Source organism: Triticum urartu, chromosome 4 (assembly GCF_003073215.2).
Source record: "Triticum urartu cultivar G1812 chromosome 4, Tu2.1, whole genome shotgun sequence".
NCBI classification, from domain to species: domain Eukaryota; kingdom Viridiplantae; phylum Streptophyta; class Magnoliopsida; order Poales; family Poaceae; genus Triticum; species Triticum urartu.
The window spans coordinates 75,400,575-75,472,663 of NC_053025.1; the positions used below are offsets into that span (position 1 = coordinate 75,400,575).

Sequence of the window (72,089 nt, forward strand, 5' to 3'; positions counted from 1 at the left end):
CTACATGCTGGAAAAAAACACAGGACTCCTACCCCCGTACCTCATCCCCAGTCAATGGGTCGTCATCCCAATCTTCCTCCTCCCTGGACCACGCTAGAAAAAATCACAGGAATCCTCCCTCCGCACCTCATCTCCATTCAATGGGTCGGCCTCCCTGATCTTCCTCCTCTCCGAACGCAGGGTAAGAAAATTTGCCTTTCTTGGCTGCTAATCAATTCCTTGGGTTCAGCCCTTCATCTTTCTCACGTACTCAGGCTTTAATCTCCCTCATTGTTGTGACCACAATATTGCATAAGTGGTGATTCAAGTGGCACAATTTACACAGCAAGGCAAGATTTAATTCATGTTTTTTCCTAATATGCGCAGAACAATTCCATCAATGGTTGATTTGTGACGTGCGATTAAGCATGGAGGTCTGGGCGCTCCTCCTATTCCCAAGGAGGAGCCGTGTCGGTGCTCTTGCCGCCGGTAGCACCGCTTTCCTATCCTTCTTCCGAAGGGAGATATACTGCCTACCTCCTGCTATTCTATCCAATATCTGCTAGGTATCTCACTAATTTTGAGATTACCTAATTGCCTTAGTCTACAGCCACAAAAAACTCATTTTTCTGATCACTGTAGATTCCATTACTATCACTCCAAACATCTGATCTGTGTTTTCTGAATGTTATATTCAATTAATTGGCATAGCAAGCCTACTTCAGGTCATGACGTTCTACTATTTTTGTGACACGGTTAATTTTTTCATGCATCCCTATAGGAGTTGACTACATGGTGTCATGCTCTGAAGTTTGCTGCATCCCTGTAGGATTTTCCACTGCGACTCCACGAGTAAATCTGAACCACAACTTTGCCTCTCTCGGTTTGCTTTCCCATCAAGATAGAAATCTAACACCCCGCAAAAAAAATCTAATGTATTCTTTCATCTGACTCTGCCTATGAAATCTCTGTCCTGTATGCTATGTTTTTCTAATTTACATCCTATATGGACAACATCCTGAGAGTCAAAGATAGATCACGGAAAGCAGCCACATCATCATTGGCTGTGTAGTGTACGTCCGATTCAGAACCGTGTCGAATTGCATATCGGTAGTCAGCACATAGGGAAGCCCATAAAAGTTGACATTTTTTATTCGGGTACTTCTGTAGGCAGACATACGGTGGATGCATGAGCGAGTCGCTGAGGTACATACAACAATACCATCCATCCATATGCACACAATCATTTTTTAGAGAAGCACGTACAACCTCTTTTGCCTTAATTGGTAGCCATGTTTCTAATCCTATGCTTGCAGAAGTTTGATAGTTCTCTTCCTCCCTACTTCTAATATTTAAATCCCTGTATGTCTCTTTTTTTGTCCATAAAAAGGTAGAACATGTTGTCCATAATGGTTCGCAGTTGGTCAGTATGGTTCTTTTAACAAGAATTTTGTGTATATATAAGTTTACAATGGAACAAAACAATATATGGAGCATAGAAATATTACCTGAAGCTTTTGGTTGTGATATTTGAGCTAGAGTTTAGATTAGTGATCTTGGACATTGATTATGTGTTTGTAATTTCGCCTTGGGACCTTAATAAATTAGAAGTATTTTTGTCTCATGATTTGCATTTCGTGTCTATTTTCTCTACAAAATCTAGAACTCCAGTTCCGATCATGATATTTGCATGTCGTTATTTGTAACTTCACACAAGTTAATCTCACAAAGAATCATAAGTTTTAGAGATTTTGGAGAGAAGTTTACAAAGTAAGATGAGCAGGCATGTGACTTCATGTACCTTATTAAAGCATCCATGATAATGATTAGCCCTTTCTGACAAAAATATAAAATTAACTCCCATGTTTCTGCAGGCCCATTGAAAGGAAAACTTATCAATGTTTTTACTATTTCTCAGTCTCATGAGTCCCTAAATTGAGTTTCTGCTCAACGTGGTCTACATCTTTTGAGGATACGGATCGTAATCCATCAGATGCAGGTACAGTATTTTGATGTACTTATAGGAGATTCTTAATAAGTTATTTGATTTCGTCAATTGTGTTACATATATTAGCAGTTAGGTATCTATGTAATGTCATGCGTCCACTTGATTTAATTTTTGTGTTGAAATGCTTTTTTTCTGAATTGACAAATAATCAATTTCGGCCATTAATTTGCAAATCATAAATACGTGAACGACTATGAAGTTTCTATTTTTAATGAGATTTGATGCAGTGTTTTACATTATGATTACAATGTTGGTTGCATGATGATGGTATAGCCTTTTCTATTTCATTGCACCTGTTCAAGCCTAGATGGGAGACCTTGGTCCTTCTTTTACTATGGAAAGAAAGAGATAATCACTCCTTACAATCAGGGATGAAATTTTATCCCGTGAAGAAGGGACTAGAACACAAGGGCTTTCTGAACTCCAAATTGATGTTGTGGTGATAAGGCAATTCCTCAGTTTGCTTTCATGGAGCACACATAACTAGATTTGTTACTTCTATTTCTACTCAATGCCTCGGCTGGCATAGTGGCATAGTTATAATTCCTTTTGCGGATGTACTACTGTAGATAGTTGCTTCACTTTAGGATTTTAGTGTTGGTTAAAGTAACATTGATGCCACTTTCTGGTGTTGATTATAGTTGCATGGATGGTGTAATGTAGAATGAGGATGAATTGCAGCTACATAAGTAAACTTTTATCCATTCATTTCATTCGGCACCTTATTTCTTTACTATGGCACTTGATAATCACTTGTGCTTTGCAAACAGATATAAATATTCAGTACTATAGCCCATAATTTATCTATAAATGTTTATCTAATCCTGCCCGTGATTTACATACCTAAATAAGTTTTAGGATTTTATATGATAATCACTTATTTTACTTATTTTATTGTAGCACAGTTCCGACGGTTCGCAAGTATGACCGGTGATAAACAATCTGAGATATCAGGGGGAAAATATCCAAACTGAGAGACGAAGGGGGTACAATAGGTAAGGTTGGATGAAGCACGCTCCCTGATAGGAGAATGAATTCGACTTTTTTTCCAAGTACCAGAAATTTGTATATAAGAATAAATATGACCTAAACAACACAATGCTGACTTTTAGTTTATGTCAATCCTTTTAATTTATGATTAACATTTGCCCACAAAAAAATATGATTAACATAAATATTATGAATCAAAAAAAATTAGATTAGTTCTAGCCCGTGCACGTGCACGGGTTGTTGACTAGTTGTATTAACCGGAAACATAATACTTGTGTGAATACATAGACAAACTAAACATCACTAGTATGCCTCTACTTGACTAGCTCGTTGATCGAAGATGGTTATGTTTCTTAACCATAGACATGTGTTGTCATTTGATTAACGGGATCACATCATTAGAAGAATGATGTGATTGACATGACCCATTCCATTAGCTTAGCACCCGATCGTTTAGTATGTTGCTATTGCTTTCTTCATGACTTATACATGTTCCTATGACTATGAGATTATGCAACTCCCATTTGCCGGAGGAACACTTTGTGTGCTACCAAACGTCACAACGTAACTAGGTGATTATAAAGGAGCTCTACAGGTGTCTCCAAAGGTAAATGTTGGGTTGGCGTATTTCAAGATTAGGATTTGTCACTCCGATTGTCGGAGAGGTATCTCTGGGCCCTCTCGGTAATGCACATCACATAAGCCTTGCAAGCATTGCTACTAGTGAGTTAGTTGCGAGATGATGTATTACGAAACGAGTAAAGAGACTTGTCGGTAACAAGATTGAACTAGGTATTGAGATACCGACGATCGAATCTCAGGCAAGTAACATACCCCGATGACAAAGGGAACAACGTATGTTGGTATGCGGTCTGACCGATAAAGATCTTCGTAGAATATGTGGGAGCCAATATGAGCATCCAGGTTCCGCTATTGGTTATTGATCGGAGACGTGTCTCGGTCATGTCTACATTGTTCTCGAACCCGTAGGGTCCGCACGCTTAAGGTTTCGATGACAGTTTCATTATGAGTTTATATATTTTGATGTACCGAAGTTAGTTCGGAGTCCCGGATGTGATCACGCACATGACGAGGAGTCTCGAAATGGTCGAGACATAAAGATTGATATATTGGAAGCCTATGTTTGGACATCGGAAGTGTTCCGGGTGAAATCGGCATTTTACCGGAGTACCGGGAGGTTACCGGTACCCCCCGGTAACCTAATGGGCCTAGTGGAGGAAGAGGAGAGGAGGCCTAGGGGCTGCCGCACGCCCCTCCCCCCCCCCAAGTCCGAATTGGACAAGGAGGGGGGCGGCGCCCCCCCCCCTTTCCTTTCTTCCCTCTCCTCCTTCCCCCAAGTCCTAATCCAACTAGGGAAAGGGAGGGGAGTCCTACTCCTGGTAGGAGTAGGACTCCTCCTGCGCGCCTCCTCCTAGGGCCGGCCGAACCCCCCCCCCCTTGGCTCCTTTATATACGGGGGCAGGGGCACCCCTAGACACACAAGTTGATCTCTAAGATCGTTCTCTTAGCCGTGTGCGGTGCCCCCTTCCACCATAGTCTTCGATAATATTGTAGTGGTGCTTAGGCGAAGCCCTGCGACAGTAGAACATCAAGATCGTCACCACGCCGTCGTGCTGACGGAACTCTTCCCCGACACTTTGCTGGATCGGAGTCCGGGGATCATCATCGAGTTGAACGTGTGCTAGAACTCGGAGGTGCCGTAGTTTCGGTACTTGATCGGTCGGGCCGTGAAGACGTACGACTACATCAACCGCGTTTTTATAACGCTTCCGCTGTCGGTCTACAAGGGTACGTAGATCACACTCTCCCCTATCGTTGCTATGCATCACCATGATCTTGCGTGTGCGTAGGAAAATTTTGAAATTACTACGTTCCCCAACAAGTACATGCCAAGAGCTACAATTTGCAAAAAGAATCAATTAAATCGGAGTTATAAAACTCAAGTTATAGTCAAAACAAGTTTGAATTTCAATCTGTTTGAAACCAAATTTTAAACTTTCAAAAACATGTTTAAGTTGGTTATTTGGATAGATGAGATCATGACGAAGTATTTGGCGTTGGTTTCATTGGATTTGGATAAATGAGCAAAAAGTTGTGATCGTTTGAAGAACAGGGACTAATCTGCGAAGAAAATAATCAGGGTTAGGTCCCTGGCTGAAAAATAAACAAAAAAGGAAAAAATCTATCGGACGAACGTCTGCTACAGAACCTAATCTAATGAATCTGTTCGCTCCAGATCCTAAACGAACGAAAGTTCGCTAAAACCGATCAGTTTTTTAACAGAAAACCGAACCCTAAACAAAATAGAAAAAGGTGGTTTAGTTACCGGTTCGGGGCGGTTTTTTCGTCGAAAACCGGCGACGGATCGGGCTCGGGCGAGTCCGGCGATACGGCGGTTTCCGGCGATGGCGGACTCCGGTGGCGGGGTGAGATGGTGCGGGGCGGCGCGGGCGAGGCTGGCGGCGAGGTGCGGCGGCACCGCGGCGGCGAGCGGCGTCGGCGGCGGCTAGCGACGCTAAGCGGTGGTGGCGGCAAAGGCGAGGCGACGGCGTCTTGAGGGATAGAGAGGGGTCGGGGCGGAGTATATAAAGGGGGAGGGCGGTTTAGAGGAGGGGCAAAGGCGAGGCGATAGAGAGGTCCGGGGCGGACACGGCGGTGGCGGCGGCGTCATGCAGGAGGCAGAGTGCTGCGGGAGGTCGGGGACGAGGCGGTGGGCCGGCTGGGCTGGCTAGCTGGGTCGCGGCCCGGTTCGATCGGCCGAAAATTTAAAAAGAAAACTTAGATAATAAACATAAATAGCACAATAATAAAAAAATCATATATAGCATATTATATTTCAAAATTTTCAGAAAAAGATTTCTACAACATGAACATTTTTTCAGCGGCAAATAAATTCCACAAAAATTTAAATAAAGAAAACAATACTACTGGTTAATTAAAAACGAAATAAAAATATTTTAAAATACAAAAATAATTTCAAATTTATTTCTCTCCATTTTTCTACTTTAGAGAATCATTTTACCCTATTTTCCATATATTTTATTTTTGGAGAAAAATAATTTGAATAAGAACCAAATAACTCCAGATTGAAGATGACTTTCAAAATAACTACAAAAGGACTTTAAATTTGATTCTTTTAAACTTCCAACTCATATTTCATATGATTTGAAGAAGTCATTTTATCTTCTCTCATGAAAATCATTGAGTTGCATAAAGTTTCCAAATTTGAAATATTTCCAAATGAGATTCAAATATTTTCAAAACCCTTTTCATTTATTTAAATGGAGGAAGTCATATCATCTTCACTCTAGGGTTTTGTGATGAAATGAATTTGAATTCATGGAGATCATAAATGCAAGGCGAAAGTTTGGGAAAGTCATTTCATTCCCTCTCATTTAACTTTCAAAAAGTTTGAAAGTGCAACTATCCCTGGGTGGCTTTGGTAATTCCTAACAACATATAGCTCATTGAACTAATGCTATTTCGAGATGATCATTTCAGTAAGTTCAATGATTGGCATGGCATGGAATAGGAATGTGGACCCCTCAAAATGCTAAGGACACAAATTGGCTCAAGCCCAAGACTCTACATTTTCACTTTAGTTATCCAAGATCACATTGAGTCCATAGGAAAAGCCAATACTATTAAAAGGGGATGAGGTGTTGCTTAATGGCTTGCTTGCTCAAAATGCTTAGTGATATGCTCCAAGAACCCTCAACCACTTTCTCATATCCACATATGTCCCAAACCAAAAGTCAAACTCAGCCCTACTGATTTGATCTATCCGGCGCCACTGAGTTCATTTGACATAGCCATAGCCAGAAACCCTAGTCACTTCAGTCTCACCGATAGGGATCTCGGTCTCACCGAGATGGGATTGCAAACTCTATGTTTCCCTTCGTAACGTTTCGGTCCAACCGAGATGAGCGATCGGTCCCACCGAGTTCGCAATGCAAACTCTCTGTTTCCCTTTCGTAACGTTTCGGTCTCACCGATATGAGCGATTCGGTCCCACCGAGTTTGCCTATTACAAAGATCAGTCCTACCGAGTTTATGTGATCGGTCTCACTGAGATTACATTATGCCCTAACCCTAATGAAATCGGTCCCACTGAATTGCCATGTCGGTCCCGCCAAAAAGCCTAAAATTCACATTTTTAAATAAATTGGTCTGACCGAGTTTCATGATTCGGTCCCACCGAGTTTGGTAAGTTGTGTGTAACGGTTAGATTTTGTGTGGAGGCTATATATACCCCTCCACCCACTATTCATTCATGGAGAGAGCCATCAGAACGTGCCTACACTTCCAGCATACATTTTCTGAGAGAGAATCACCTACCCATGTGTTGAGACCAAGATATTCCATTACAACCACATGAATCTTGATCTCTAGCCTTCCCCAAGTTGCTTTCCACTCAAATCTTCTTTCCACCAAATCCAAATCCGTGAGAGAGAGTTGAGTGTTGGGGAGACTATAATTTGAAACACAAGAGCAAGGAGTTCATCATCAACACACCATCTATTACCTTTTGGAGAGTGGTGTCTCCTAAATTGGTTAGGTGCCACTTGGGAGTCTCCGTCAAGATTGTGGAGTTGAACCAAGGAGTTTGTATGGGCAAGGATATCACCTACTTCGTGAAGATCTAACCTAGTGAGGCAAGTCCTTTGTGGGCGATGGCCATGATGGGATAGACAAGGTTGCTTCTTCGTGGACCCTTCGTGGGTGGAGCCCTCCATGGACTCGCGTAGCCGTTACCCTTCGTGGGTTGAAGTCTCCATCAACGTGAATGTACGATAGCACCACCTATCGGAACCACGCCAAAAATCTCCGTGACTACATTGTGTTTGCTCCCTCCAAACTCCTCCCTTTACCTTCATGTGCAATGTTTTACATTCCGCTACTATACTCTTAGACTTGCATGTGTAGGTTGATTGCTTGACTTGTGCTAAGTTGCTAAAATCTGCCAAGACTTAAAATTGGAAAAAGGATAGATTTTTATTTGGTCAAGTGGTCTAATCACCCCCCCCCCTCTAGACATATTTTTGATCCTACAAGTGGTATCAGAGCTTTGGTCTCCATTTGCCTTGATTTCCATAGCTTTTGGTGATCATAGCCTTGGTTTCACAACCTAGGAGAGTATGGCGTCTAGCGAGGGAAATTACCACCGTAGAGGTCCCTACTTTGATGGTACTAATTTTGCTAGTTGGAAGCATAAGATGAAAATGCATATTCTTGGACATAACCTCGCCGTTTGGGCTATTGTGTGTATTGGTTTGCGAGGTAAATTCTTTGATGGGAGAGAACCAAACCGTGAAGCTACCGCAGAAGAGTTGAAGATGCTGCAATACAATGCTCAAGCTTGCGATATCCTCTTCAATGAATTGTGCCCCGAAGAATTCAACAAAATCAGCCGTCTTGGGAATGCAAAGGAAATTTGGGATACTTTGATTGATATGCACGAGGGTACCGACTCCGTTAAGGAATCCAAATTGGATGTGCTTCAAAGTCAACTTGACAAGTTCAAAATGATTGATTGTGAAGGTGTCACTGAAATGTACTCTAGGCTTGCTCTCATCACAAATGAGATTGCCAGCTTAGGAAGTGAAGAGATGACTGATAGATTCATCATCAAGAAGATCCTAAGAGCCTTGGATGGAAAATATGATACCGTGTGCACATTGATCCAAATGATGCCCAATTATAAAGATCTCAAGCCAACGGAAGTCATTGGAAGAATTGTTGCTCATGAGGTGTCACTCAAGGATAATGAAGAGCTTCACAACAAGTCAAGTGGTGCTTACAAAGCCTCATGTGATGCTCCTACATCATCAAGTGATAAACAAACCTTCAATGAGGAATTGAGCCTAATGGTGAAGAACTTCAACAAGTTCTACAAGAGTAGAAGCAAGGAAAGAAGTTCCAAGTCAAGGTCCTACAATGACAAAATATCTTCAAGTCATGAGCGTAATTGCTACAATTGTGGAAGACCCAGACACTACTCCAATGAGTGTATAGCTCCCTACAAACAAAGAGAAGATTCACCCAAAAGGAGAAGTAGAACAGAAGAATCACCACCAAGAGAGAGGAGGAGTAGATATGATCATTATGAACGAAGAACCTCTCGGAGAAGCAAGGATTCGAAAAGGAAAGACAAATCATCAAGGAGCTACACAAAACAAAGACATCAAGCTCATGTTGGTGAATGGGTATCCGGCTCCTACTCCGACCATCACTCCGAAAGAAGTTATCACTCCGACTCCGAATATACTCAAGATGAAGGTGTTGCTGCTCTAGCACTTGTGTTAACCAACTCCTACGACATATTTGACTCACCAAATGAAGGAATTGGAAGTTGCTTCATGGCTAAAGGCCCAAAGGTATCACACCCCGAGTATGTTGATTTTAATAGTGATGAAGATGATTTGGTAGGTGATGATGATTTACTTGTTGACAACTCTAGTGATGAAAACTATGATGAAATTGCTATTAATCATGCTAATCAAGATAAAATGAATGATGATGATAAGAAGGAGATTGAGTGTCTAACGAAAGATCTAACACTCTTAAGTTAGCTCAGGAAACTACCTTGGAAGATCATCGTTAACTTTTAAAGACTCATGAGAAGTTACACTTTGAAAAGCTCAACCTTGAGCAAGAGCATGGGTTCTTAAAAGAAATCAATGATGATCTTCGTAAGAAAAGTTCTTCTTACATTGCTAAGCGTTTACTCCTGTCTACTTACATGCCACAAGTAAAATCTAGCAGCAAGAGTAAGAAAGATTCTTCTTCTAGTAGTAACAACAATCATGTTAAATCCAATGTTGTTGCCTCTAGTAGTTCTCTTGATTCCACTAATGAATCTCTTAGCCAAGTTACATTTGAGCAAGAGAATAGCTTATTGAAGGGAATTATAGAGAAAGGTGTTTACAAGAGCCTTGCGGGAGTAAGCAATTTGAGGAAATTGTACGCAAGCAAGGAAGGCACCAGAAGAATCAAGGTATTGGTTTTGAACGAAAGTTCAATGCCAATGGAGTTGAGTGGGAAGAAGATCAATACCCCAAGACGAAGTTTGTTACTCAACAAGAGAAGTATGATCCTACTTTCTTCCAAGGGACACAAGTTCAAGATGATCTTCCACCATAAGACCACAAGCAAAAAGGCAAGGACAAGCTTCAAGAGGAGATTGATGTATTTGAAGAAGCTCATAAGGCCTTGGTCAAGTGGGTTCCCAAGACTACATCAAGTATGACTACAACTCCAAGGATTCCCATCAAGATGATGTGGATCCCAAAGAAGAAGAACTAGAGAGTTCTTGAGGGTGACTCCGCCAACATACTTCACTCATATCATCTTGGCAAGGACAAGTGCAAACAACTTCCACATGTTGCACTAGTTCAAGGAGTCACAAACCCTCTTGTTTTTAAGACAAGGGACAAGGTAACCTAATGCTTTCATGGACATCATCTTGTGTGAACATCACTCTATGTCTATGGATATCCTTGTTTGTTCCTTGTGGGACTAACCCGTGTAGGTATTGAAAGTGCAACTCACTCCAATGGATTGCTCCAAATGATCTACATCAACATTGAGCATCCACATCTTCAACATCTACATGAAGTCATCATCGACAAAACCCAAGGTTAGTTCATCCCTCTTAGGGGGGATATCACATCTAGGGGGAGCTTTACTCTAATCAATTGAGCTAAAGCAACTCTAATGGTGTGAACACAACAATGCTTTATGTAAAAGTGGTAACCCCACTTGTGCTTAAATGATGAGTGACCTATGATCAAATGTTCTCACTTGACTCCTAAGTCAATATACTCATATATAGATGACCTAGTCATCGCCAATTGCTTGTTAGATGCTAGAGTGTTTGTGCATGCTTTGCCACATATTTCATTTGCCATCTTATTGTGTGAGCATGTTGGTTGCATGTTTTACTCATTCGAGGACATCCATTTGTTGCTTTGATTGTTTGGCTCCTTCTCTTTTGCCAAATGGATGGACAAGAATGCCTAAGAACTTCCCCTAGCTATCTATGATTTTTCTCGTCTCAAACACTATTCATGCTACATCACAAAGTTTGATCAAGTCAGATTCGTACCACTCTGTGTGAGGAGCACTCGGAGTCCCCGATTCGTCATAGACTTAAACTTCCAAAACCTCTCTGTGCATTTCGGTCTGACCGATTCATCCACTTCGGTCACACCGAGTTCACTGAGTTGATCTAGGTTTTCGATCTCGGTGCAACCGATTAGAACTTTTCAGTCACACTGAGTTGCAGTAACCGCTTGCGGTTCTGCATCTTGGTGCCGCCGACTTGTTCCACTCGGTCACACCGACAGGGTCAGGATATATATATACCGACGGGTGAGATTTTGGAAAAAATTTCAAAACCCTTCATCCCGCGCGTGCCCTGCTCTGCCGCCTCGGGTCTCCGGATCGTCTTCTCATCGCCAGCGACCTCCCGCCGCTGGTCTCCATCGCCGTCAACGAATTTCTTCCCCGTCGTTGCCGCCGTAGCGAACTCACCGCCGAACTAGGGTATGAGTTCGACCTTTTGTGCTAATTCCTTACTCTGATTCTTAGCACAATGCAATGACATGTTCATTACCACGTATGATATCAATCTATCCAGAGAAAACATCCCTTCGATTAGGTTTGATTCGAAAATTTAGGGTTAGGTTTCCGCCGAACTCATCTCTGACCGACCGAGTTGTGGAAATCGGTCTCACCGGTTTGGCTTAGGTCATTGCACTTGCACTTTTCGGTCTGATCGGAAGTTGCAAATCGGTGCGACCGAGTTCAACTCTCTATGAAACCCTAGCAATCTCGGAGCCACTGAACTGTGTCTCAGTCTGACCGATTTCACTCATTTAGACTCCAAAAGTTGCTTCGGTGTCATTGAGTTTCACAAATCGGTAGCTCCGAAATGCTTTCTGTAGAAAACTAAAACTAAGTTTTTGACTCATCTGTTTTGCAAAAACTCTACACTTTGTGATGCTCATCCACTCTATCTCATCTATATCTATTCATAGGGTCTGCTGTCAGTTTGCTTTGCCAGTATGTCTGACCAGAGTGATAGCCAGAACAAATCAGAGGAGCGGGTGGACATGAGTGAGGGCACTAGTCCCTCTAGCAGCTATGATGAGGGCAGCAGGAGCACTCCAAGCAATTTTCCCATGACAGCCACTAGAACGAGGAAGAAGAGAACCTCAGACTCAGAGGATGAGGACTATGTGGCTACTGAGGAGGAAGTGAGCTCCAAGAAGAAAGTCTTGAAGAAGGAATATGGAACTGCTGCTGCAACAAAGCCTAGTTTGCACAAGAAGGCACCTGCCAAGAGAGTTCCTACGTTTAAGGCCAGAGCCTCCACTCAGGAACCTTCCAAATCAACTGGAGGAGAGGCCGTTGGTGAGGGGAAGAAGAAGGAAAGAAATAAAGAGAGGAAGATGGTGCAAGAAGGTGGATCCAATGGCAAAATTTGAAAAGCACTCATCTGATGAAGAAGAGGAAGAGGAAGAGGATGTTGCACCAGCACCCAAGTCCCAAAAGCTGATGGGGTGCTATTAGGTCTGGGGCTACCCCTTCAAAGCCCAAGAGTGCCCCCAAAGTTGTTTCTCAAGCTTCAAAGACATCAAAGCCCAAGAGGAGCACAAGGAACATTCCAGCTGTAGAAAAGAACAAGGCCCCAGTGCCTGAGATGGATGAAGAAGAAGATGCTGAAGCCCAAGTGCTAAGGAAGCTTAAACCAAAGATTCCAGATCATGATGACAGCCATCTAGTGGCAGAGGGTATGAGTATCAGGAAGGATGCAGGTCTCAGACTTTGGAGACAAAGTGACCCTTATGCTATGAGGAGAAAGACTGCAGTGGACTACAGGTTCCACACCAAAGAGCGGCAAGATTTCTATGAAACCATTCTGCTTGACAAGAAGCCTATAGTTTGTGATATGAAGTGGGCTGATTGGGAGTACATTGATGAGAATGAAGATCATTTTCCAGGAGTACATGAGAGCTTCAGAGCATGTGGTGTTGACAAGTTTGTGGGACAGAAGCAGACAAAATGGAATGATGAACTCATCATGCAATTCTACTCCACAACTCGTTTTTATCCAGATGGTAGGATTGTATGGATGTCAGAGGGTACAAGGTACCGGTCAACTATTGATGAGTGGGAAAGATTGATAAATGCTCCTCAAGAGCATGAAGATGACTTGGATGTCTATGCCAAGAAGAAGAAAGACCACAACTATGTGGCCAACATGTACAAAGAGATCCCAAACAAAGCATTGGAAACACACAAGTTTGGATATGTACATTATTTGTTGTCAGGCTTAGCTACTATCAACACTATATTGAGGCATACATTGTTGCCCAAATCTGGAGATCACAAGATGATCAGAGGCCATTCAATCAAATTGCTGCAGATATTTGATGTGCCTCGGAAATTCAAAGTTATGAGCCTGATTGTTGAAACAATCAAGAGGACAGCTACAGATCAGAAAAGATCTTGTGGGTATGCTCCACATATTCAGGTGCTCATCAACTCCAAGATGGGCACAAGCACTTATCTTTTAGATAAGGAGCATCTACCCTTGAGACCATATTTTGAGGACAACACCGTTGTGATGAATGAGGAAGATCCCACATCTGTGCAAGCACAAGAAAAGAGAGAGAAGGCAAAGGCTGAGAAGGCTGCAAAGATGCCAAGTGTTGAGGAGGCATCTCAAGTGTTTCTAAAGTCAAAACAAGATCAGCTTGCTTATCTGATTCAAGCAAATTTGAGGATTGAGAAGGGATTGGCCACCCTGACTCAAAATCAGGAGAGCTTGGAGAGGATCATTGAGACCAAATTCTATGATCTTGATCTTAAAGTGACTGAGATGCAGACAGCTGTTGAGCAGCTCCAGGAGGAAGTAGAGGAGAGGAAAGGGCAGGCTACCATAGATGCTTTTCAGAGAGTGTCTAGACGTCAGAGGTCTGCTGCAGTGCCCATGGCTGACACTAGAGCAACTACATCAGCACCAGCAACTACAGCTTCAGTGCCACCTCCAGTTGCCACTTGCTACCTCTTGAGCATTGCGTTGGTTTTCCCTTGAAGAGGAAAGGGTGATGCGGCAAAGTAGCATAAGTATTTCCCTCAGTTTTTGAGAACCAAGGTATCAATCTAGTAGGAGACTACACGCAAGTCCCTCGTACCTACACAAACAAATAAGAACCTCGCAACCAACGCGATAAAGGGGTTGTCAAGCCCTTTACGGTCACTTACGAGAGTGAGATCTGATAGAGATAATAATAATAAGATAAATATTTTTGGTATTTTTATAATATAGATTTAAAGTAAATATTGCAAAGTAAAATAGATTGGAAACTTATATGATGGAAAATAGACTCGGGGGCCATAGGTTTCATTAGTGGCTTCTCTCAAGATAGCATAAGTATTACGGTGGGTGAACAAATTACTGTCGAGCAATTGATAGAAAAGTGCATAATTATAAGAATATCTAGGCATGATCATGTATATAGGCATCACATCCGCGACAAGAAGACCGAAACGATTCTGCATCTACTACTATTACTCCACACATCGACCGCTATCCAGCATGCATCTAGAGTATTAAGTTCATAAGAACAGAGTAATGTATTAGGCAAGATGACATGATGTAAAGGGATAAACTCAAGCAATATGATGTAAACCCCATCTTTTTATCCTCGATGGCAACAATATAATACGTGCCTTGCCGCCCCTGCTGTCACCAGGAAAGGACACCGCAAGATTGAACCCAAAGCTAAGCACTTCTCCCATTGCAAGAAATATCAATCTAGTAGGCCAAACCAAACTGATAATTCGAAGAGACTTGCAAAGATAACCAATCATACATAAAAGATTTCAGAGAATAATCAAATATTGTTCATAGATAAACTTGATCATAAACCCACAATTCATCGGATCTTGACAAACACACTGCAAAAAGAGTTACATCGAATAGATCTCCAAGAAGATCGAGAAGAACTTTGTATTGAGATCCAAAGAGAGAGAAGAAGCCATCTAGCTAATAACTATGGATCCGAAGGTCTGAAGTAAACTACTCACACATCATCGGAGAGGCTATGGTGTTGATGTAGAAGCCCTTCGTGATTGATTCCCCCTCCGGCGGAGCTCCGGAAAAGGCCCCAAGATGGGATCTCTTGGGTAAAGAAGGTTGCGGCGGTGGAAATAGGGTTTCGTGGTGCTCCTGGATGTTTTCGGGGTATATGGATATATATAGGAGGAAGAAGTAGGTCGGTGGAGCCACGAGGGGCCCACGAGGGTGGAGGGCGCGCCTAGGGGGGTAGGCACGCCCCCTGCCTTGTGGCATCCTCATTGGTTTCTTGACGTCCACTCCAAGTCCTCTGGATCACGTTTGTTCAAAATAACTCTCCCGAAGGTTTCATTCCGTTTGATATTCCTTTTCTGCGAAACACTGAAATAGGCAAAAAAAACAACAATTTGCATTGGGCCTTGGGTTAGTAGGCTAGTCCCAAAAATAATATAAAAGTGTATAAATAATCCCATTAACATCCAAAACAAATAATATAATAGCATGGAACAATCAAAAATTATAGATACGTTGGAGACGTATCACCACTCCACTGGCTCCAACAACATCTATAGATACTTTCGTCCTTGGAGTCCTCTCAACACCATCTCCCGAAGACCAAGCCTAGAGAGACGCATAGCACTATGCATTTTCAAATTTTTTTGGCAACTTGTTGCGAAAGGGGGAGAAATGTATAGATCATAGGCTTCAAGAGAGAGTGTTTTGCTTCTTTATCTCTCTTGCTATTTGGTTGATACTTTTGTGTGTGCTTGTTTAATACTCTTTATGTCTGGGTGTGAGTTACTTGTATGATCATGTGTTTGATCATATCCAACTTTAATGCTTGCTTGGATGATATTATCTTTTATATCCCATATATGATCATCCACTTTGCCTTGGTGATGAGTGCATGTTTTTAATTTCTATCATTTTAAGCGCTCCACCAAGTTGTACGTGACATGGAAGAGTAACCCATGATCCTAATCGATTGTGTATTTGCATTCAAAAGCAAATCTTAAATGGTGCACAAATTTAGGGGGAGCTCTTACTTATCACATACTTCTCAAATCGATAATGTATTTTAAATCTTATTATCATTTGTCATAGCTTTGATCTATATGTTGTCATCAATTACCAAAAAGGGGGAGATTGAAAGTGCAACTATCCCTGGGTGGTTTTGGTAATTCCTAACAGCATATAGCTCATTGAACTAATGCTATTTCGAGATGATCATTTCGGTAAGTTCAATGATTGGCATGGCATGGAATAGGAATGTGGACCCCTCAAAATGCTAAGGACACAAATTGGCTCAAGCTCAAGACACTACATTTTCACTTTAGTGATCCAAGATCACATTGAGTCCATAGGAAAAGCCAATACTACTAAAAGGGGATGAGGTGTTGCTAAATGGCTTGCTTGCTCAAAATGCTTGGTGATATGCTCCAAAAACCCTCAACTACTTTCTCATATCCACATATGTCCCAAACCAAAAGTCAAACTCGGCCCTAATGATTTGATCTATCCGGCGCCATCGAGTTCATTTGACATAGCCATAGCCAGAAACCCTGGTCACTTCAGTCTCACCGATAGGGATCTCGGTCTCACCGAGATGGGATTGCAAACTCTCTATTTCCCTTCGTAACGTTTTAGTCCAACCAAGATGAGCGATCGGTCCGAGTTCACAATGCAAACTCTCTATTTCCCTTTCGTAACATTTCGGTCTCACCGAAATGAGCGATTCGGTCCCACCAAGTTTGCCTGACCAACTCTCTATTTGCCTATTACAGAAACCGGTCCTACCGAGTTTATGTCATCGGTCTCACCGAGATTACGTTATGCTCTAAGCCTAATGAAATCGGTCCCACCGAATTGACATGTCGGTCCCACCAAAAAGCCTAACGTTCACATTTTGAACTAAATCGGTCTGACCGAGTTTCATGATTCGGTCCCACCGAGTTTGGTAAGTTGTGTGTAATGGTTAGATTTTGTGTGGAGGCTATATATACCCCTCCACCCACTCTTGATTCATGGAGAGAGCCATCAGAATGTGCCTACACTTCCAGCATACATTTTCTGTGAGAGAACCACCTACTCATGTGTTGAGACCAAGATATTCCATTCCAACCACATGAATCTTGATCTCTAGCCTTCCCCAGGTTGCTTTCCACTCAAATCTTCTTTCCACCAAATCCAAATCCGTGAGAGAGAGAGAGTTGAGTGTTGGGGAGACAATCATTTGAAGCATAAGATCAAGGAGTTCATCATCAACACGCCATCTATTACCTTTTGGAGATTGGTGTCTCCTAGATTGGTTAGGTGTCACTTGGGAGCCTCCGTCAAGATTGTGGAGTTGAACCAAGGAGTTTGTACGGGCAAGAAGATCGCCTACTTCGTGAATATCTACCCTAGTGATCCAAGTCCTTCGTGGGTGATGGCCATGGTGGGATAGACAAGGTTGCTTCTTCGTGGACCCTTCATGGGTGGAGCCCTCCGTGGACTCGCGCAGACGTTACCCTTCGTGGGTTGAAGTCTCCACCAATGTGGATGTACGATAGCACCACCTATTGGAACCACGCCAAAAATCTCCGTGTCTACATTGCGTTTGCTCCCTCCAAACTCATCCCATTACCTTCATGTGCAATGTTTTACATTCCGCTGCTATATTCTTAGACTTGCCTGTGTGGGTTGATTGCTTGACTTGTGCTAAGTTGCTAAAATCTGCCAAGACTTAAAATTGGGAAAAGGATAGATTTTTATTTGGTCAAGTAGTCTAATCACCCCCCTAGACATACTTTCGATCCTACAAAGTTTCAAATTTCACACAAGCAACCACAGTATAACCAACAATCAATCAAAACTATTTATTTAATATAACATTCCAAAATTTAGAATTTTGGGATGTTACAAACCTACCACCCTTAAAATGAATCTCGCCCTCGAGATTCGGAGAGGCTCGCGAGAAATAGGTTAGCTACGGGGGTCTTCTCAAAATCCATCGATCGTCACAGGGGGTCTTCTCAAAATCTATCAATTGTCACAGGGGGTCTGGGGTGCTACCACCCTTAGAAGCATGGTTACAGTTCCATCAAAACTCATATAATCCACCCTTATCGTTGACAATGTCCATCTTCTCAAATCTTCATGATAATTCCTTCTCTGGGCCCTTCCAGTAGTGGCATAACTTTTACCGCAATCCTTCCATTCTTTCATCTTGGTAAGGTTCTTCTGTGACTGGGCCTCCTTAGCTGACAGGTCTGGCGCCAATATTAAGCAACTATCGATATCTCATGGTGGTCACCAAACAATTTGACTAGGTCCCTCTAGAAAATGGGTCTGGGCTTCATCCTCACCGTACGACCTACGGTTGGCAACAACTGCCTTGTACAAGGGAAAATTGTCATACCATTCTAAGGTTTAAACAAGGTTTTGATCGTCGTCTCTCTCTACTATGGGTAAGTCACTCAGATTTACCATCCCATATAACAGAGGCGAATAATAAGAGTAATTCGGTATGGTGATCAATCCATCCCGCACCCAAATCATTACCTTGTATATGGTTTAGCGAATCTCACATTCTAACACTCGGTCCTCCTCACAAGCATTGCAGAATTTATCTTGTCAATGAACTAAGTTCAGATAAATCCATGGATTCTGAAAGCCAAACAAACATCTATCGTTCCTTCACAACTCTCGGGTTTTGTGTTACTCCTATAAGATCGTCTATTGATAAAGGCATATCCTCTTCCAGGGTTTTTCTCCTTCAGCAAGAGTGTGCTTGCTTCTTGGCAGGTCCTGGAGCCTATGGGTTATGGGCCCACCTCATCACATTTATAGCTTTAACTCATCCTGGGGTTATAATTGCTCCAACATTATACCTCCTTCATATCCAATAGTACTTCATCCCTTCATATTCTTGGGGTATCCCACATATCGAGTTAAAACTTGTACTTATTTTGTCCGAAGTCCACTCCGTGGAATATCATTATCTTTTCCAGGGGTCAAGTGTCCTCACAGGGTACTACCACCCTTGAAAAGCACAAATTCTTCCATATACCATATTTCTCATATCCTCGAAAATGGTCAAAATCTTTCTTCATAGAGTAACTACTCATAAAATCCAAATCAGTACCAAGGATGCTAACTTTATTGATTCTCAAATTATTACAATCTCCTGCATTTCCATTACATGCCTCTACTCAACACCTCAATAATAAAAGAAATGTCCCCACTACTACTACTATATTTCTTTTTCGACTCAACTATTTAACACGAATATCCTCATTGGGACAATCTCTGGCAAAGTGCCCTGCTTCATTACAGCAGAAACATATTACTTCTGTCAAGTCTCGAGGTTTCCTTGTGATTACATAGCCTCCTTGGGTCCTCGTCTTCCCTTTTGGGCAATCGTTGAAGTAGTGTCCTAAATCTTTGCACCTGAAACATGTGATATGACCCGGGTCCTTCTTTGTAGAAATTGGGTTGTTCCTGGAATCCAATCTATTTCTCTTCCTGGACTTTCCCGTGCCAATCAGGGCTTCTTTTTCCTGTGGGTCATACTCTACTTCTACTATCAGAAATGCTACTAGATCCCCCTTCGAACAATTCTGGGAGATGTGTCCTTCTTCTCCACATGAATAGCATGACTTGGTGCAGGGTTTAATTGGGTCTTCTTCGGGTGTGTCCTCCACCTCTTCCTTCATCACAGGTTCTTCTAAAATCTCCATGAGGGCTCCTTTCATTGCTTCTTTCTTCTGCTGGATGGTTCTTTGAACCATGGAGTAAATGTGACAATGAGCAGGGTATTGGGTAGTCCCTTCACACAAGAAATAAGTAATTTTCCTAGTTGGGCATTCTTTAGCTGGGTGACTTTCTTCACAATGAGGGCATTCATCCTTGTGCTCTTTATGGTTGTGTCCTATTTCTCCACATAGCTTGCATGCACAAGGTTTCTTCATATCATTTCCATAAGGCTTCAATTTCTAGGACACAAGACGAGACCTTTGCAGAGTCAACTTAAATTCTTTCCAAGTGGTTACTCCTTGCCATCCATTGATGGTTTGGTACATCCTCCACCAAGTAGCAGCACCTCTTTCAAAGCATTGAAGAGCATGTCGGGCCATCTCTTTTCCAGCTATAGTGTTATTCTTCATGTGATCTTCCATGTTCTGAATCCATCAGTCCGTCTCCAATTGAGTCATCAGTCCAGAAAATATGAGCTCATCTCCATTCATCCTCTATTGGTCCCAAGGGTTTTGGGGTGAGATAAGAGACATAGCGAGGGATACACACAATACAAACAATAGTTTTGAAGAGACATATTTTATTTTGTGGCTGTCGGAAAAACATCAAACAAATGACACCTCACAATCGTCGCATCTAACATAAGTATATAACAGGGGTTTGGTCTTCTTCTCATCATGCTTGCTGATCTTCTCAAGTTCTTCTGCCAGGTCATTTCTATTGACGCGAAGTCTCTCGTGACGTCCTTTAATATTCTGGAGTTGCGTTCCAAACTTTTGGGTTTCAACATCCTTGGCATGAACCATGGTCCTACTGTCCTTCAGTTCCTGACAAATCTTTGGTATCTCGAGGTTTTGCTCCTCCAGCTTGGCTACTTTCAGCTTCTGGGTCCTAAGTTCTTCACGGAATGCTTCCTTGTCAAATACGGCTTCCTGCAGGTCCATCTTAAAATTCTTGATGTAATACTCCAGATCGTGGCGATACACAAGCTAAGGTTAAAACTTCATCCTTTGCTGATAGGTGCTCCATTAGCCCTTTTGTCATCCAATCCTTCCGAAGAAATGGGTGCTTAACTCAGCACGGTGACAATAGCATAAGCGGGAGATAACATCATGGATAGCTATGTTTCTGCCCTTGTCATTGCCATGAGCTATCATTCCATAGTTGATATCTCCTGCCTTAGGGTTTTCTTGACAAAAACTTTGAGTTTTAACGCTCCACGTTCTGGTCTTTCTGCGACACACCTTGATCTCGGGTTTTGACAGCTTCAATAGTCTGACAAGTTCCATCAGGGTAGCCTTCCTAGGTCATACCAATCTGGAAATTCTTTAGAGCCTTCAAATTCTCCTAGTCTTTAGAGTCTTCAACCGTTGTAGTTTCCATTATTAGAATGCTCGGTAAAATCTTCTTCATTCCGAAGTGGTCTTAGTTGTCCGATATCTTGTACTTCTTGGAGTGGTCTCATCAGTTGAATCTTCGTGTGGTCAAAAAGGGAAAGGGGGTATAGTCTAACTAAAAGGGAATATTTGATAAAACCCGAAAAAGAAGAGAGGTAAAAGATCTTTTTGAAAATAAATTTTTAGAGAAAATCTTTCCTATGGTCTTGCCAGTTTCTAGGGGTCACGTCCTACAATCAACATGTGCTCTAATACCATCTTGTAGCGACCCGACCCAAATGGATCGAGTTCTCTATGCTTAAGTGTCATCCCTGGATCGGTATGCTGACACACACAGTACTCGAGGATTTATAACAAAGGTAAATCACATGTAAAAAAGTAACATAAATACTTTTACATCAATCCATATAGCGGAAGTAACAACAAAGTTGTGGAGTTCCCAACAACCCCAACGGCAAAGTTGAGTGTAGACATCATAACCCTAACGTATCACTTACTCATTGTAAGATTCTTGTAACATGAGACGTTGCATCCATATAGGTCAGTACATTGAATGTACTGGCAAATTCACACCATAGAATAATAATGAGAATATCTATCTCTATATGCATATTTGGCTGGTGGAGGCTCTAAGTTTAATTTTTGCATAAAGCTAATTTTTTCCTACAACAAAGGAATACATTTTATTTACTACTAAGTTAAATTACCCATGTTGAGAAGGTAACCCCAACTCAATTCCCAAAAGTCACCAAATCATTAACAACCCAATACATTAATTTAAGTAACGTGATGAGATCAACCAATAATTCAAATACCAGATACTCAAAATGTCCATAACCGGGGACACAGCTAATCATGATTAGTTTGTACACTCTGCAGAGGTTTGCACACTTTTCCTCACAAGACTCGATCTCCTCCATTGAATTTCTCGCACTGCATGATGTTTGAGAAACGGATGATCGAGACACGGTCTTTCTGAGGAGGTCCCCTTAACCGATTAGGCCGGTACACCTATAATCCCCTACATCTGCTAGCCTATCATGGAAAGGTTTCCCACAACTTACTTAACTATGCCTTGTGGCTCCACACGGAAGTTTCTAGCATGAATAATCTTATGGTCCCTTTAAGCCTGGATGGCATTCCATAGGGTGATCACACGGGTACTCCGGGATCCCCTTATGCAAGCATTGGGTTCTCCAGGTGCCCGGGCAAGCCACTGGGTTCTCCAGGGTGCCCCAACCATTCCACCCAGATGTTTGTTAATGTTGCCACCTTAAGTTTCCCTTAGTTATTATCTCTCACAACTTGCATGATTCTCACATACCAATCCACGTCTACGAGCATGGCCAAGCAATAAGAGCATAATGTATAATCCCGGGGTGATCAAAGGTAATAGGCTCCTACCTCATCAACTACTTAGCATAACCACATGTTCCTAATCCTACTCATGCAATCTTTGAGGGTTTGAACTAATGCATAAAAATTGGGTATAAAAGAGTATGATCAAAGTGTGAACTTGCCTTGTATTGTTGATGAAGATTCTTCACACTCACAATTCCTGATAGTTCTACTCGTCACACTCCATTCAATCTATCGTAAGCAAGCAATCATAACCACACATAAGCAATCACTCAAAGATCCAAAAGAACGCATAAAATATTTCGGAAAACTTCAAAAACCATCAAATAAAGCTTCTAGACAGAAACATATTTTTAACAGTAGCAAAATTATGTGATTTTGATCTTAACAGAAAGTACATGCCAAGAGCTATGATTTGCAAAAATATTCAATTAAATCGGAGTTGTGAAACTCAAGTTATAGCCAAAACAAGTTTGAATTTGAATTTGTTTGAAACCAAATTTTAAACTTTCAAAAACATGTTTAAGTTGATTATCTGGATAGATGAGATCATGACAAAGAATTTGGCATTGGTTTCATTGGATTTGGATAAACGAGCAAAAAGTTGTGATCATTTGAAGAACAGGGACTAATTTGCAAAGAAAATAATCATGGATAGGTCCCTGGCCGAAAAATAAACAGAAAAAGAAAAAAATCTATTGGACGAACGCCCGCTACAGAACCTAATCTAACGAATCTGTTCGCTCCAGATCCTAAACGAATGAACATTCGCTAAATAAAATCGATCGGGATTTTTAACAGAAAACCGAACCCTGAACAAAATAAAAAAATGGCGGTTTAGTTACTGGTTCGGGGCAGTTTTTTCGTCGAAAACCGGCGGCGAATCGGGCTTGGGGGAGTCCGGCGATACGTCGGTTTCCGGCGATGGCGGACTTCGGTGGCGAGGCGAGATGGTGGGGGCGGCGCGGACGAGGCTGGCGGCGGGGTGCGGCGGCAGCGCGGCGGCGGCAGCGGCTAGCGGCTTCGGCGGCGCTAAGAGGCGATGGCGGCTAAGGCGAGGCGGCGGCGGCTTGAGGGAGAGAGGGGGGCAGGGCGGAGTATATAAAGGGGGAGGGCGACTTGGAGGAGGGGCAAAGGCGAGGCGGTGGAGAGGTCCGGGGTGGACATGACGGCATCGTGCGAGAGGCGGAGTGCTGCGGGAGGTTGAAGACGAGGCGGTGGGACGGCTGGGCTGGCTAGCTGGGCCGCGGCCTGGTTCGGTCAGCCGAAAGGATTTTTTTTCTAAACTCAGACAATAAAAATAAATAGCACAATAATAAAAAAAATATAGCATATTATATATCAAAATTTTCACAAAAGATTTTCTACAACATGAACAATTTTTTCAGCGGCAAATAAATTCCATAAAAATTTAAATAAAGCAAACAATACTACTGGTTTAATTAAAAACCAAATAAAAATATTTTAAAATACCAAAATAATTTCAAATTTATTTCTATCTATTTTGTACTATAGGGAATCATTTTACCCTATTTTCCATATATTTTATTTTTGGAGAAAAATAATTTGAATAAGAACCAAATAACTCTAAATTGAAGATGACTTTCAAAATAACTACAAAGGACTTTAAATTTGATTCTTTTAAACTTCCAACTCATATTTCATATGATTTGAAGAAGTCATTTATCTTCTCTCATGAAAATCATTGAGTTGCATAAAGTTTCTGCATTTGAAATATTTCCAAATGAGATTCAGATATTTTCAAAACCTTTTCATTTATTTAAATGGAAGAAGTCATATCATCTTCACTCTAGGGTTTTGTGGTGAAATGAATTTGAATTCATGGAGATCATAAATGCAAGGCAAAAGTTTGGGAAAGTCATTTCATTCCCTCTCATTTAACTTTCAAAAAGTTTCAAATTTCACTTAATTGCACACAAGCAACCACACTATAACCAAACAATAAATCAAAACTATTTATTTAATATAACATTCCAAAATTTAGAATTTTGGGATGTTACAAGTATTCAATGCACTTTATACGAAAGTTTTTATTATATCCCTCTTGGATGCCTATCATATTAGGACTAAATTTATGAGCAAAGCTAATTACCATGTTGTTTAGAGACTCTTGAAATAACATAAGTGAAGCATGAGAGTTCATCAATTTCTATAAAATAAAACCACCGCCATGCTCTAAAAACATATAAGTGAAGCACTAGAGCAATATTACCTAGCTCAAAAGATATAAGTGAAGCACATAGAGTATTCTAATAAATCATGATTCATGCGTGTCTCTCTCAAAAGGTGTGTACAACAAGGATGATTGTGGCAAACTAAAAAGCAAAGGCTCAAATCATACAAGACGCTCCAAGCAAAACACATATCATGTGGTGAATAAAAATATAGCCTCAAGTAAAGTTACCGATAGACGAAGACGAAAGAGGGGATGCCTTCCGGGGAATCCCCAAGCTTAGGCTCTTGGTTGTCCTTGAATATTACCTTGGGGTGCCTTGGGCATCCCTAAGCTTAGGCTCTTTCCACTCCTTATTCCACGGTCCATCAAATCCTTATCCAAAACTTGAAAACTTCACAACACAAAACTCAACAGAAAATCTCATAAGCTCCGTTAGTATAAGAAAATAAATCACCACTTTTGGTACTGTTGTGAACTCATTCTTTATTTATATTGGTGTAATATCTAATGTATTCCAACTTTTCCATGGTTCATACCCCCCCCCCCCCGATACTAGCCATAGGTTCATCAAGATAAGCAAACAACACATAGAAAACAGAAACTGTCAAAAACAGAACGGTCTGTAGCAATCTGGATATTTCGAATACTACGTAACTCCAAAAATTCTGAAAAATTAGGACAACCTAAGCAATTTGTTTATTAATCCTCTGAAAAAAGAATTAATATTTTATTACACTTCTGTGATTTTTAACAATTCTAGGACTAAGCACAAAACTTTCTGTTTTTCAACAACATCAAATCAACTATCACCGGCGAGCTATCCCAAAGGTCTTACTTGGCACAAACACTAATTAAAACACAAAACCACATCTAACCAGAGGCTAGATGAATTATTTATTGCAAAACAGAACCTAAAAAGCAAAAAAAAATGGGTTGCCTCCCAACAAGCGCTATTGTTTAACGCACTTAGCTAGGCATAAAACACGAGTAGATCTAGGTATAATCGTAATAATGATAGGGCAAATCTCAAAAACTCATCTTGTACTCCCTTCATTCAGCAACAAGTTTTCTTTGTGGTAACCAAAAGTAATTAAAAGGGCTAAACCTAATAGGATAAGAATCCCCAAGATCGATCTCGGGAGGAATTTGGTTCCTCCTTCGGCCCTTCATATTGTATGACCAACTCATCATTATAAGCATTCTTTTGGCAAAAGGTCGTGAGCTTGTGTCCAAGAGAGAAACCCAATCTGTTGTTTTGTATAGCAAAATTATCATTAAGCTCAGAAATCTTATCAACTAAAATATCGGTGGGGACTCTCTTTCTTAAATTTTCATTGTAAGCAACATGATCTAGAGATCGTAAACGCATTATGTCCTCTTGGTTAAAAATAATTCCCTCTATGGGAGGACGACCACCATCTACTTTATAATGCGCAAAAAATTCACTAGCCTCTTTCATAATAAACCTAAACTCATGAGCTAAGAATATAGTGGTGGCACGCTTAACAGAAGAATGCTCAATATTTGGAAACTCTAAAAAGATCCTTTGTATGGAAGGATGCATATGAACAAATTGTCTTTCAAGTTCAACTATGAGCAAAGAAATAGCATCCGCAAGGCTACTAGTTTTATGGAGAATAGATCCACCCAAGGTGGGAAGCGCACCGGCACAAGTAAAGAAATCTTGAATAACCCCTTTTCCAATAATATTACCACTACCTATGCGAAGTTTTTTAGTGTTTAGAATAGTACATTCTTCATGAGGACTAGTATTGGCAAAAGCATCAAAATTTCCCTCATCGTTGTTGTCGGTGTCAAAACCAGTGGATCTCAGGTAGGGGGTCCCGAACTGTGCATCTAGAGTCGATGGTAACAGGAGACAGGGAACACAATGTTTACCCAGGTTCGGGCCCTCTCGATGGAGGTAAAACCCTATGTCCTGCTAGATTAATATTGATGGGTATGAGGGTTACAAGAGTTGATCTACCACGAGATCGTAATGGATAAAACCCTAGAAGTCTAGCCTATGTGATTATGATCGTGTCTCTACGGACTAAGCTCTCTGGTTTATATAGACACCGGAGGGGACTATGGTTGTACAAAGTCGGATACATAGAAAGGAAATAATACATCCGGCCGCCTAGCTTGCCTTCCACGCAAAGGAGAGTCCTATCCGGACACGGGAGAGAGTCTTCTATCTTGTATCTTCATGTCCCAATAGTCTGGCCCATGTCCAACAGGCCGGACGCCCGAGGACCCCTTAGTCCAGGACTCCCTTAGTAGCCCCCGAACCAGGCTTCAATGACGAGGTGTCCGGCGTGCAGATTGTCTTCGGCATTGCAAGGCGGGTTCCTTCTCCGATCACTTCAAAGTACCTGACTTAAAGAGCTATATTCGGCCCTCCATTTAATGTCGCACCCATCGGCTTTTGTGCCTCCACACCTTATGCTCCACGCGTCGAGCGAATATGAGAGGTCGGGGCATTTTTGCATAACCCCCCTCCATCCACATAAGAGAGGCCTCTATTTAAAGGGGTTAGATCTCAGATCCATTCCACACCCCACAGAAAAATCCTCGGAGCTTGCTAGGAGGAACCACTCCAACATGGCTAGCGCCCCCAGCTCTTCCTCCCACCCCCACAGATTCGAGAAAGGTGATTGGGAGAGATGTTCCGTATCTCACGATCAGCTGACGAAGCTGCAAACACAAGGCTTTCTTCCCCCCACGGATCTAGTCCCTGTCTGAGCAGGATTGACGTCCTTCAACGGTGGGGTTCAGGCGGAGAGTTTCCCCAATCCATCCGGGGGAACGAGTGTGCTTCGTTCCCTATTTGCTAAGAGGCGTCGGATTTCCAATCCACCCATTCCTCCGAGGACTTCTGGAGTATTATGGCCTCCAACTGCACAATTTCACTCCTACCTCCATCCTGCACATCGCGGGTTACGTTGCTCTTTGCAAGCTATTCCTGGGCTGTGAGGCCCATTTTGAATTATGGAGGAAACTATTATGCCTCGTCCCTCGTAATCAAGAGGAATCAATATTCGAAGTGGGGGGAGATGAGGTATGGCGCATCACCAGGACCGGATACCTGTCCGGCACGCCGAAGAAGGCATCCGAAGAGTGGCCTTCCGAATGGTTCTATATTGACAACGTCACTCTTCTTGACCCAGTCTGAATGGGTCTCCCCAAATTTTCAAGCGCTCCATTGAAGAAACGCCACAGATGGCACCCTCGGAGCCTCAAGGAGGAGGATAGCGCGGAAGTCAGTCAGTTGATGGGCAAGATTAAGACGCTCGCCCAGTCCAGATTATCAATAATTGAAGTAATGGCAATTTCTATAGTGCGGGGGGTCCAACCACTCCAATATAGAGGGCTTCCCATGTGGCACTATAATGGGGAAGATGACGCCTCATGTTGCGGGCGGGAAGGTTCTAAAAACCCCGCTGCTTTGGCCAAAATATTGGCCGAACTGTACAAAGGGGAGAAGGAGGAGTTCATTCGCCTCAAACATCAAGAGGGATTTTCCATGTATAATCCTCCTAGCTGGGTGAGTTCCAATCCCACCATTTTACTCAATCCTCTCCCTGAATCATTTTTAAAGGATAGTAACCTATCCACTAGCAACAGGAATGGCGGAAGGCTACCCAGGGGATCCATAGCCCCGCCCCCCAGCCGGAGGGTCACAACCGGGACCTTGACCCCGGATTTGAAAAAGATCTGGACATATCTGTGGAGCTTGAGAATGGAGTATTCTATCAGGCAAGCTATGATGGTACGAAAGTGCCCATCATCGCCAATTATCGCGGCCTCCTCCCTGCTTCGCATGTAAGTAATTTAAGAGACACCTTCTTTGAAAGAGCTTCCTTATTATGCCTCACCCACCGCACTATTTCGTGCTCCAAAGGGGAGGCGCTCGACGCCACAACATGCACCAGAAGCATCTCCGAGGAGAGCGGCACCCGCACCGAGCACATCTTCGAAGAGAAAGGCAAACAATAATACGGCAGAACCTTCATCAAAGAGGTAAGGATTTCTTTTAAAAATATGTCTCTTGGTCGCCACATCAAATCATGATGTCATCCACCGCATTCTATCAGGAAAAGTGTCTGCCGGACTATGTCCGGGGATCCTGTCGGTTGTGCCTCCACTAGTCAGGTTCCAGACCCTGTCCTAAGGACGGGGGCTGACACGGGAGTGGCGCCGGACTGTCCTTCCGCAGAGGATTCGGACGATATGTCCGTCACGAACTCTGAAGTGGAGAGCACCATGAATCATCGTCGTCGGAGGGCCGCTCTCCGTGACCCCGGCTTTTCAAAGGAGGCATTCGATGCCTTCAACTCGGCCAATGCGTACATCCGAGTTGCTCGGGGTGGACTTGCCAGAGCCACGAACCAGCATCTAAAAGATATGCGGGTAAGTGTAGATTTAATAATCATATACCAGTAGCCCCGAGACTTAAAGCAGCTGATACAACTGATTTAAGGATCATTATATAATCAGACACTTATGGAGAAGAATAGCCTGCTGTCTCAAGAGCTGGAAAAGTGTCAAACTCAGCTAACTGCGGCTACCACCGAATTGGAAAAATCCAAGGAGGCACCACTTGGTAATGCTTCTCCCTAGCAGAAAAAAGTATAATCATATACTAGTTATATTAATACTGTTGTGTTTCTGCTGACAGAATCAGTAGAGCAACTGAGAGAGAAACTGAAGGACGCCCGGGCTGGTGAACAAGAGGCCAAAAGGCAACATGCGGTAGGCGAATGTGTGCTGACGCGGGTCAGGGATGAAAAAAACAAGCTGCAGGATTCCCATACCCAACTGGGCAAAGAACTAAAAGATGTTCGAGCCCAGCTAGCTGACGCCGTCAAGGAGAATAGGAGGCTACAAGGCGGCATATTTAGTATTCTTTTCAAACTTGCCTCCCTATAATTCGGCGAGGGCCGGAACTGATATATTTATGTCTATAGGTATGCTGACTGGCCGTCCCGAGGAGGAAATGTTCGGATCTCAAGGCGACCTGCTACAAGAGTTGTCCCAGATGCACGAGCGAGTTCGACAAGCAATGCAGAGTGTTGCCAAGGCTTTATGGACATCCGTCTCTCCTCCAGGAGGTATGGCGGAGCTCGTGGAGCTGTTCAAAGGGGCACGGCGACGTATCCGATTATGGAAGATATCAGCCTGCCGGGAAAGTGCGAGAGAGGCCTGGGCCATGGTAAAAACATGGTATACCAAGCTTGATCCGAATCATATGGCCCGGGTCAGACCGCTAGGGTCAGATGCGAAAGAAATTCCCGTTAATTTGGTATATGACCAAGTAGAAGTAGCCGCCAAATATTCCCAACAGGATTGTAGGCTAGACAGCCTGTTAGACGATATAGAGGAGGAAAATTTTGAGTCTAAGTGACTATGTATTTTCCTTGACATATTTGTCCCTAGCCGGATTGTAAAACGATTGTCATCACTAACCTTTTCGCGTCGACCTCTGGACTCGAAGGTGCGGAGTGTTTCCGAATACCCGAGCGGCAAAATAGACCGGGGTATGCATGGAAACCAGGCGTAGGGGTCATAGTTGCTTGAACAGACAAGTTGTATCTGGCTAGCTATGTTATATTACATTCTGGTTATAAGAAACATCTCCCAGAGAGAATAGTTCCATTAAGGGTGAGGGAGTCCTGGACTAAGGGGTCCTCGGGCGTCTGACCTATTGGACATGGGGCGGACTGATGGGCTGTGAAGATACAAAGACCGAAGACTCTACCCGTGTCCGAATGGGACTCTCCTTGGTGTGGAAGGCAGGCTTGGCGTCCAAATATGAAGATTCCTTTCTCTATAACCGACCTTATGTAACCCTAGATCCCTCCGGTGTCTATATAAACCGGAGGGCTAGGTCCGTAGACATATCTCCTCATAATCATAGTCAGACAGGCTAGACTTTTAGGGTTTAGCCATTACGATCTCGTGGTAGATCAACTCTTGTTATACTCATACTCAGTAAGATCAATCAAGCAGGAAGTAGGGTATTACCTCCATAGAGAGGGCCCGAACCTGGGTAAACATTGTGTCCCTTGTCTCCTGTTACCATCGATCTTAGACGCACAGTTCGGGACCTCCTACCCGAGATCCGCCGGTTTTGACACCGACAAAGGGTTCCTTTCCCTGGGTGTGCATGCATTAATGTGCATGTCCGAACTGTGATTGAAAAGATCGAAGTATATGTAACATCTGGGGGTTCATAGTGGAAGAAATGTAAAAGCATCTTTAGTCCGCCGACCTAATATTCCCTTAAGAATGCTAGCTTTCGGCGTCACCCAGTCTGAGGTACACATCCGGATGACCCGGCAGTAACAATCGCATAGGTGCTCCCCTTATGCCCTAGCCGAACAAACGGGAATGTAGGGCATAAGCACAGGAGCCAAGCAACCCAGCTTGGCCAAAACTTAAGTCATATCGATGCATATAATGGCGAAGAAAAGGTACATGTGAGGAAAAAACGCATATGTGATGAGCTTGATGCTCGAAAAATAACAATAATAAGCTTCTGTGCAAGAAGCCCCCCGGTATAATGGACGTACACATTTGAGGATGTGTAAGTCATAGGTGTACGGTTTAGCCGCACGAAAGCTTTAAGGCTAAAGAAAAAAAGGAAAATCGAAAAGAGAGGAGAAAAAATAATGGAAACAATAGAGAGAAGGAGACGAACGAAGAGTTCGGAGCTAGGCATAGAATCTTCGGAGTCTGTCCATGTTCCAGGGGTTCGGCTCTAGGCTATTGTCTGATGCATCACGCAGGTGGTACGCTCCTCCTGTGAGAACTTCCTCAATGATGAAGGGACCCTCCCACTTGGGCTTGGGTTTGTCCTTTTTCTTCTGCGGCAAGCGTAGAATGAATTCGCCAACATTATAAGTCTTGGCCCGCACTTCTCTGCTTTGATATTTGCGGGCCTGCTGTTGATAAAATGCAGAACGGGCTTTTGCAATGTCGCGCTCCTCCTCCAGGGCATCTAAGTTGTCCTGCCGATCAAGCTCGGCCTCTCTCTCTTCGTACATGCGCACTCGAGGTGAGTCATGAATAATGTCGCAGGGTAACACAGCCTCTGCACCGTACACCATGAAGAAAGGTGTATATTCGGTAGTACGATTGGGCGTGGTCCACAGCCCCCAGAGTACGGAGTCAAGCTCCTCAACCCAGTGCTTGTCTGATTCTTTCAAAGACCGCACTAGTTTGGGTTTGATGCCGCTCATAATGAGGCCATTGGCTCGTTCGACTTGACTGTTTGTTTGTGGATGATAGACGGAGGCATAATCGAGCTTAATGCCTAGATTAACACACCAGGCTTTTACCTCATCGACTGTAAAATTGGAGCCGTTATCGGAGATGATGCTATGTGGAACACCATAACGGTGCACAACACCGGATATGAAGTCTATAACTGGTCCGGCTTCGGCCGTTTTAACTGGTTTGGCCTCTATCCACTTAGTGAATTTATCCACCATGACTAGCAGATACTTTTTCTTATGGCTTCCTCCTTTAAGGGGTCCGACCATGTCAAGCCCCCAGACCGCGAAATGCCAAGTGATGAGGATTGTTTGTAGAGCAGTGGGTGGCATATGGCTTTGGTTGGTGAAAAGATGGCATCCGACGCAACGTTGGACAAGGTCATGTGCATCTGCTCGGGCCGTTGGCCAGTAGAAACTTGTACGGAAGGCCTTGCTTATAAGGGCCCGAGCTGCGGCGTGGTGACCACCGAGACCGGCATGAATTTCAGCCAAGAGTTGCCGCCCCTCTTCATCGGAGATACATCTTTGAAGTACTCCGGTAACGCTTTTCTTGTAGAGTTCTCCTTTGTGGACCTTGTAGGCCGTCGAACGCCGAACAATGCAACAAGCCTCATTCTGATCCTCAGGGAGCTCTCGCCTATTAAGGTAGGCCAATAAGGGTTCGGTCCATGGGGAAATTATTGCCATTATTAGATGGGCCGACGATGTTGTTTCAGTGGCTGAGCCTCAGATGATATCGGTATTGTGTTCGGAATCTGGGGGTATAATCGTATCCGGACTAGTGTTGCTACTCTCATCCTGCCACACCACGGATGGCTTGAAGAGCCTTTCCAAAAAGATGTTAGGCGGGACGGGGTCACGCTTGGCGCCCATGCGAGCAAGAACATCCGCCGCTTGATTACTTTCTCGAGCCACATGATGAAACTCGAGTCCCTCGAACCGAGCTGATATTTTGAGTACGGCATTACGATAGGCCGCCATCTTTGGATCTTTGGCATCAAAGTCTCCATTTATCTAGGATATTACGAGATTTGAGTCCCCACGTACTTCCATGCATTGTATGCCCATGGAGGTAGCCATCCGAAGACCGTGCAATAAGGCCTCGTGTTCGGTTGCGTTGTTGGAGTTTGTGTATAATATTTGGAGTACGTACTGAACCGTGTCTCCAGTGGGGGACGTTAAGACAACGGCCGCCCCTAAGCCTGCCAGCATTTTGGAACCATCGAAGTGCATAACCCAGTTGGAATATGTGTCGTACTCTTTAGGGAGTTCGGCCTCTGTCCATTCGGCAAAAAAGTCTGCCAGTACTTGGGATTTGATGGCTCGGCGCGGCTTATATGTTATGTCGAATGGAAGGATCTCAATGGCCCACTTGGCAATCCGGCCCGTGGCATCGCGGTTGTTTATTATGTCATTCAATGGAACTTCGGAAGCCACCGTGATCGAGCACTCTTGGAAATAGTGTCATAGCTTCCGGGATGCCATGAAGACCGTGTATGTTATCTTTTGATAACGAGGGTACTGGGATTTGCATGGAGTTAGGACAGTGGATACGTAGTATACCGGCTTCTAGAGCAGGAATTTGTGTCCGTCCTCCTCTCGTTCGACGACGAGTACTGCGCTCACCACCTGGTGTGTTGCAGAGATGTATAATAACATTGGTTCATCGACGCTTGGCGCGACCATGATTGGGTTGCTTGCTAAAAGAGCCTTCATTTCTTCCAATCCAGCCATTGCCGCATCTGTCCACTCGAAGTGGTCGGTGCGTCGGAGAAGTTGGTAAAGTGGCAATGCTTTTTCTCCTAGTCTAGAGATAAAGCGGCTTAAAGCTGCCACGCATCCAGCTAGTTTTTGGACCTGTTTAAGGTCTGTTGGTGTAGCCAATTGTGATAAAGCTCAGATTTTAGCCGGATTTGCCTCGATTCCTCTACTGGAAACAATGAAGCCCAGTAGTTTTCTAGAGGGAACGCCGAAAACACATTTTTCCGGATTGAGCTTAATGTCATATGTCCGGAGATTGTCGAATGTGAGGCGGAAGTCATCTATTAATGACTCGACGTGCTTAGTCTTGATGACGATGTCGTCCACATATGCTTCAACTGTCTTGCCGATTTGTTTCTCCAGGCATGTTTGAATCATGCGTTGGTAGGTGGCGCGGCATTTTTGAGCCCAAAGGGCATAATGTTGAAGCAGAAAGGCTCGTATGGGGTAATAAATGTCGTTGCAGCTTGGTCGGATTCCTTCATTTTAATTTGATGGTATCCGGAATATGCGTCGAGGAAACACAGTGAGTCGTGTCCTGCAGTGGCATCAATAATTTGATCGATGCGGGGGAGGGGGAAGGGATCCTTAGGGCAAGCTTTGTTGAGGTCTTTGAAATCGATGCACAAGCGCCAGGATTTATCCTTCTTTGGCACCATCACCAGGTTTGCTAGCCAATCTGGGTGTTTTATTTCTCTGATGAATCCGGCCTCAATTAACTTGCCTAGCTCCTCCCCCATAGCTTGTCATTTGGGTTTGAAAAAGCGCGATAGTGTTTGCTTGACCGGCTTGTATCCCTTCAATATATTGAGGCTATGCTCGGCCAGCCTACGTGGGATTCCTGGCATATCAGAAGGGTGTCAGGCGAATATATCCCAGTTCTCACGTAGGAACGCTCATAGTGCGGCGTCCACCATTGGGTCTAGTTGTGCACCGATGGAGGCTGTTTTCTTTGGGTCGGTTGGGTGGACTTGAAATTTGACTATTTCGTCTGCTGGTTTGAAGGAGGTGGGTTTGGAGCGCTTGTCAAGGATTACGTCGTCCCTATCCACCGTCGAGCGTAGCGCGGTTAACTCTTCGGTCGCAAGGGCCTCAGATAGTGCCTCGAGGGCCAGGGAGGCTGTTTTGTTTTTGGCATGGAGGGCTATATCCGGATCACTAGTGAGAGTGATAATACCGTTGGGCCCTGGCATCTTGAGCTTCATATACCCGTAATGAGGTATGTCTTGAAAGCGTGTGAATGCATCTCGCCCCAATAGGGCGTGGTATCCACTGTTGAAAGGGGCCACTTGGAAGGTTATCTCTTCGGACTTATAGTTCTCCGGCGTGCCGAATACCACGTCAAGTGTGATTTTTCCCGCACATCGTGCCTCCCGACTGGGAATGATTCCTCGGAAGGTCGTGCTACTTTGCTCGATACGGCTCATGTCTATTTCCATTTTACTGAGTGTATCCTCGTAGATGAGGTTTAGTCCGCTGCCACCGTCCATGAGCACTTTAGTGAGTCGAAAGTCGTCCACAATTGGATTAAGGACCAGGGCGGCTGGCGGCCGGACTGACCGGATTTTTGGTTTGTCACTAGTGTTGAAAGTTATGGCCGTGTCGTTCCAAGGATTTATCATTGCGACTTGGCAGACTTCGGCGAGGTCGCGGAGGGCCCTCTTGCGCCAATTGTTTGAAGCGAAAGTCTCAAAGACTGTCAATACTCTGCGGTCGTCGTGTTCCGGGGGGAGTTGCTCCGAGGTATTTTTGGTGAGCATATCCTCTACACTCTTGGCCACTTGCCAGAGTATCCAACATGCTCTAAGGCTGTGGGTAGGTATGGTATCCGGTGTTGTGTGTATTTTGCATGGCCTATTGAGCCATCCCTCTAGAACGGTTCCGGGCCCCGTAATGGGTTTAGATTTTTTTTACTGTTGTGTCAGGCGCCCCGTGAGGGTGCATCATTTTTGCCCAGACGAGGGGTTGAGTGGGAGCTGCCGGTTCCCAGCATGCTGCCTGAGTTTTCCAGGTGCTTTCCATTATGCAGTACTTTTGTACTATGGTTGCCAAGTCAGCGAAGTGTAATACACGATGGCGGTTGATAGCGTTGAGGGTTCCTTTGTCCGTACAATTACTCTGGAATATTGAGATCGCGTCTTCGTCACGGCAATCTTTAATCTTGTTCTTGACAAGGAGGAATCTGGCCCAAAAGTGATGGACTATTTCCTGAGACTGCTGCCGTAGGTATGTGAGATCGCGTATATCTAGGTGGGTGGGTGGATTTAAATCCGAACCCTGGCCCAATTTGGGATTCGGAGTTTGAAAATTTCCGAGCTTAATAGTTCGGGCTCTAGGAGATCGACCAATTTTTCAGGTCTACCGTCTGATTCCGGGTTCGGAGGACAAGGTATGTCGTTCCGCGGACAGGTATCCGGCTCTTCGAGCTCGGAGATCCAAACATAGTTCATCCTCAGTATAGAGGGAGAGTTGTTGTTTTGCTCACCCACCACCGCTATCTGATGGGTGATCGATGGAGATTTGATTTCTCTCTGATTGGGTTTAAGCCCAATCCGATCGTAGTCTATGGCAACTCCCAAGGCGGCGATGCGATCCAGGAGTTCGTTCAAGGACGATAATTCCGTTGGATCCATCTGTTTGGAGTATTCGGAGTTAATTCGGAAACAATTTTGGCCTGAGGCTAGAGCTCCATCAGGGGTGATGTTGTCCTTGATTACAAGGTGAGCCATCAACCCTGACTTCGACGTCACAGTGGAACTCTCAATGAAAGCACCAATGTCGGTGTCAAAACCGGCGGATCTCGGGTAGGGGGTCCCGAACTGTGCGTCTAGAGTTGATGGTAACAAGAGACATGGAACACAATGTTTACCCAGGTTTGGGCCCTCTCGATGGAGGTAAAACCCTACGTCCTACTAGATTAATATTGATGGGTATGAGGGTTACAAGAGTTGATCTACCACGAGATCGTAATGGCTAAAACCCTAGAAGTCTAGCATATGTGATTATGATTGTGTCTCTACGGACTAAGCCCTCTGGTTTATGTAGACATCGGAGGGGACTAGGGTTGTACAAAGTCGGTTACATAGAAAGGAAACAATACATCCGGCCACCTAGCTTGCCTTCCACGCAAAGGGGAGTCCTATCCGGACACGGGAGAGAGTCTTCTATCTTGTATCTTCATGGCCCAATAGTCCGGCCCATGTCCAACAGGCCGAACGCCTGAGGACCCCTTAGTCCAGGACTCCCTGAATTGTTACTATCTTTTTCAGCGATAACCTCCCTGATTTCAGACATGGTGACGGCAAACGGATCTAGCAACGGAGCAACCAAAAGGCAAACGAAGAAGACGAACGGAAGAGGGGCGAAGAAAAGCAAATCTTTTCGAAATTCGTTTTAGAAGCGGGGGAGAGGAAAACGAGAGGCAAATGGCGAATAATGTAATGCAAGAGATGAGAGTTTATGATGGGTACTTGGTATGTCTTGACTTGGCGTAGATATCCCCGGCAACAGCACCAGAAATTCTTCCTGCTACTTCTTGAGCTTGCATTGGTTTTTCCCTTGAAGAGGAAAGGGTGATGCAACAAAGTAGAGTAAGTATTTTCCTCAGTTTTGAGAACCAAGGTATCAATCCAGTAGGAGACAACGGACAAGTCACCGAATAACTGCACAAACAATCAACAACTTGCACCCAACGCGATAAAGGGGTTGTCAATCCCTTCACGGTTACTTGCAAAAGTGAGATCTGATAGAGATAGATAATGGTAAAGTAAATATTTTTGATATTTTTGGTTTATAGAACGGAAAGTAAAAGACTGCAAAGGAAGTAAATCGGAAACTAAAATTGTAGATCGGGAACTTATATGATGGAAAATAGACCCCGGGGCCATAGGTTTCACTAGAGGCTTCTCTCAAGATAGAAAATATTACGGTGGGTGAACAAATTACTGCCGAGCAATTGATAGAAAAGTGCAAAAGTTATGACGATATCTAAGGCAATGATCTTGAATATAGGCATCACGTCCGTGTCAAGTAGACCGACTCCTGCCTGCATCTAGAGTATTAAGTTCATGAAGAACAGAGTAACGCATTAAGTAAGATGACATGATGTAGAGGAATAAACTCAAGCAATATGATGTAAACCCCACCTTTTTATCCTTGATGGCAACAATACAATGCGTGCCTTGCTGCCCCTACTGTCACTGGGAAAGGACACCGCAAGATTGAACCCAAAGCTAAGCACTTCTCCCGTTGCAAGAAAAACCAATCTAGTTGGCCAAACCAAATCGACAGTTCGAAGAGACTTGCAAAGATATCAAATCATGCATATAAGAATTCAGAGAAGATTCAAATAATATTCATAAATAAGTTGATCATAAATCCACAATTCGTTGGATCTCGACAAACACACCGCAAAAAAGTATTACATCTAATAGATCTCCAAGAACATCGAGGAGAACATGGTATTGAGAATCAAAGAGAGAGAGAGAGAGGAAGCCATATAGCTACTAGCTATGGACCCGTAGGTCTGTGGTAAACTACTCACGCTTCATCGGAAGGGCAATGGTGTTTATGTAGAAGCCCTCCGTGATCAAATCCCCCTCCGACAGGACGCCGGAAAAGGCCCCTAGATGGGATCTCGCGCATACAGAAGGTTGCGGCGGTGGAAAAGTGTTTTTGTGTCTCTCTCGGTTGGGTTTGGGATATATGAGAATATATAGGCGGAAGAAATAGGTCGGTGGAGTCATGAAGGGCCCACAGGGGTGGGGGCGTGCCCTACCCCCTGGGCGCGCCCTCTGTCCTTGTGGCCGCCTCGTGACTTCTCTGACTTGCACTCCAAGTCCTCTGGATGTCTTCTGGCCCAAGAAAAATTATCGCGAAAGTTTTATTCCGTTTGGACACCGTTTGGTATTCCTTTTCTACGGAATTCTAAAACAAGGAAAAAACAGAAACTGGCACTGGGCTCTAGCTTAACACATTAGTCCCAAAAATAATATAAAATAGCATATTAATGCATATAAAACATCCAAAACAGATAATATAATAGCATGGAATAATAAAAAATTATAGATACGTTGGAGACGTATCAGCATCCATGGACCGAGGGCTTGAGAGAGGAGCATGAAGGCTGCTTAGCTAGATGGAATCCGAGAGGCGAAGAGACGGGTGAGAAGTTTACGCACTTGAGGGGACTAATTAGCGAAGCGGTAGGAGTCAAAAGGAAACCAGAACAGCCGGGCAGGCCATGGAGACCTAGGTCGTGGCCCATGCTACATCTTTTTTTGTTTGAGTAATCAGGAAACAAACTCTTTTTTCGTAAACTAATATAAGAGCATTTAGATCACTATTTTAGTGATGTAAACACTCTTATATTTCTTTACAGAGGAAGTAATTATGAAACAACATGAGAAGGACCAAGACATACGTATACAAAGCAGACGAACCAACCATGCATGCGAGAGAGAGCCCTCCCAAGTCATGGGCCGGTAGACATGTAAAAGATCTCACACGAGTTTTCCCCGAAACCTTAAAACACCCATGCGGTGACTAGGGCAAGGAGGACCCGACGGCACCCGCAAATCTCATTGGCGGGGTGCAAGGAAAATCCCGGTGACGATGGCGACATCCAACGCGGGCAACGACCAGCGACAGAAGGGCGCTCTCTCATCGCGCTTGCTGAGGGTGCAAATGGAAAGAGGCGCTCGAGAAGCTTGACATATCTGAGAAGGAGGCAACACCCCTCGTGATCGACGACCTGGATGATGGTGCACCACAGAAGTGGCTGCTGGCGGGCAAGGTTTTGCACTGAAATCTCTTTCATATCCAAATAATTTCTAGTGCCCTTTATCCAGCTTGGGGTAACCCTAGGGGCCTGGCGATTCGACCATTGGGGGAGGACATGTTTGTTGCAGAGTTCGAATCCAAACGCGATCGAGATCACGTGTGGGAGGGGTCGCCCTGTCATATCAATAAACATGCAGTACTTCTTGAGGAATTTGAAGCAGATATGCAACCGTTGGAGCTCAAGTTCGATAAGCTGCCAATTTGGGCTAGGGTGGTAAACCTACCCTACAACCTAAAGAACGACAGAAGGGGCCTGGCCATTGCGAAGCAGATCAACAAGGAGGCGACCGTCGTTCAGATTGACCCTGTGGGGGGATCCCTGCGGGCGAGGGTCACAATTGACGTACACAAGCCCCTGCGCGGATGGATCCTAATTGAATCAGCAAAGAGAAACAAGACAAACTGCTATGACATCGAGTATGAGCACATACCTCATTTTTGTTTCTCTTGTGGTCGCCTTGGACATTCAGACCTGTTTTGTCCTACGCCAGAGACCCGTGATGAGAACGGTGATCTACCTTTCAAGTCTGGTCTCAGGGTGCAAGAGGATCGCAAGAAAGCAAATTCTGGTGATTACTCATCGAGGAAGAAAACTGAGCAAAAACAGAGCACTAGAGAATCTCGCTCTTTGAGTTCCAAGCAGAAGGGTGGGACAGAAGTTAATTCTCCTATCAAAGTAAATGTGCAAACAAGCGGAAGGAAGGACCTCGGAAGGTGGCGCCTCCACCACTAGTGATTATGGCACATGGGGAGAATAATGTTGAGCTTGAGGCAACAAGGGGACACACCATAGTTACAGGACAAGAAATTGGCGATCTTGGAGATACCTTCGCTGAAAGGGACCCCAAGAAGAAGAGACCAACCCCGCCTTCATCTGAATCTTCGGCAGTGGCTGCAAGCCAGCCCTGCCCGAGCCAATGAATCTAATGAGCTGGAACTGCCGAGGGCTTGGGAACCCTTGGACAGTTCGGGAGCTTCGCAAATTAGTGAAGCAAGAAGGGCCCGCCCTGTTATTTGTCATGGAGACGAAGATCAGGGGGAAGCAAGTGGATGGGGTAAGCAAGTGGATGATATGAAAACTTCTTTAGGTTTTTCTGGCTATTTTGCCATCGATAGTGATGGGCTTAGTGGAGGGATTGGTTTGTTCTGGACAAATGATGTTACTGTCACTTTAGAGAACTACGGTTCTTCTCACATTGATGTAACCATGAGATACGATAATAAAACTTGGCATTTCACTGGTTTCTATGGCGAGCCACGAGTGGAGAATAGACACCATAGTTGGCGTTTGATGTGAACCCTATCTGCTATTCCACATGTGGCATGGATTTGCATGGGCGACTTAATGAAACTTTGCATGCCGAAGAGCACTTTGGGGTCAATGCACGACCAGAATGGCAAATGCGGGTGTTTCGGGATATAGTGGCAGATTGCGCACTTCAAGATCTAGGGTGGTGTGGTGTCCCATTCACATGGGATAATAGGCAGCAAGGAGATATGAACGTCAAAGCAAGACTGGACCATGCTCTAGTTAACCAACATTTCCTTGATCTATTTGAATTTTCATGCGATAAGCACATCAGTAGTGCTGAGTCGGATAACTTCTTTATGCTTGCGGAATTAAGGACAACGATGGTGACCAGCTGGACACGTCCTCAACGCTCCTTTCGCTACGAAAATGTGTGGCAAACTCATGCTGATTATGATGAGATCGTGCGGAATATGTGGCGTACAGGAGCCAGCCATGGAGGTCTGCAGGGTGTTGTCGATGCCCTTGCCGAAGTCCAGAGCAATCTGGGGGCATGGGGGTAGTGAGAATTTGGAAACTTGGTGAAAAAGTTCGCAAGCTATAACAATGGTTTGACCGGCTAAGAGGTGCCTCGTTAGGCCGTGGGCCAACGGAGGAAGAAAAAATAGTTGCTTAATAGCTTCGCGAGGCCTTAAGACAGGAAGAGATCTGGATCAAGCAACACTCGCTTGTGTCATGGTTGAAGAAGGGTGATCGAAACACTGGATATTTCCAGGTCCAGGCCGCCCAACGGAAGAGAATAAACAAGATTGCTTCACTGGAGTGATCTGATGGACAAACATGTACTGATCCAGTGGAAGTTAAGCAAGAGATTGCTAGTTTTTATCAAGCTTTATACCAATCCCAAGGTATATACCGATGAATGAGCTGCTAGATGTTGTGCAACCTCGTGTTTCAGACGCCATGAACGAGAGCTTACAGAAAGAGTTTACGGCGGAGGAAGTGAAACATGCATTATTTGAGATGGCTCCGTCTAAAGCCCTGGGCGTTGACGGATTCACGACAGGTTTCTACCAATGACATCACAATGACATTGGGACGTTGTTGGTGAAGATGCTGCTATGGCAGTGCTGGGATTTCTCAATGGTGGTGAACTGCCTCTGGGACTGAATGGCACAACACTCACTTTGATTCCCAAGGTAAGAAACCCGCAGAAAACTTCACAGTACACGCTGATTGCTCTATGTCCGATTTTGTACAAGATCGCGGTGAAAACAGCAGCAAACCGGTTTCGTTTGATTCTTGACGAGGTCATTGGAGAGGAACAAAGTGCCTTTGTAATGGGTCGTCTGATTACAGATAACGTACTTGTGGCGTATGAGACCATCCATGCTATCTGAAGGTGGAAGAAAAGCAAGAATGCTTGTTGCACTGTAAAACTTGATATGCTCAAAGCGTACGATAGGGTGGAATGACACTACTTGGGGGCGATGTTATTGAAGCTTGGCTTTGGCGATCGCTTTATCAGGTTCATTATGAAGTGTGTGTCCTCGGTATGATTCACTATCAACGTCAATGGGGAACTCCTTCCTTTTTCAGTCCTACCAGAGGGATGTGACAGGGATGTCCGATCTCACCATATCTCTTCCTCATTTGTGCACAAGGCCTCACATTGCTACTGAACAATTATGGGGGTGCATCTATTGACAGAGGTATCCGGGTGAGTATTCATGCACCATGGGTCAACCACTTACTATTTGCTGATGATAGTCTCATCTTTCTTAGTGCCAAAACCCAAAGTGTAGAAAAACTCAATGATATTCTTCGGATTTACGCTGACTGCTCCGGGCAGGCAGTAAACCGGGAGAAGAGTTCGGTCTTCTTCAGTCCTAGCACAGGCCAAGACCTCCGAGAGGTGCTGAAAACTATCCTCGGGATATAAGTAGAGGCGTTCTTAGAGCGCTACTTGGGCCTGCCTACCGCCATTGGAAGGATCACTACTGGAACATTCAGTAACATTACTGAACGGATCAGAAGCAAGATTCGAGGCTGGTCAGAGAGGAATCTGGCATGTGCCGACCGTGAGGTGTTATTGAAGTCAGACGCACAGGCAATCCCCACATATAGCATGATCTGCTTTCAATTGACGAAAAAAGTCTGCAAGGGCATATCTTCGTGCATGGCAAAAAACTGGTGGAGCAGCTCTCTGGATAAGCGATCTTTGCATTGGCTCTCCTGGGAGAAGCTAACAACACCGAAAGTTAAAGGCGGGATGGGCTTTAGGGATCTTCCTATGTTCAATCTTGCACTACTCGGCAAACAAGGTTGGCGCCTACTGACCCATCCCAACTCCCTTTTATGCAAGAGTGTTGAAAGGCAAGTACTATCCAAACACACATTTTCTACATGCTATAGGCTACAACACCTGCACGATCTTCGCCCACCTGGAAGGCGATCATAGCGGGCAGGCAGGTTCTGGCCGCGGATTTGATCTACCGAATAGGGCACGGCTCAAGCATGTCCACATGGAATGACCAGTGGATTCCCAACACAGCCACCCTGAAACCTATGGGGCATTTAGGTACTGCACCTCTAACCCACGTCTCACACTTAATTGATGAATACACAGGGTGCTGGAACATTGATCTAGTTCGTGAGAACTTTCTTCCGCCAGATGCTGAAGCCATACTGAACATACCATCGAATACATCTGGGGGGGGGGGGAAGATAGCCTTGCGTGGGCATTCGAAAAGTCTGGAAACTACACTGTAAAGTCTGCGTATCGATCTCTCGTGACTCGCAACGAGCTAAGCGCTCTAGAGGAAGGGACGATTGCCGAAACTTCAACAACAAATAGCAGTTGTGGTCCGCACTTTGGAAACTGCCTATCATTCCGAAGGTAAGGGTGTTCTGGTGGCGAGTGCTCCGTGGCATCCTGCCAGATGCCAATACCCTCAAATATAAACACATTAAACCCCCGCGCATATGTGACATATGTCAGGCGATGGAGGAGGACTTGATGCATGCTCTCATTTCATGTACTCATGCAAAAAAATTCTGGATTACAGCAAGGGCTAGATTTGATCTTCAACTTCCACGGCTGCACCCAGAAACTTGGTCTCACGACATTATGCTTGACCCAATGTTCTCTGTGGACACAAGATGCACATCACAATTATGCACGCTATTTGGTCATCATGGAACCGATGGACACACAATGAAGATGGCTATGATCCGGTTCAGGCGATCAAAGGAGTGCATGAAAACCTTGCCATCCTTGATATCCCTTCGCGACTTCAGGCGCACGGGGGCCAAGGCTGGAAACCTCCGGAGGTGGGATGGATCACCATCAACACAGATGGCTCTATTCTTGCTGATGCTTTGTCGGGGGGGGGGGGAGCAGGAGGCGTGGCTCGGCCTCACCTAGCGTTTCTTGGTGCATGGAGTAAACCACTGCCGGGAGTCTTTGATCCTTTTGTGGCCGAGCTGCTGCCGAGAGAAGGGGTGATTTTCCCTAACTACGAGGATACTCACATGTGATCATGGAGGTCGATTGCCTCGATCTCGTTAACCTTTGAAAGTCGTGCCAAGATACACGCTCCATTGCGGCGCCTATCTTACAAGAATTGGAGAATATTATACCTTCGTTTTCTTCTTTTTCGGTTCATCATGTTGGTAGGGACCTGAATTTTCCGGCACACCTTTGTGCACAACGTGCTTGTACGCTGGAGGGAACAGATAGTTGGCTTAGCAGCCTACGGACAGATTGTAACCGGATGATAGTTCGTTGAATAAAGTCTCCATTCGATGCAAAAAAAAAGAGTCATGGGCCAGTACGAAACCAATAAAATCATCTAAGCAGGATGAAACAATGTAGGAGACCACGAACTATATATTTTTTTCTTAGGGAAAATGACATTTTTTTATTAACGGGAAAATGACGAACTTTTTTTTTGAGCGGTGGGAAAATGACGAACTATATCCTAGCAGCAATATCTAGGCCAGGCTATGGCTCATCCTCTAGACAGCTTGTTTCACAATTGATCTGGCCCATAATCTCTCTCTCTCTCTCTCTCTCTCTCTTCTTCCTCTCCGAAAACCATCATTTCCCCGCCCAAACCCCACCCTTTCCCTCCCAAAAAAATTCCCAATCCCCAACCTTCGCGAACCTTCTCGAAGCGCCAAGCGGAGCTGCCCGATGGCGGCGCCCCCACCGCTCTACCATCCTGCCATCGCCGTCGACGAAGACGACGACGTAAGCGCGCCGCTCTACCCTTGCTCCCCCTTCTCGCGTTGTATGTGCTGACGCCCCCTTTTCCAAACCCTAACCCCAGGGCTTCGATTGGGATGCGGCCGTGCGGGAGATCGACAGCGCATGCGCCCTTGCCTCAGCCTCCACGACCGCCGTGTCGACCTCAGCTCCGCCGCCCCCGCCCTCGGCCGCCCCGTCGTCGGGCCTCGCTCCCTCGGCCGCGGCGCCCTCCTTCCACGGGCTGTCCACGGGAGTCGCGCGGCAGTCGACGCTCGACCGCTTCGTGGACTCATTCACCAGGAGGCAGGCGGCGAAGGATAGGCCGCTCCCTGCGCCGTCGGTTCCTGTGGAGGTAGCAGTGCCGCCTGGTGGCGGCGGGGCGCACTTTGTGGACCGTGGCGATGAGGGGTGCTCGCGGAAGGCGAGTGAGGAGAAGGTCGTGGAGCGGCCCCGCACTGCGGCGCTCGACCGCTTCGTCGACGCGTTCACCAGGAGGCAGGCTGCGAAGGAGAGGCCGCCCCCTGTACCTGGGGTTCCTGTGGCGGCAGCGGTGCCACCTGGTGGTGGCGGGGCGCACTTTGCTGTCCGTGGCGATGAGGGGTGCTTGCGTAGGGGGAGCGAGGAGGAGGTTGCGGAGGGGTCCTGCACCGTGGCGCTCGACCACGAGGCAGTGCAGACGTGGATCTATCCGAGTTAGTGCCCAGATTTCTCACTGAACTTTTCGTCACTGACTTATGTTTTGATTTTGCTGTGGTTATATTCTTGCGTAGCATAGCGAATGGGCATGTCAGCTTTTCTCTGAAATACATTCTGGATGATATGCTTATCAATGCACCTAAATTTTTCGTTTTGATTCCTCAATAAAAATAAAAATAAATCGTTTTGGTGACTGTTGAAAGACCATTAGGCTGTACGTATTATCTAATACTTCCCTGTTCCAAATTAGTTGAAGTTCTAGCTTTGTCCTAAGTTAAACTTCTTAAAGTTTGACCAAGTCTATAAAAATATATGCTAATATCTCCAACATAAAAAACATATAGTATGAAAGTATATTTCGTTAAGTTTTGATTCGGCACCAAGATGATTCCTGTGTGAATTGTATGAAATGAGATGAGTTGTTCCTAGAGTTCATAAGTAAAATACCTTTTGTCTTAAGGTCCAGCTAATCATTTTAAATCAAGAATTATGTGCATTATGATTATGATATTCTTGACAGCCCTAGACGCAGGCAAAATCTGAAGCAACATTGGTGTGGTAGTGGTTTTGAGATTGAGAGCCAGATAAGCATAAATAAGTGTAGATAGATATCAAAATCGCTTGGTTGGTTGATTCTGTTGCTTTGCTTATGCAGCTTGCGAATAAGGCGTGAACCTTTTACTTTTGTTAGTTTGTAATATAGTTCAGTTGCCTGATTCAATTGCTTTATGCTGCTGGAATATAAGGGGCATACCTTTAATTTCCTTGCAAGCGCAACATTTTTTGTTGTTGTATGATCATAGATTCATAGCATTATTCTAGTATAAACATGATTAGATATGCATTGTAAAAGGTTGTGCTTGAATTGTGAATTGCTGATGTGCAGAATATTTACTTGTTCATCTAGACCTTTTGTTATTTATCCCTAGTCCTTATCGCACATTCTTGAACGTGTAGTAGTATCCACTTAGCTCCACGTGTGAACTCCTGTTAGATATAAAAATAGTGAAATAATTCCATTGAGTAAGTCAGAAAATGGCCTTTGAAACCAGTGTTATAAAAATCAGCCTAGTTGCTTGGTGGATGCCTTAAGCTGTGATTTGGGCCTAATTGGTGAGCTGGGTACTGGGTTTCAGAGTTGTTTCCCAATAGGCATTAAGCAGTGAGATGAGCAGACTGCTGCTTGTTGAATTCTCACTGGCCAGAAGCAGTGAGTAATATGGCGTTGGAATCAAGGGGAAAATAATAGCCACTGGTGGAAGGGCAGTTGGTGTCTGTTTCCACACATCCTTCCTGCCGAGGTGACAAAGGATATTGTTGAAGTGGAGAAGGAAGGAAGTGGGAAAGGAGGGGGATGTGTCGCGGTGGAGGTGATCACTTCTTTGTGCAGATAGTTTATGGTACCCCATCCCCACAAACCAGCATGCCTGGCCACAGTTGGGCCTAACCGCCTAAGTCTCATCTTCCTTTTTCACTTTCCTCTCTTCCAGTTGGCTGCTCTTCAAGGTCGTGTGTGCTTGGCTGCTGCTCTGGATGTTGGCTGCACTCAAGGCAGAAAGCTACCTTGTCCCTTCCTGAACATTGTCTGATACTCATGTCAAAGATTCCATTTTTTGTATGGCTCAGTTCTGCTATGAGCCTATGAACATGTCTGCTTTATGAACAGTTATAATATGATCTTTGTGATTCATTTGGCTTTCGTTCACATGATGCAGCTAATGTGGAAGTCCGAGAGTACCAACGATATATTGTCCAAAAGGCTTTGTTTACAAATACACTAGTAGCCCTGCCAACTGGACTTGGCAAAACTTTTATCGCAGCCGTGGTGATGTATAACTATTTTAGATGGTTTCCTGAAGGTAATATTTTGGTACCTAACTGGACACTGCATCTCGTGTGTTGTATTTCGTGAACTTTTGCAGAAGGAACTTTCTGACAGGTTGCTGTTACTGATGCATTGAATAGCTCAGGTAAAATAGTATTCACAGCCCCTTCGCGTCCTCTTGTCACTCAGCAAATTGAGGCATGCCACAATACAGTGGGTATACCACAGGTATTAAAGTTTATATTTTTTGATATTCATGCTTGCCTGGTGTCGGATAAAGATTGACGCATTTTCTCTGCCGGTGCTGGAGATTAATGAGTTTTACCTGTCTTCAGGAGTGGGCGATTGATATGAAAGGGAATCTAAGCCCTTCAACGAGATCAAGCTTGTGGAAGTCTAAACGAGTGTTCTTTGTCACTCCACAGATTCTTGAGAATGACATACAATCTGGTGATTTTCCTCAATGTTTCTAGTATTATATATTGATCTTCTGTAAGTTTTTCCCCATATGTTGTCATCTGTTTATGCAGATTTTCGAATGATAACCAAATATGTACCTCTGAAAGCAACCACATTTTCTTTTGTATAATAACGAGACATAAAAAACAGTCACATTAGATTCTCCATCCAAATGGATTCAGGCACATAATACACTTTCTGCGTAATTATCATATACAGATATCCACACAGGGAAGCATCTCATAGCACATATACAGATAATTTTGTTGATTGCCCCAATTTTATGTTTGGTCTGACTACCACAGTACTATATTACCATAGTAGGTTTTTTAGTGATTTGTCAAGTCCATGCTTCATACTTTTCTTGTCCACACTGACTGCTCTGTCGTTATTGCTTCAGTTCTTCGCTGAGCTGACATTATGAAGTTTGCTTTTAACAGGTATATGCATGGTGAAACAACTTGTTTGCTTGGTGATAGATGAAGCTCATAGAGCTTCGGGAAATCATGCTTACTGTGTTGCTGTTCGCCAGGCATGTTTTTATCTCCAAACATTTCATCATCTTAAATTGTTACCGTCATACTTTCCTCCACTATCAAGCCCATTTGATTGATGATATCAGTCAACTAGTTGTATGAGTGCTTTCTGCTTCTGCTTATTCAAATTTTAATTTTTGCTATGCTGACAGTTGGTGGCAGCTGGTGTGCCGCTAAGAATTTTAGCTTTGACTGCTACACCAGGATGTGAGTCCATACATCACATAGAAGTACTTCTGCACAGATGAAGACACTTTCTATTTTGTAAATCTTATCGTGGGCTTTTCATTCAGCAAAACAGCCAACTATCCAAGCTGTCATCAACAATTTATGCATCTCAGAGTTGATTCATCGTGATGAAAGTGATCTTGAAGTCAAACGATATGTTAACACACGTACAGTTGAACTCTTAAAGGTATGAACTTGGTAAATGGGCGGTATAGTGTTTTTATGTTCCATGAAATTTACTTGCTTCAATGTAGGTTCCTGTTGGCAGTGACACAACTCAAGTCAATGCTATGATTTTGGATCTTATAAATACACATGTTGTTCAGTTACGTGCTGCTGGGGTGATTGATAACAGGGATGCTGCAAATGTATGTTTGTGATTCTATGTATACATCAATTATCATGATTATGATTATTTACTGCCCAACACTCACTTATAATTTGTTACTTTTATGCATTATTAATTGGTTACCTACTGTTGCCAGTGGAGCCCACATCAGTTGCTTATTTTAAGGACGAAATTCAGCCAAGCACCTCCACCAAATATTCCTCTGGAAAAGAAAAAGGAAATTCATAAATCTTTTGCAGCTCTCGTGTCACTTTGTCATGTGAGTAAAATGCTTTGGAGCCATGGAATCAAGCCAGCGCATGAGTCAATTAAAGCCAAGTTGAAAGAAGGGTATTGCCTACACACATTCCTGCTACATGATTTGAACTGTATGCAAAGAGTAATTCATAATTATGCCACTAACGAATTTCTTGAGCAATATTCTCTTGGGGATGGAAGAATCAATTATATGTAATAGTTCACATTTATAATTGCTCTTGTTTATTGAAGGCACTCTTGGAATTTTGCTTCAAAGAATCAAACCTTTCGGGATGCAATGAATATGATGCAGAAGATCTCATCTGAAGGCTTACCCAGTCCAAAGGTGCAGAAATTGGCAGAAGTGTTGGTCGATCACTTCCGTAAGCAACTCTTGATTTTCGTAATGGGGTGCATGTTTTGTTGAGTTGGTTTCGATGATCAGTAGATGAATAATGCGGACTGTCCATTATAAGAATGTTAGCCATTCTCTAGTAGCCCAATCTGTAATCTTATGCTTGTACTTCCTCCGTTCAGGTTTATTAGCCCCCCTCGAAATTCGAGCCTAAATTTGACCAGAATTTTACTAAAAAATAGGAGTTATATGCCAAAAAACGTATGTCTGATTCATATTTCAAAGAAGTTTTCAGTGACATACTTTTGTGGCATTAACTCGTAATTTCTTTAGTCAAATTTTGGGTCAAAGTTAGACTCAAAATTCGAGGTGGCTTATTAACCCGGACGGAGGAAGTACAAGCATTATGCCTATGGAAATGATGCTGCTATATTTTCTTGTAAGTTGTAAGAATGGCAACTCTTTGTAGCATAGGAGAGCCATGTTTGTGAAACTTGGCTTATCAATTACTGCATGTTATCACTTATCAAACATGTGATAGCAAGCGTGACTTGTTTGCTTTGAGTCGATGCGTATGATTGTGTTGTATCACTACTCAGATGTGATGTATTCGAAGAATCTTCTGTTTTAATTGCCTTCAATTGATTACCTTCATTAACTAATCCAGAGCAAATTTTACTAAGTTTGCTATGATCACTTTGGTACCGGTTATCCTATGCAGACAAAAATGATTCCAAGGACTCACGGGTGATTATCTTTTCAAATTTCCGGGAAAGTGTCAAGTAAGAACAATACCTCATGATGGTCCTTGTGGCTATTATATATATAGCCCTCTGCAGATCCTTTGTTCTAGATTGAAAAATTTACCTGTGCACTCCTTTTTGTGTGCATGGTGTTATTGTAATTATTTGGTGTGTGCGCGCGCATGTGTGTATTTTTTAAATACATTTGTCACCATTCTATTTTTCAGAAATTTGGGGAAGTGCCATGTAAGAATCACACCTCACAATACTTACTGTGCCTATTATGTACTCCCTCCGTTCCTAAATATAAGTCTTTTTAGAGATTCCACCATGGACTACATACGGAGAAAAATGAGTGAATCTACACTCTAAAATATGTCTATATACATCCGTATGTAGTTTGTAGTGGAATCTCTAAAAAGACTTATATTTAGGAACGGAGGGAGTAGCATTTTGTATTACACATTAATTGTTCCGTGCACAGTTATTTGTTGTTCTTTTTTGTGTGGTGTTTTTTTTTCTGTCTGCTCGCATGTGTGTGTTGTAACTAAACCCCACCAAGCTGATATGTTTTTTTGGCCAATCTAGTCATATAAATTACAGTAAGCAAGAGGCACCACAGTTTTTGTTGGATTTATTTGCTACTGTATGTCTTGGCTGGGTATCAGAAACAATTTCTGCACTGGACTTCTGATGTTTTATGATTGTTGATCCAATTATCACGTGGATTGAATGTGTCTTTGATTGCTTCCAAATGCAGTGAGATTCTCGGTTCATTAAGAGACAGTGGTGGCGGACTTTTCAGACCTGCACAGTTCATCGGTCAAAGCTCTACAGGTATGAGTGCATGACAGTAGGCTAAGTAGATATAGTTACTTTATATATAAAATGGTGCATTACACTGGATAGATCAATCCATATGGTGGATTTACATGCTTATCTTACCATTTTTGAGTTTTGCAGGTGACCGACTGAAGGGCCAGACACAGAAAATGCAACAAGCTATTTTACAGGTATCAGACAATGGCTGGTCATTCAAGATCTACCCCCCATCCCACCCACCAAATAACCCATGGCATGGTTGCAGAAATTTCGAGCTGGGGAATACAATATTTTGGTGGCAACATCAATTGGTGAGGAAGGTCTAGATATTATGGAGGTGGATCTTGTGATTTGTTTCGATGCCAATGTCTCTCCATTAAGGATGATCCAACGAATGGGAAGGACTGGGCGGAAGCACGAAGGACGAGTTGATATCCTTTTCTGATGACTGAAATAACCACGTCCAGTAGTTGCATTTTGTAAGAGATGTTTTTACCTTAACTGCACAAACTGGTTTTGGCTTGTGAAGGACCAGAGCTGCAAGGGTACATGAAGAAACAAGGAAGTGCTCGGACAATGAAGAACCTTTTGCGTAAAGGGAACGCCTTTGAATACCATTCTAGTCCCAGGATGGTAATTCTGTTTGATCTGTTTGTAGGTAAAACTGTTTCTTCACTCTAGAGGTGCTAATTATGTTATCCCTTCTAACAGGTTCCACATGTCTATAGCCCAGAAGTTAAATATGTTAAATTATCAATAGAGAAGTATGTCCATTGCTCAAAGAAAAGAAAAGTTGATGTGAGTGGCACACCACACATTTTGAACAAAGTTTCAGAGGAAGATGGCCTATTGATTGCTCAGTACTTCAGTTCAGGCAAAGAAGATACTTGGAAGCCATCACTTGTTGCGTTCCCTAGTTTCCAGGTTTCTCCATGTGATATCTATAGAGTGCCTCATTCCTATCGAACTACAGATATGCTAATCGATACTATGCAACAACTTCAAGATGTTTCTTTCTCTAAAACTAAGGTACATCGAAGATTTGCGGAGATTTTTTCCTTATAAATTACAAATGAAACAGAAGTCCTAATATTGTTTCTGAATACTTATTCAGTGTGGAAGCCCTTTACAAGAACCCGCTGATGTAGCAGCTTTTGAGGATCAGGTGTTGGATGGTTATCACTTTTCTTCTGGAGAAGTGTCATCGAGTAAAAGTGCTAGTGTGCCAAGTTCACTGGTCAACAAATATCCTCTCCACTCATTCTTCAGTGGGGAATATGTAGCTGTGGATGTTAGAGGCTACATTTCAATCACTTTTGTACCTGCCTTACCGAGGGTATCTGAGTTCCATAAGGATACAAGGAACGTAAATTGGGAACATACAATCCAGAACAAGACTACCTCAAAATTGACAGCAGATGCCAGTGGGCAATTAACGGATAGCGCTTATTCAAGTAAATTGATCTTTGCAGGCAATGCATTAAATTCAGCTCCTCATTTCCCTGAATATTCGGAGCAATGTAACCAAGCTGATGGCACACACGTACTTTCCCCCAGTACTCCATCTAAAACGGTTACAAGTCCAATAGAAAAATGGGACACACCATGCAATGCTAAACTAGCAAGCCCAGTTTTGTCAGGTCAGGAAGACATGGAACTTAGTCCTAGATTAACTCATTATATTGAAGAAGGAATTGTGCCTGAGTCTCCAGTAGAGCAATTAGAAATAGACAGTGCTGCTGATCTTGATTTTGTTGCAAAGGTTATTTCTTCAAAGTCACACATTCAGGGAGCTGAACACAATCGGCCAGAATGTAGTGACGGGCCACTAAGCTTTGTGAGAGAAGGTCAATTTCCTGCTGGTGTCACGGAACATCATGGTTCGTCAAGAGAGAATATCCTAGTTCAGACTCAAGCAGAAACAGATGAGCCAATGTGTTCTTCAAAGGCAAAAATCTACTGCAGTCCTGCTGCTCATACCCCCACAGCAAATCTACTGTCTGATAGTATGTCTGATGATTGGCAGCCTAAGTCAATAGGGAATACATCAGGATCAGTACAGCAATTACCGAAGTACAGAAGACTCCGCAAATGCGGTGACAAGATCAAACGAGTATCCTCATTGTCTTTGAATGAAAGATATAATGGATCTGTAGGAGGACAATGTGATCAGATGGAGCATTATGTTGGTGAGTTGAGCCACCTTCCTTTGTAACTATCTCTCTTTAATCTTGTTGCCAACTCAATCATTTATCAGTACATACTTACTGACCTCTTGTTCACAGCTCCCAAATCTTAACAAAAAATATTGTACCTTGATGTACTTTTGCATTTATTCTTAATCTAGGAAACAGAAGGAAAGCCAAGAGGTGTATGGATATATATATTGATGAGGAAGTCGAGTAAGCTCACTGGAACCTTTCATCGAATGTTCTGATGCTGCCAAATAAACTAATTCTAAACCTATTTGCTAATAATTGCTTCTCAATGTATATCGGTTTCTTGGTTTACTGTAATAGTATGCATATTGTTTTTTATATTATAACTTCCTTACATTATTACTTTAGAGTGTCTGAAGATGCTGATATTTCACCGGATGAGGATGATGATCGGAGTGAAGATAAATATGAAGATAGCTTTATTGACGATCAGACAACTCCTACTGGCCAATTCACTCAGAGTGAACAAGGTGGTGAAAACAGTAACACTAACGACATGATGGCTTTCTACAGGTATTAAAAGATGACCAGACTACTCTTTGCAATGGTGTTTAGTGTTTCTTGCTTAAATTATTTGTTTTGAGACCATTCTGTTTCCTGTCAATCTTTCTGCCACCAAGAATCACTATTAGACACTTGTGATTACAGTTCAACTCGCCGTGTTGTTTAATTGCTGAAAATGAACATCACAGTTCTAATTTACAGTATTTTCTAAGAACTGTGAGTGGCTATGCAATTAGACATGTGTATCAGATTAGCTTGATAAAGGTACTTACATAATTTAGATACCTAGAACACTATGTGCACACAATCTACATTCAGGTTTGTACACGGGATATATCATGCAAATCTGAAAACTGTTCCGATTCTCGCCATCAATCATGTCGAAAACTGAGACCCAGATATATTGGGATAAAAATTGTACAACTGCCTTCATATTTTTGTTCTTGTAAAAAAGTTGCATATGCAACTGTGGAATTCATATTACATTTGATGTTCTTGCAGGCGATCACTACTTAGTCAGTCAACGGTAGTCCTGCCCTCGAGATACCAAGACGTCTCTGATAATTCTGTTTCCAGAGCTGGAAGTGCAAGCTGTTCATCAGGGAACTTGCACAATCCTATCGAGACTCCACAAGGGATTCCTCAAATATATGGTACCACTGACCCAAGTCCTATAGGTCACCAGCAAATGTCCCTGGAGAGAGCCAGTTCGATAAAGGAACAGGGTGAAGCAAGTGTGGTCAATTGTGAATCAACCACCAAACCAGATAGCAGAAAGAGAAAACTAAGCTTCGAGCAAGCCGCCTCAATCCCTGTCATAAACCTTGAGCTGGAACCAGCACCACCTTCCTCACATGTTGCTACTGAAGTCGGTAATGACATATACTGGGATGATGCTTTCTTTGAGAACCTTGATTTTGATGCAATTGAAGCACAAGCGGCCGAGCAACTTAGACTACAGAAAGCACAATCAGCACAAAAACCAACGGAAACTAAGCGAGCATCTGATGTCAGCTTCACGCCTCCATCGTTTGATCTTGGGATCTGACAGCCCATGTTGGTGAATAGCCATTCAGAATATGTTTATGTGTTGTCTGCCGTGTCACCTGATCCTCTGGGGTCATGGTTCAGAACTGTGCGATGGCAATGCCCTTTGCCTATCAGTCTGTTACCACTTACCATTTTTCGCCAGAGGATTGAACCTTTGCAGAACATGACAGGCCAGCCTCAAGATATCCAGATGGACCCTGGCGTGTTGCTAGCAAGACTGCTTTGTGAGGTATGTATCAGTATAGCCCAAAAGACCGGAAGGTGTCAGACAAATGGGTGGCAGCTATTTACCCCTTTGTACATAATTATACCGCCTTGTATAACAGCAGCTCCTATCTGTAAATAGTGTCTGATATAATACAAGCACCAGTTGGAAATTAGCAGTTTTTTGAACGCATAATCACGCAATAAGGGTTAGCTTGTGCTGTACCAAGTGACCTGCATGGATGGAAATTAGGTTGCAAGGCCGTACCAGCACACTGCCCATTTGGTGAGTTGATTGATAGTGTGAGTGGCTGCTCCATTGGTGCCCAGTTGCTTTCTCCAAGCAAGGAAATTATTCCAAACCTGTCAATTCATTTGGTCAGTAGATAGTGTGCTCGCTTCAATATGATAGTGTGAACCCGGAGATGCCTGGCGCAGGTATTAAATCTGGACTCGCATTCTCCGGAACATCTCGCTCTCAAGAGAAAGATGTAGCATTAATTAGTGCAATCTATGCACATTGCGTGTAATGCGATCCGATGGGCAGAAAGCAAACTTATAATCTCCGAGTAAAACTGCAAACTGTGCACAAATTATGATATCTTTTTAATTTCTCCTTAGTTTTTGTTCAATACATTGATTGAATTTGAATTACTCTCTCCGTTCCTAAATATAAGATATTTTAGCTTTTCTCTATTTTCTTAGGTCTATGCACTTTAGTGTATATTCACTCATTTTAATTTGTATATATTGCAATATCTAAAACATCTTATAATTAGAAATGGACGGAGTATATTGTACCACCTTGTTAAAAAAGTGGGTATTGTATTATACCAACAGACAGTTATTATGAAGAAATTGCAAGATAAAATAACAATGTTTTCACAAGTCATTGAACAGACTTACCATATATTGGTAGTTGAAGTTTTGAGATGCAATCAACGTTTCTGCACATATAGACCAAATATAACTATTCACGTAACTGCATCATCAAGATGATTGCAATATCCATCATCGCATATGTCAGGCCATCCTGCCGTTAAAAACACACTCTTATAATGAAGTAAAGTAACAAAGAACACTCCTTTAATCAACAATTAGTCCCCAACACATACGTAGGCAGGCACTAAAGAAACATTGGAGATGCGAGCATAACTGACATATATATGAATGTGTAATAATTGAGTTTTCTGGTGATGTAGTAGTATGAACACAAAGATTCTAGGGCACAACACACAGCAAGTGAAGAAAAAAAAAGTTTCTTGATGGCGTACTCTCGAGAAAGTTCTTCCCAATGTATCGATATTACGTAAACACAATGCGGTGGCTGCAGCGATGTCTTTCTAATTATTTTATTTTATTTTTCGAGGTTTGAACGGATCAATGTGCATGTGTTTTCATGGCATAAGGTTGGTAGAGTAAAAATATTTACTGCAACTTTATTACAGGGCACATGGCTCCGTGACATTGAACATTTGGCCATGCTTAGTGACTAATTGCAGTTCCGTGGAAACCTTAAGCTTTAAGGTAAGATAAAAGCTACCCTAAAAAAAGGTAAGATAAAAGCTTAGGGCATCTCCGAGGCCCCCCAGTTGTCCGTGAACCTGTCATAACGTGTCCACATACACACTTCGTGTAACATCTAAGGGTATCTCCAACGCTGATCTGTAAGTCGGGCATCGGATGCTGGCCATCCAAAGCTAGATTTTTTTCGGTTGAACATAGACTCAATTTTTCCTTTCTTTTGATTCCTTAGAATTTTTTTTGTCTTTCTGGCGGTATCAAACAACCACCTAATATCTTATCCGCCTCTTTAGGAAAATGAATATCTCTGAAAAATATTTTGAGTTTCGTATATTATTTTTCTCTTCATCCGGACTAGTCCGCCTAGTCGACTTCTTGTATTCTTTGTGAGTTGTGTATGCACTCCAATAATACTATTGTCAAGTATCTTTAGGGATGAAGATCTGGGCAAGATATGAAGTTTCGTCCCTATTTTTTTTAAAGTCCGCATACATCCGCATGCTCAAAATAGTTGTATATCTAGTTTCAGTTGAGCTAACAAATGTTCAAATACAACAATAATTCTAATTTAAATACCACAGTCCAATAATATTATCGTTTTTAACCGCCCACAGATACTTAATAAGATCTTCCTTCAGTTTCTCGATGCCGAATTTGTTAATATATTTGAACAAACTCATCAAATATGGCCGGATTCTGGGCTAGAAGTTCGATAGGATCACCCATGTTCTAAATTCAAGACCTATGCAACATCCTCATCCTCATCCTCGGCGATCATGTTGTGCATAATCACACAACATATCATCGCCTTTCACAAGGTCCCCGGATCCCACAGTTTAGTAGGTCTAGGAACAATGGCAAAACGTGCCTGCAGAACTCCAAATTCCCTCTCAATATCTTTTCTAGCCGCTTATTGTTTTTGGGCAAAGTGGGAATTTTCCTGACCAATTGGATCAGAGATGGTCTTGATAAAGGTAGCCCACAGAGGATAGATGCCGTCAACCAGATAGCAACCCATGTTGTATTCATGCCATTTGAGAGTATAATGGCAAGGATGAGCTTTCCTTTCAGCCAACCTACTAAATAATGATGATCATTGCAGCACATTGATGTCATTGTGAGACCCGGGCATGCCAAATTCAAAGATCATAAGAATGATAGTGGGCTTCTTAATATAACCATGATATTGCCTTTGTAGAGCTTTTGGGCAGTTCTTTTATCCAATGCATGCAATCAAGAGATCCAAACAAACCTGGCCACCCTCTTACTTCAGACATTGCCAAGTTCCTCTGAGTGTCTGCCACAGTTGGTTCTCTCGGGTACTGAGGTCCAAACACCAAGACCACATCAGTAGCAAATCTTACCATGGCATCTCCGCATGTGCTCTCAGGCATTCATAGGTGTTCGTCCCATGAATCAGCGATTGTCCCATATGCACGAAGTTCGGGCATCCACTTTTGGTAACTAGAGAACCCAATCCTTCCCACTCCATCCTTCTTCAAGATGAATTAGCCATTAATGGAGTGGACGCCATCGTAGAGAGGATCGAAGACATTCTTTTGCATCCGAAAGCGGTGGCGAAAATTGTCAACGAATAGGGCACCCGGGGCAAAGTAGTCGTCCATCAGTGTCAAATGGCCGCACGCCCTATTGCGGTTGAGCACTTGATGACCCTTGTTCGATCTCTTGAAATTGAGAACACGACCTTCTGCACGCTCCACGTCTGTAAGGACCGCCTGCATCATTGTCGTCTCATCCATGTAGTCCTCCTCTTCTGTCGAGCTGTCGAACGACTCAACAAAGTGCTCGTATATGTACTCCATATCCGAATCCATTTCTTCAAAGAAGAAGGGACAAAAAAAATTAGCACGGCCATGTCACCGACTAGTTGCCGGGCATGGTGAGTATCGTAGAGGTAGATGGTACCTGTGTGGCGGACGGAGTAGAGGTATGGAACAACAGCAGGGGAGAAGCGGCCTGAAGCCCGGGTGTAGTGCCGGAGGAGATGGAGTCGTCAAGTTCCGGCAAGGGTGTGGCGAGGCAGCCGGGGTGGTGGAGCAGTGGTGGAGGCAAGAGAGAAGGATGCAGAAAAAGATGGGAGGATGGATACGCGGTGTCCGGGAGGGGTTTTGGGTGGGCCGGGGGTGTCGGAGTCTTACGTGGTTGTTGTCCAGACTCCCGCAAAGCCCCACCAAGTTTGTTTCGACTTTACGGAAAAAGTGTGTCCGGACCCGTCGGCAGACCGATACAAGCCCGTGTTGGACGGCTAAACACGTCTGGACCGTGCCGTCTAGACGGTTTGAGAGTCTGCTTTGGAGATGCCCTAATTGCATATTTCATTTTCTCTCTAAATTCAATCACCCACGCATAATATATAGATTACGATGGGAATATATACATGATGACATTACAAATATATTTATTTAAACCACCAATTATTAATCAATTGTCACTACACTCATTGCCTTCGAAGAGACTTCCTTGGACACATCGGAGTGTGTGTGTGTGTTAAGGGAGACCATCCAAGAAGGGGAGGGGTCGGCGTGAAACCGGGCTGGCGAGGAAGGTGTCCGACGCGGAAAGGAAAACAAAGAATGGGACCGGGCTGTCGGGCCGACGTGACAAACAGTTTGGACTCACCTACTCCTTGCCATGATTTGGTGCTGAACCGAGGGATTTCTGACTGTCCTAATTGAAATCGGAGAGCGCGTTGGAAGGCAAGAACGGTCCAAACTGTCCGGTTTAGACAAATATAGGAGCAGAATGGGGAAGCCGTTGTAGATGCCCTTAGCTTGCATATTATTCATTCCAACTTCACCCTTCTATATTCAGCAGAACAAAATTTATGGCACATGCAAACTTAGGAACAACACTATGTAGTAATTAACCAAGATGATGCATGCACATACATAAATTAAGTACAAACGAGGCCACCCAGTACCAAGGTAGACCCTCTGGACGATTCTCAACAAACTTGTGATTCAACGCACTCCGCTTCGCCGGGCTATTGACGCTATTTTCAAATTGTCTGGTTACTTGCAGCTTTGGCGACCGCTTAGCCGCCCTCGAGACCGGGACGCTATCTCCGCCTTCATCGTCGACCTTCGATCGATGGCAGTCCGCCTATCGCCGCCGCCCCCTCCGCCTCCTCCAGAGCCTGATTAGATGTTTGGTGTTCCTCCTCGGCTTTGGCTACGGCCTCGGCCGTGCCGTTTTCTTTGTTGTTTTTAGGGCTTGTTGAGCTGTGCCCTCAGCAGAATCCTTTGGATCTTTTGTTGTGTTTTGTGGGTGCGTTTGTCCTGGACTAGTTCTTGTATGTGTGCTCTTGGCGGTTTGCTTTATCTATAAAACAGGGCGAATGTCTTTTTCGGTAATGGATGATGCCTATAATCTTTGCTCCAACCTACTCTAAAATAATCCTCATAGTGTATTAGTACTATATGTACACATTGGTACCGAATCATGTCCACCAGCCAACAATCTTGCAAGTTAGTGCAGGTGCCAAATAAGGTGAGATGAGGTGAGGTAGGTAGGTTGGCCTTCGAGAAGCCAACAAACCAACAGGACCAGATTTGGACTTGGAAAAGTGCCAGAGAGAAAAACAAAGGCATCGAAAGGCATCTCAAGTTTAATTTGGTAGACTGGATAGTGTGCATCATTGGGTGAGCCATCGGTGCTAGAGCAACTTCAACGGGTCGACCCAAACGGACGACGATTTTATCTGCTTTTTATTTGTTTGGGTCGGCCAGACGGACAGGGATGTCCGCTTTAGTATTTGGGTCGGCGCGTGCGCCCAACGCTGGCCTGAACCCATTTTGACGGCGCTAAAAAAAATGAACGCATGCATATTAAAAAAGAGAAACAACATTAATTAAACATTAAAGCCGACCACGAAGGCCGGTGAGAGTCCACGCGTTCACATTTGCATTTAAAAAAAATAAAAATAGCCTAAACTACGAGGCGGCGCGCTGCCCTACGCGTCGTCGTCATCGTCCTCGGGGTCCATGAGGTCGATGAGCGTCGGCGCCGGCCCGGGCTAGGCGAACGTCGTGTTCCAGAGCACCATCATGTCGGGCTGTGCCGGCGCGGGGGGGGGGGGGGGGGGGGGGGGTGCGGCCGCCTGTGCAGCCGCGGCCTGACGCGCCTCCTCCTCGGCCTCGCGCTGCTCCTCCTCGAGGTCGCGCTCGAGCATCTCGAGGTACTCGCCATCGCGGCGCTCTTCGGCCACCCTGATCTTGCGCCAGTGCTCGAGGTACGCCGCCTCCTGCGCCGGCGTTGCTCCCATCCAGACCGGCGGCACGCGTACCCACTCGCGCACTACACCCACTCAGGAGTAGCGCTCGATGGGGGACGGCTCCCGCTCCGGCTCCGGCTTGATAGGGGACGGCGGGGCCACCAACGGCACCACGCTGTCGCCCGCCGCGAAGAGGGCAAGGGCCTGCGCCATTGCCGCCTCGTACCGAGCCTCCTCTTCCGCCTCCGCCCTGCGCCACTCGTCCTCCTTGCTCTCCCAGTAGACGGCCGCAAGGGCCGCCTGGTCCTCCTCGCGGACGACGAGCGCCGGTGGCGGCGACCTCCAGTCGACCTCACGCACGCCCCGTCGCCTCGCCTCCTCGTGCTCGAAGGCGAACCACCTCACATAGTTGGGCGAGTCGGTTGCGTAGGCGGGGCCGCGGCGCTGGTACGGCGTTAGCAGCGCCCACCGGCGCCTCACCTCCTCCGCGTGAGCCCGAGCCGTCTGCGGCGCCGCTGGCACTGGGATCCTATCTGGATCCAGATGCCAATCGTGCGGCAGCGTCACGTCGGGATACGATAGAGGCTGGTGGTGCTGCCAGTGCCACTCCGCCTGGTGCACTGGCAGTTCACGTGCTGCCTCTGCCGGCGGGAGGAACTCTGAGGGGAAAGGGGTGGCGGGGGCCTTGCCCTTGACCTTGCTGCCGCTGGCGCCGGAGAAGAGACCCATCTCGCTGTGGTTGTGGTGGCTAGGGTTTGCGGCGACGAGGGAGCAAAGGTTGGCAGATGTGGACGGTGAGTTTGGATGAGGACGGCCCCGCCGCACAGTCGGCTTAAAAAGGATGAGCGCCGTCGCTGACGCGTGGGCCCGTGGTCATAAATTAAGCTGACTGCGTGGGCAGCGGGTAGTTGGACAGCCGCCATGTGGGGACGCGGCAGATAGCGAGAAGGCGCGCGAAGCGTCCGTTCGGCGTCCGCGCCGACGCATTTGGGGCGCAAATTTGGGCCGCAAATGTGTCGGCACGGACGCGACGTAGACGTGATTTGGGTTTGGGTCGGCGCGTTGGGCTGCCAATTTTGTCCGCGCCGACCCAAACGGACGCAGGCGGACGAAATGGGTCGGCCCTTTGGAGTTGCTCTTAGGCTCCATGCAATTTGTCCTATAAGGGCATCTACCTGCAAATTTGCTCCCGTATCCGTCCGCGGACAGGGAACCAGTCCATGGACACAGATACGAAAGCCGGCAATCCAACGCTACCCACATACATTTCAACCACTATTTGAACTAAACGGACAAAATTCATGCAAACACGGCGGATTTCATATAAACCGAAAGAAATTCATTACATTTTGGATATTTTTAACTAAAAACTATACCGGACTAAGTTAAAACCAGTCTACGACCGACGCCCCGCGAATATCCATTCCCATAACATGGATACCCTTGACTAGTATACGGCCGGCGGCAACGGATCTCCATTGTCTTCCCCATGTCCGGCAGCCTGCTCATCGGACTGTCGTGAGCCTCGGAGGTATATGGTTCAGCGCAAAGGGCGTCCGCTTCCCCATGTTCGGCTGCACCGCTGATCGGAGTGCCACCATTGGGATATGCTTCAGCCAGAGGGGAAGGGTGCCCTTCGCTTCCATGAAGCACGGATCAAGGTTGGGGTTTAGGGCTGGGGGCGACGGTGGCCTTCGAACCGGGTAAAACACCGACTGTGCACACCGGCGTCGCCTTGGCGGTGGCCTTCATGGGACCTAAGCGGCGGCGGCCTCCCTTGTTCTACTTCTCGATGATGGCGGCGGGCGCGGACGTGCTGATCACCGCCTCATCGATCTTCATGAAGCCGGCTTCTTTCTTCTTCGGCACGGGAAGTTACGCGCACGTTGACGGCAGATGGTGCGGTGCCACTGGAGCTTGCGTTGGTTTTTCCCTTGAAGAGAAAAAGGTGATGTAGCAAAGTAGAGATAAGTATTTCCCTCAGTTAAGAACCAATGTATCAATCCAGCAGGAGGAACACACAAGTCACCAATGGTTGCACCTACACAAACAAACAATACTTGCACCCAACACGATAAAGGGGTTGTCAATCCCTTCACGGTTACTTGCAAGGATGAAATCTGATAGAGAGAGGTATCAAAGATAAATAAAAGTGCAAAATAAAGTAAACATAAATAAATTGCAGCAAGGTATTTTTGGGTTTTGATTTTGTAGATCTGAAAATAATATGATAAAAATAGACTCCATGACCATAGTTTTCACTAGAGGCTTCTCTCTTGAAAGAACGCATAAGGTGGGTAAATAAATTACTGTTGAGCAATTGATAGAAAAGCGCATAGTTATGACTATATCTAAGGCAATAATCATGAATATAGGCATCAAGTCCGTGAAAAGTAGACCGACTCCTGCCTGCATCTACTATTATTACTCCACACATCGGCCGCTATCCAGCATGCATCTAGTGTATCAAGTTAATAAGAACGGAGTAACACCTTAAGCAAGATGACATGATGTAGAGGGATATATCCAATCAATATGAACAAACCCCATCCTTTTATCCTTAATGGCAACATTACAAATACATGTCATGTCGCCTTCTGTCACTGGGAATAAGCACCACAAGATTGAACCCATTACAAAGCACCTCTCCCATGGCAAGGAAAATCAATCTAGTTGGCCAAACCAAATCAATAGATCGGAGAGAAATACAAAGTTATATTAATCATGTATAAAAGAGTCCAGAGAGGACTCAGATAATATTCGTAGATAATCATATCATAAATCCAAAATTCATCGGATCTCAACAAACGCACCGCAAAAGAAGATTACATTGCATAGATCTCCAAAAATATCAAGGATAACATTGTATTGAAGATCAAAGAGAGAGAAGAAACCATCTAGCTACTAGCTATGGACCGGTAAGTCTGTGGTAAACTACTCACACATCATCGAAGGGCAGCAAGGTTGATGTAGAAGCCCTCCGTGATCAAACCCCCCTCCAGCGGAGTACCGGAAAAGGCCCCAAGATGGGATCTCACGATGACAGAAGCTTACGGTGGTGGAAAAGTATTTTTTGTGTGCCCTCTGGTATATGGGGAATATTTGGGTATTTATAGAGCAAAGATTAGGGTTAGAGGAGTATCAGGGGGGCCACAAGCCTGGGGGGCGCGCCCTTCGAGCTTATCGCCAACTGGTGGTCCCTTTGACCTCCTACCGAAGGTTCCTGGGTGTCTCCTGGTCCAAGAAAAGTCCTCAAAAAGTTTCATTCCGTTTGGTATTTATTTTATGTAAAAGACAAAAACAAGGAAAAAACAGCAACTGGCACTGGGCACTAGGTTAATAGGTTAGTCCCAAAAAATGATATAAAATAGCATAATAATGCATACAAAGCATCCAAGATGGATAATATCATGGAAACAATAAAAAATTATAGATACGCTGGAGACGCATCAAGCATCCCCAAGCTTAATTCCTACTCGTCCTCGAGTAGGTAAATGATAAAAATAGGATTTTTGATGTGGAATGCTGCCTATCATGTTTATCATGTAATCTTTCTTAATGTGTTATGAATATTTAGATCCATAAGATTCAAAGAAAAAGTTTAATATTGATATAAAAACAATAATACTTCAAGCATACTGAAAAGCAATCATGTCTTCTCAAAATATTATGGCTAAAGAAAGTTATCCCTACAAAATCATATATTCTTGTCATGCTCTATCTTCTTAACACAAAGTATTTATCATGCACAACCCCGATGACAAGTCAAGTAGTTGGTTCATACTTTTTAATGCGCTTCAGCTTTTTCAACTCTCACGTAATACATGAGCCCGAGCCATGGATATAGCACTATGGGTGTAATATAATATGATGTTGGAGGTTGTGTGGAGAAGACAAAAAAGGAGAAAGTATCACATTGACGAGGCTAATAAACGGGCTACGGAGATGCCCATCAATTGATATCAATGCAAGTAGTAGGGATTGCCATGCAACGGATGCACTAGAGCTATAAGTGTATGAAAGCTCAAAACAAAATTAAGTGGGTGTGCATCCAACTTGCTTGCTCACGAAGACCTAGGACATTTTGAGGAAGCCCATCCACTACTGCAGGATGCTGCTAACGCGACACTACGATCAGAGACCCTTCGATGAAACTGTGTGCGATGCAATAATCGCAAATGGTGGTGTAAAAAACCCGTCAAAAAAGGTGCAAAACGTTTGCGATGACGGATGCATCAAACATGGTTCATATTTTGGTTGCGTATGCGATGTAGGGCATACGGTTCAGTTCAATGAATTGTTTGCGACGAGGAAGAAGAATGGAAACAGGCAACCAGATGAAGGCGTGTGCGATATATGGCATACAGTTCACTCGGATTAACTGTTTGTGATGAGGCGGAACAACAGAAACGGGCAGCTACATAAAGGTGTGTGTGTGCGGTTGAGGGCATACACTTCAGAAGGATTAACTGTTTGTGATTAGGCAACAGAACAAAAACGGCCAGCCAGATCAAAGTGTCTGTGATTGATCTCATACACTTCACACGAATGAACTGTTTGCGATTAGCCACAACAAACAGAAACAGTTAGACAGATCAACGTGTGTGCGCTAGACGGGCACACATTCTAATTAAAAGAAGCGTGCACGATGTTATAGTGTGCTGACATTGCTTATTGCGGTGCACCCTATGGTGCTAACGCCATGTACGCGGCCGAGAAAGCGTGCCCACGTTACGCCGTCCGAAAATAGTGCCGCACTTAGAAATTATAGAACCGTCAATAAATTTTGAGCCTGCGTCCCGTCACATTCCAAATTGCAAACCTGTTCACACCGATCAAAATCTAAACAGTTTCCTACTTAGGAGCGTATTAGTACTCGGTTATAAATACTAGTACTCCAAGATGACTGCACATTCCTCCTCAACTCCTCATCCACAAAAACAAACAAGTCATTCATCATCGTTCCCTTGCGTCTGCCATGGCCAGCGTGAGTTCTGTGTCGAGAGATTGCCACCAGGGAGAGGCGAGCATGGAAGCGGAAGCACGAGAGATGTCCCGCCTCACCGCGAAAGCAGCCGACATGTCCCCGCCGCACGGCCGTAGCAGCACAGAGGTCCCGCCACGCCGCCGAAGCAGCACGGAGGTCCTGCCGCGCCATCCATGCAGCTGACTGGTGCGGCCGCACTGCGGAAGCAGCAGAGATGTCCGGCCATGCCGCAGAAGCAGCAGAGATGTCCTCCCGCGCCGCGGTGGCCTGGCAAAATGTCTCGCGGGCAGGCGACGACTCTTACAGGCGCATGGATGCGATTTTCCATAGCCAGATGGATCAGATCTCCGGCTAGGCAAGGTTGCAGGACGACATGAAAGCCTCATTTGAACAGGCTACCAACGTCATCCGACAACTAAGGGAGAGCAATGCGAAGCTCCAGGCCAAGCGCGACCTGCTGAGGGCGAAGATCGTCGGAAGTGCGGAGTAGCAGGAGGAGACCACTGCCTTGTTGAAGAGGACCAGCATCATCGTCGAGAAACTTATGGACGAGAATGCCATGCTGTGCATGAAGCGCAAAAGGCTGGTGGAGGAATCCATGGATGCTCTCAAGCAGCATATTGAGGATAGGAAAGAGCTCATCACCGCTCGCCGCGGAGACTAGTTCCCACGGCCTGCAGCAACGCATCAGGTGCACCGGAACATGTGCATGTAGTTTAATTTTGAATTGTGCACCTAAAATGGTTAGACAACCAATTTAATGTATAAAATGTCCAAACAAACCCTGAATAATTCCAATTCTTTTACGACACACATATAGTTGCATGTTCACTGAAGATAAAAGTTCTAGCAATTCAAACACCGTCCATTGCCGCTGTGACCCCATCATGTAATTCAAATTAAGATGAAAAATCAAGTAGATCCCACACAGTTTATTATCACCAACTGTGTGAGATGTAGTACAAAATATCCTGGAGCACCGTCGGTGTATAGTACACCTATGGCTTACGCGAGAAGGTGCGTCAGCTACAGTCCACAACCGGCGTGTCAAGCACACTAGCTCACTCCCCAAATACTCCCGCCTTTGCATCCATCGCAATCTCGAAAATATTACTGCCTCGTAATCTCGAAAATATCTACCGCCTGGAAGGTTTTAATGTTTGATAGTACATGATTAGTATGTGTGGACCGTGTACGATGTCTGTTACTCCCGCTCTGCTTTAGTCCCTTGATTCAAATTTTCAGTAGCCCCGGCATTTTACTCCCGTCTCTGCATCCCTTGCAATCTCAAAAATATCTGCTCGCCCTTGATCCAAATTTTCAGTAGCCCCGCCTTGTTACTCCCGCCTAGTAAAATTTTCAGTTGCCGCAGTATTTCCTCAAACACCACCTTGCCTCCCCTCCACACACACCACACACCCCCCAAAACCTCCGCTCACGTAGACACACACCACCCCCGAAACCAATGGTAGGTCACCGCCATCGCCGCCGCCTCCATCCTCAACCTCTGCCTGTGTGCCGGGGAGCTCGAGGAGCCAATGACCAAAAGAGGTTTATCACGGCCTTTTCGCCCGACGCCGGCGAGGTGGCCGCCGAGGTGTCCCTGTCGTCCTCTGTGGGCTCGATCCGCCATCGCCGGTCCCCCGAGCCGCCCGCCACCATGCCCCTACGCCGGTTCGAGGACTTCCCCGTCCCCCCTCGGACCCGACAGCCGACGAGGTCCTACCTCGGGGTCCGACAGCGGCGGTGGGGGATGTGGGTCGCCGAGATTACAGACCGGGAGACCCACACCCGTCGGTGGCTCGGTAGCTTCCACACGGCCGAGCTCATGACCATGGAGTATGACCGCTGGTAGGTCCGCTACTGATACGTCTCCAACGTATCTATAATTTTTGATTGTTCCATGCGGTTATATTATCAATCTTGGATGTATTATAATCATTTTAGTACTAACCTATTGACATAGTGCCAAGTGCCAGTTGCTGTTTTTGCATGTTTTTACATCGCAGAAAATCAATATCAAACGGAGTCCAAATGCCACGAAACTTTACAGCGATTTTTTATGGACCAGAAGGAACATAATGGGCCCTGGCTATGCCTAGGGGGTGCTCCGAGAGAGCACAACCCACCAGGGCGCGCCAGGCCCAGGCGCGCCCTAGTGGGTTGTGCCCACCTCGGGTGCCCCCGGACCGCCTCTTTTCTCTATAAATACCCCAATATTCCCAAAACCCTAGGGGAGTCGACGAAATATTGATCCAGCCGCCGCAGACTCCAGAACCACCAGATCCAATCTAGACACCATCTCGGATGGGGTTCACCACCTCCATTGGTGCCTCTCCGATGATGCGTGAGTAGTTCTTTGTAGACCTTCGGGTTCGTAGTTAGTACCTAGATGGCTTCCTCTGTCTCTCTCTCTCTTGATTATCAATACAATGGTCTCTTGGAGATCCATATGATGTAACTCTTTTGCGGTGTGTTTGTTGGGATCCGATGAACTTTGAGTTTATGATCAGATCTATGTTTTATATCCATGAAAGTATTTGAGTTTCTTTGATCTCTTTTATGCATGATTGCTTATAGCTTCGTATTTCTTCTCCAATATTTGGGTTTTGTTTGGCCAACTTGATCTATTTATCTTGCAATGGAAGAGGTGCTTTGTAGTGGGTTCGATCTTATGGTGCTTGATCCCAGTGACAGAAGGGGAACCGACACGTATGTATCGTTGCTACTAAGGATAAAACGATGGGGTCTATCTCTACATAGATAGATCTTGTCTACATCATGTCATCGTTCTTATTGCATTACTCCGTTTCTCCATGAACTTAATACACTAAATGCATGCTGGATAGCGGTCGATGTGTGGAGTAATAGTAGTAGATGCAGGCAGGAGTCGGTCTACTAATCTTGGACGTGATGCCTATGTAATGATCATTGCTTGGATTCCGTCATGAGTATTTGAAGTTCTATCAATTGCCCAACGGTAATTTCTTCGCCCATTGTTTGCTATTTTTCTCGAGAGAAGCCACTAGTGAAATCTACGGCCCCCGGGTCTCTTTCTCATATTATTTGCCTTTGCCATCTACTTTTCCTTTGCGTTTATTTTCAGATTTACTAAACCAAAAACCCAAAAATACCTTGCTGCAATTTATTCTTATTTATTTTATTTGGTGTTCGATCTATCAATCTACTACAAATTTACCTCACGTCCGTTTGCCTATCTTGAGGCGCCGTACCCCGAAAGGGATTGACAACCCCTTTAACACGTCGGGTTGCGAGAAGTTGTTATTTGTGCGCTGGTGCTATTTACATTGTCTTGCTTGGTTCTCCTACTAGTTTGATAGCCTTGGTTTCACATATGAGGGAAATACCTATCGCCGTTGTGCTGCATCATCCCTTCCTCTTTGGGGAAATATCGACGTAGCTTCAAGTGACATCAGCTACCACGACGCGGCGGCTAGGCTCAATTTCCCCTTTGACACAAGTCCGGTCGACCTCGTTTCACCGGAGCCAGAGGTGGTGAGCTCGGCTATGGCGCGGGAGGACCGCGAGGCGTGGGAGTGCCTCGAGGCCGAGGCCGCCGACGAGGCCTACATGTAAGAGCTCCGCCGGCAGCACCCGGAGCTCGTGGAGGCGGAGCGGGCGATCTTTGCTGGCACGAAGGGCGGCGAGGTTATCACGCCCTCCTCCAATGACGAGGTCGAAGGCAGCGAGGAAGGCGGCGCGGAGGGCGTCGAGGTGGGCCCCGAGGACGAGGAGATCAACATCGACGAGTGGAGGAGTGCCTTCCCCAACGACCCCGACGATGGCACCGGCCCGGACCCGGCTCGCGGCGCACTATACATGACGAGGAAGGATTGGCTCGACCTCTACTTTAACCGAAAGTAGTTTAGCTTAGTTTAAATTTATGTTTTATGTTAGGTTATGCAAAACTATCTATGTTTATGTTTGAATGCATGCTACTTTCGGTTGAACCTGCTTTGAACTTGATCAAATTGAAGTTTACAATGTTAAGTTTAGGGGATCGACTAGAAAAGGCAAAAAATTGCTGGAGTATATATATCCACTAAGGGTTTTTAGTCCTTTAACTTTTAAAGGATCGGCTAGAGATGGCCTTATGACTTGTTTATTTCAGTTCTTCACAATGTGATGCTCTATATGTGCAACTATTTGCTGTGCAGTTCAATTTCATCAATAATAGTTTCAACAATACCACTATGAATTACGATATTTGGTTGCTGTTAAGGATATTGAAGTTAACATGCCTTTTTGTTTTTTAACAAGAACTAGTGTACTTTAGACCTGCACAATACCAGTTTGAATGACTATTTGCTTGTTTTTAAATGTTATGCCTGATGCAGTTAACACACCTTTCCACTTGTTGCTTTGCTTAACTAGCGTGCTTAAGCCTGCACACTGAAGCTACATAACAACATGCACTGTACTGAATGACTAAATATGCAATCCTAGGCTACATAGCAACAAGGAAGAGTGTTACCTTAATGTTCTGATGATGTCTAGATATACATGTAATAAAATCTTATATAATGGGATGGAGGGAGTGTTGTACTACATCATTTTGCAACTTTTGTTTAGCTTCTAATATTAACTTGGTGCTTTTAGGTACATATCTCATTGCCAAAGATCCACACTTCGACCCTTTCTGCGTATGGGGCAAGATATTCATGAACCAACATCAAGTGAGGAAACTGATAAAGATTGTTATTAAAATGGGTACAAATATGTCAATAGAACTATTTGTTTACACTTTAGGCAAGACAACAGTGAACTGAAGGATGGTAAGTAAGAAGCTTGTAGCCTTCTTTTTACTGCCCGTAATGAGTTGTGTTAGATGACAATGTCTGAATCTTTTTTCCGTTGCAGTTGTTGGGGAACGTAGTAATTTCAAAAAATTTCCTATGCACACGCAAGATCATGGTGATGCATAGCAACGAGAGGGGAGAGTGTGTCCACGTACCCTCGTAGACCGAAAGCGGAAGCGCTAGCACAATGCGGTTGATGTAGTCGTACGTCTTCACGATCTGACCGATCAAGTACCGAACGCATGGCACCTCCGAGTTCTGCACACGTTCAACTCGATGATGTCTCTCTAACTCCGATCCAGCCGAGCTTTGAGGGAGAGTTCTGTCAGCACGACGGCGTGGTGATGATTTTGATGTTCTACCGCCGCAGGGCTTCGCCTAAGCACCGCTACGATATTATCGAGGTGGACTATGGTGGAGAGGGGCACCACACACGGCAAAAAGATCCAAGAGATCAATTGTTGTGTCTATGGGGTGCCCCTCTCCTCCGTATATAAAGGGGGGAAGGAGAGGGCCAACCAAGGGGAGGAGGCGCGCCCAAGGGGGGAGTCCTACTCCCTAGGACTCCTCCTTTTCCTATTTGGAGAGGGAGAGGGAAGGAAGAGGAAGGAGGGAGGAAGGAAAGGGGCGGCCGGCCCCCTCCCAATTCGGATTGGGCTTGCGGGGGGGCACCCCTCCCTTGCTCCTTTCCCCTCCTTTCCACAAAAGCCCATTAAAGCCCATATACCTCCCGGGGGGTTCCGATAACCTCCCAATGCTCCGGTATTATCCCGATCTCACCCGGAACCATTCCGGTATACAAATATAGTCGTCCAATATATCGATCCTTATGTCTCGACCATTTCGAGACTCCTCTTCATGTCCGTGTTCACATCTGGGACTCTGAACTACCTTCGGTACATCAAAACACATAAACTCATAATATAACCGCCATTGAACTTTAAGCGTGCGGACCCTACGGGTTCGAGAACTATGTAGACATGACCGAGACACGTCTCCGGTCAATAACCAATAGCGGAACCTGGATGCTCATATTGGATCCTACATATTCTATGAAGATCTTTATCGGTCAAACCGCATAACAACATACGTTGTTCCCTTTGTCATCGGTATGTTACTTGCCCGAGATTTGATTGTC

At 44.5% G+C, this 72,089-nt stretch overlaps 1 protein-coding gene across 1 annotated transcript; it reads left to right on the forward strand.

Annotated features, from left to right (window-relative positions):
- The first annotated feature begins 44,957 nt into the window (after positions 1 to 44,957).
- Positions 44,958 to 55,562, forward strand: LOC125550758 (DEAD-box ATP-dependent RNA helicase FANCM). The gene is made up of 21 exons (XM_048713839.1): positions 44,958 to 45,162; positions 45,242 to 45,851; positions 47,571 to 47,714; positions 47,826 to 47,908; positions 48,016 to 48,130; positions 48,580 to 48,671; positions 48,828 to 48,882; positions 48,969 to 49,090; positions 49,158 to 49,271; positions 49,389 to 49,582; positions 49,742 to 49,872; positions 50,566 to 50,626; positions 51,348 to 51,424; positions 51,551 to 51,600; positions 51,675 to 51,840; positions 51,921 to 52,042; positions 52,121 to 52,438; positions 52,524 to 53,598; positions 53,757 to 53,811; positions 53,977 to 54,141; positions 54,634 to 55,562. The coding sequence occupies exons 1-21, from the start codon at positions 45,106 to 45,108 to the stop codon at positions 55,178 to 55,180; spliced, it is 4,353 nt and encodes a 1,450-aa protein (XP_048569796.1). The 5' UTR covers positions 44,958 to 45,105; the 3' UTR covers positions 55,181 to 55,562.
- Positions 55,563 to 72,089: the final 16,527 nt, after the last annotated feature.

Bases quoted from the DNA above. Each gene is read 5' to 3' on its own strand.
- LOC125550758 (XM_048713839.1), top strand. From the start codon at position 45,106: ATGGCGGCGCCCCCACCGCTCTACCATCCTGCCATCGCCGTCGACGAA. The intron at 49,091-49,157 runs GTATGAACTTGG...GCTTCAATGTAG, and splicing joins GTACAGTTGAACTCTTAAAG to GTTCCTGTTGGCAGTGACAC. The intron at 50,627-51,347 runs GTAAGAACAATA...TTCCAAATGCAG, and splicing joins AATTTCCGGGAAAGTGTCAA to TGAGATTCTCGGTTCATTAA.